The 69,952-nt window shown below is 53.1% G+C and overlaps 2 protein-coding genes across 2 annotated transcripts; both read right to left on the bottom strand.

Annotated features, from left to right (window-relative positions):
* Positions 1–33,443: 33,443 nt before the first annotated feature.
* ARHGEF19 (Rho guanine nucleotide exchange factor 19) lies at positions 33,444–45,093 on the bottom strand. The gene is made up of 15 exons (XM_004603659.2): positions 44,688–45,093; positions 44,050–44,328; positions 43,793–43,901; positions 43,642–43,718; positions 43,077–43,339; positions 41,938–42,098; positions 41,651–41,803; positions 41,295–41,424; positions 41,075–41,149; positions 40,855–40,944; positions 40,521–40,681; positions 37,623–37,781; positions 37,278–37,357; positions 34,424–34,528; positions 33,444–34,079 (listed from the first exon to the last, which is right to left on the bottom strand). Exons 1-15 carry the CDS (start codon positions 45,091–45,093, stop codon positions 33,922–33,924), a joined length of 2,406 nt encoding a protein of 801 aa, XP_004603716.2. The 3' UTR covers positions 33,444–33,921.
* Positions 45,094–54,883: 9,790 nt separating this feature from the next.
* ANO7 (anoctamin 7) lies at positions 54,884–69,017 on the bottom strand. Its single transcript, XM_055140623.1, has 22 exons — positions 68,857–69,017; positions 68,069–68,183; positions 65,467–65,594; positions 64,690–64,803; positions 64,472–64,608; positions 64,073–64,130; positions 63,888–63,998; positions 63,646–63,811; positions 63,472–63,562; positions 63,282–63,378; positions 63,033–63,176; positions 60,718–60,855; positions 60,512–60,610; positions 60,281–60,383; positions 59,896–60,007; positions 58,204–58,258; positions 57,924–58,021; positions 57,107–57,243; positions 56,807–57,012; positions 56,446–56,591; positions 55,999–56,089; positions 54,884–55,525 (listed from the first exon to the last, which is right to left on the bottom strand). The coding sequence occupies exons 1-22, from the start codon at positions 68,917–68,919 to the stop codon at positions 55,373–55,375; spliced, it is 2,562 nt and encodes an 853-aa protein (XP_054996598.1). The 5' UTR covers positions 68,920–69,017; the 3' UTR covers positions 54,884–55,372.
* Between the last annotated feature and the right edge of the window lie 935 nt (positions 69,018–69,952).

Raw genomic sequence — 69,952 nt, 5'->3', positions numbered from 1 at the left:
CAGAGCCAGGAGCAGGCTCCACACGGCTGGGTGTGGCATAGGAAGGGAAATGAAGGAAATCAAAGCTCTGCCAAGGAGTGGCTCTCCTGGACCCCAGCTCTGATCCCCCCACCACTCTCTGAGCTGTGTGACCTCGGACATGTGTCTTTCCCTCTCTGGTTTCACTGTCCCAACATCACCAACATAGCAGACCCCCAGGGGGCGTGGAGAGATCAAGAGGTGCCCTGCAGGTCACAGCAGGGTCTAGGAAAGTGGGGGTCCCAGGTGAGTGCTCCAGCCCTAACCCACCCCCGACCTCTGCCCTGACTCCTTGAATGCCCCCAGATTGACCTGCCTTTGAGAATCCTATGGGAACTGAGAGCTCACGGCTTAGACAGGGGGCCGGGGAGCCTGTGCCCCCAACATTCAGCACTAAACCCGGATCCGGATGTCCTCGTGCCAAGAACAAACCCCATCTGCGTCAGCTCTTCCCAGGCCTGTCTCCCGACTCTAGGACGTGAGGCTGCACTTGTGTCACCCCCATATGGTCCCGGGATGAGAGGGGTGAACTCTGACCCTAGAAGTACCTCCCAAAACCCAGGGTGTAGGGGTTGTGGTGGATAAGCAAGCCCGGGTACAAACCCTGCTGCAACTCCCACTGAGGTTTGGGTGTGTGAACGCCTCTGAGCCTCAGTCTTACTATCTGGAAAGGGGACGCCGATCCAATGGCATCAACCTCACAGACTTTGAGGATTCACCGGGACCCACATGGAAAATCGAGATTAAAATCTGCACGAGGCAGTGCCTGGGGCCCGGTGAGTGCTCCCAACTGGTCTCTGCTATTAGTCCAGCTTCGTTCTTGTTCTGATACCTGGGGCTGTGGCCAGAGCCAATCTTGGATCTGAACGCAATGATTGCAAAATCTGCATGGGGGAGGCTGCAGGATGGGGGGGTCAGCTGAGCCAGATAAGCCGAGGGCAAGGTCCACCCTCCACTCGACTTCCTCCCATAGCACCCCCCAGGGCCCTCAGGGCACCCCCAGCCTCCCCAGGTGCCCAGAGCCATGGACCACATGCCCAGTGAAGAGGAATTGGGGGGGGGGGGGCGTGCCTCAGAGCATGGAGTTGGTGTGTGAAGCTGGCCAGGCCCCAAATTAAAGCCCAGCCTGAGCCTGTCCCCTCCCGGGTCTCTTCCTGGTCCTGGGCCCTGTCATGGGGGTGCTGGGTGCTCTCAGCCCAGAACTGCACCCAGGCCTCAGCAGGGAGAGGTCCCTCAAAGAGACATCCCGAGGCCAGACCTGAGCCAGTGTCACCGCCAGGGCTGTAGTCCTCGAGGTGGCCGAGGGCAGTCCCCTGGCCGTCCTTCCCTGCGTCTCCCAGGCAGGGGGCCAGCAGGCTGCGGTCACACGGCCTGGTGCCCAGGCTCCGGCCGACTGTCAGAGCAGAGATTGCTGGGTTGGTTATTTTAAACAAAATAGAACTTTGAGTGGAAACATGTGTCTCTTCTTCTCCTTCCTCTCTCCCTGTCTGTCTCCATGTTGACTTTGAATGGGTCTCGTGGTTTTGGTATGCCTCCCTTACATGGCCTCTCTCTCTCTCTCTCTCTCTCTCTCTCTCCCTCCCTCTTTCTCCTGAACTTTTCTCTCTCCTGAACCTCTCTCTCCCTCTCCCTTTCTCTTTCCTCCCATCCATCCCACGCTCCGTCCTCCTCCTCCTCCTTCTTCTTCCTCTCTCTCTCCCTCTCTCTCTCCTGAACTTCTCTCTCTCTTTCCCTCCCTTCCTCCCCCTGTCCTCCTTCTCCTCCTTCCTCTCTCTCTTTCTCCTGAACTCCTCTCTCTCTTCCTCTCACTTCTGAACATCTCTCTCCCTCTCTCTCTCGCTTTCCCTCCATCCTTCCCTCCCACACCCTTCTTCTTTCTCTTTTCCTCCTCCTCCTCTTCTCTCTCTCTCTCTCTCTCTCTCTCTCTCTCTCTCTCTCTCTCTGCTTTCAGGGCTCAGGAGTACTGTCAGGCCCGTTCTTAGGGTGCGATCAGACCCCGACTCCCAGTACCTCCCCCCTTGCAGGTTGGGCTATGGTTCTGCACCCAGGAACTTCACCCAGAGAGTCAGGGGCCTTTTAGTCCCAAAGTTCAGGCCCCAACTCCTCTCCCTCCCCAGTTTGCTGCTTCTCCCAGACCCATGCACCTCTTGGGCCTGTTTTCTATACTAGGCATCTGGAAAATAATTCTGCAGCTTAAAACCAGCTTTTTCACCCCACTCGGTGCCAAACCACCCATTTTACAGTCAGAAACTGGTGCCAATGGGGGTACATGACTTGCCGGCGCACACACAGAGAGCTCAGGGCCAGCAGCTGAGCCGGCCTCTGTCCACAGACAGCACCAGCTCGGCCCCCAGAAGAGACTTCTGCAGCCAGAAGGGTGGTCCCTGGAGGCAATGGGTCCCCCTGAAGAGGTCAACCTGCATGAGGTGTCCTCTGGGAAACTGCAGACCTTGGCTGGTCACCCCCTGTCCTGGGGACAACAATGCTGTGGGTCCCTACCTGGCGATGTAGAGAGACCCACCGTCCAGTGCCTGGGTCTGGCCACAGCTTAGCCATCTCGAAGTTTCTACTCGACAGACCCAATTTTTCCATGTTTCTACCCTAATGAGTTTTTTGTTTATTTGTTTTATGAAACAAGATGATTTTGTTTCTGTTTTTTGTTTGTTTGTTTGTTTTTCTTTTGGGGTCATACCCAGCAATGCTCAGGGGTTACTTCCTGGTTCTACACTCAGGAATTACTCCTGGCGGTGCTTGGGGGACCATATGGGATGCTGAGGATTGAACCCGGGTTGCCCTACCCGCTGTGCTATGGCTCTGGTCCCGAAGCAAGATGATTTTTACTGAAATTTATTTAGAAAGATGTGAGAGGAGAGAAAGGGAGAAGAGTGTGTTCATAAGAGAAGAGAGGGGCTGTCTGGCTGTCCTGGCTTCAACGCTCGGTTTCTCGTGTGCCCCGCCTGCCCCCCCCCAGCACCACCAGGAGTAATTCTGGAGTACAGAGCCAGCGGCTACCCTGAGCATCATCAGTTGTGATCTGAAAAACAAAAACAAAAATAGACACATGTCTAGGGAGAATGCAGGCTTGGAGAGTAAACCTCTGCCTGAATGTTTTTGTGTGTCTTCATCTCCTTTTGTGGAATCTTCTGGAACACCTGCCAAGAACTCAGTCTTCCCTTCCCAACACGACCCCGCCTCCTAAGCTTCCAGCTCACTCCTCCCTGGGTGCAAGGAGGCTACAGCCTAGAAGACAGGTTCAGAGCGGGGTGTGTGTGTGTGGGGGGGGGCGTCACCAGGACCTGGGACCCCGCTGTCAGAGATGTGGCCCCTGCGTGCCCAGGGTCCCACCGGGCAGAGACAGCAGGGGCTTCCTGGGTGGTGCAGGGGGAATTCCTCCCCTCTCGCACGGTGCCAGCAGTTAAGCCAGGGTAAATGAGGGGGATTAGCCAGCCTGGGGTAGGTGAGCCTGTCTTTCCAGGTTTGGGCAAACTCTGTCATCACCAGCTGGTTGCTCTGCCCACCCCCAGCCAAGGCTTCTGGAAACGACCCAAAGAGAGAGGTAAGGGGCTACATGGTCCTCCACTGGGCAACTCAGGGTGCCTTGGCTCAGGGGACAGGAGAGAAGGATGGGCTGCTCAGGGACAGGAAAGAGATGAGCCTCCCCATATACCCCATCCAGGGATGGAAGCATGACCACACCGTCACCGCAGTCTTGCTGATCTCCTCACATGCAGGACTTGGTTTATCTCCATAACTGCCTAAAGCTGGGAACCATAAGAAACTTCCCCCTTTTTTTGCATTCTTTATTTATTTATTTATTTATTTATTTATTTATTTATTTATTTTCCTTTTTGGGTCATACCTGGCAATGCGCAGAGGTTATTCCTGGCTCTGCACTCAGGAATTACTTCTGGCGGTGCTCAAGGGACCACATGGGATGCTGGGAATCAAACCCGGGTCAGCCACATGCAAGGCAAGCGCCCTACCCCGCTGTGCTATGGCTCCAGCCCTGCTTTTTTCTTTTTCCTTCTTTTTTGGGGGTAGGTGGTTTTTGAGCCACACCCAGCTGTGCTCAGGGTTTACTCCTGGCTCTGCACTCAGAGATCACTCCTGGCAGGGCTGGAAAGACCATATGGGCTGCGGGGGATGGAACAGAGGTTGCTGTGTGCAAGGCAAGCACCTTACCCACTCTCTCCTGGGCCCAATATCCCCTTTACAGATGAGAAAATTGAGGCCCAGGAAGGGAAGATTTGCCTACGTCTGCACAGATGCTATGGTGAGCTGAAGCTGTTTCCCACTGGCTTGGGGACAGTGGATGGTGTATTTGCCTTGGGAGGCAGGTTCCACTGGCACCTTGACCCCAGCTGAAAGGAGAGTATTCATACTAAAGCAAGTGACATACCAGGACCATTGGATTTTTCCCTTTTGGAGATCCAGTTGTTAAACATTTACCTGGTCACCGTGCTTACGAGGCCAGGGCTCAGGCTGTCTTAGCAGGGCTGCCAGCTTAGCAGGACTGTTCCTTTATCTGTGACAGATCTGAGCCCAGCTGATCCCAATGCCAAGAAAATTCCTTCCTTCCTTCATGACACCCGGAGATAGCTTCTCTTTCTACTCTGCCGTGATAACTTCCTGTCCTCGGCCAGGATCTGTACCTACCGTCCCTCGTGGCGGGGATTAAAGGTACTCGGGTTCAGAGTGACTGTCCAGCACGCCCTGCCCTCTAACAGCCTGCAATCAATGCATCAATATTTACCGAGTACCTCACTTAACCTGGAGCCTGTTTCCTCAGCAGCAAAACTGGGATCATCAACTTGATAGTTTCTACTCGCCCATCTGCCCACTTATCCTCCTCCATTCAGCCACATGCACATGCACCCGCCATTCAGCCACATATACATACATTCACGCACCTGTCCTCCACCCATCCATCCATGCAAACATCCATCCATCTACCTCTCCTCTATCCATCTCTCCACCCACCCATCTACACACCCTTCATCCAGCCAGCCATCCTCCTCCATCCACTGGATCACAGAAATGTTCATTCATCCATCCATCCCTCTTCCACGCATCCATCCACCCACCCACCTACTCAGCCATTCGGCCTGTTGGTAACCAGGTAGGGGGGTTCTCGAAAGAAGGGAATCAGGAGCCCTGCTCTTGAGACCCAGCTCAGCCACTGGCTTCCCTGATCAACATCCCGGGACCCAGCCTTTCCAGCTGCTCCTCAGCACGCGTTGTCTGGGTTCTTGCCAGCTCCTCTCTCTGACTCTGAGGGTGCTGTGGGATCCCAGGGAAGGCCGCTGGTGAAAGCCCTGGTGGGGGGAGTAGACATGCTGGTCAGTAGGGTGCTGACCCAGCTGGGAATACAGGGGATCAGCAGTGGTTCACAGCCCGGAGACAAAACACACCTGCGTGATTCACACCGGCGGTATAGCTCTTTCTGTTTACTTAAATGCAGAGTTCAGAGAGCAGGGAGGGGTGGGACATCGGGGCACAACTTCCTGATGGCGTAATCATAGAGTAATAGCCAATATTTGATGAGCACTGACTGCCTGTGCTAAGTGCTCTCTTTATTTCCTTTCTTTTCTTTTCTTTACTTTTTTTTTTTTTTTTTAATTTGGCGCTGGTGATGGAATCCAGGACCTCCCCTCTGGAAGGCGAGTGGCCTCCCCCTGAGCTGCACCCCCTGCTCCTCCTTCACTTTCCTCTGTAAACTCGCCCGGTGCAAACCCATGAGAAACACACTTTGGGGCGCAGGGACCACACCCAGGGGTGCTCAGGAGCTCCTCCTGGCATGTTGATCAGGGATCACTCCTGGCAGTGCCCAGGGGACCCTGTTTTGGGAATCAAACCTGGGCTCCCATAGGCAAAGCACAGGGACACGACCTATTGAGCCTGTTGAGCTGTCTCGCTGGACCTGATAAGGGCTTTTGCAGATAAGAAAGCTGAAGTCTGAGAGGGAAAGTGACCTGACCAAGGACCCTTCACTCCAAGCAGATTCATTCCTCCCACTTCGGGGCCCCAGATGCTGTGGCTGCACGTAGCCTCCCTGGCAGTGTCCACTGCTGATATGACCTGCCCTAAGGGGCTTTGGAGACTGTCCTTTACAGTGGACACTCATATCTGCCCTCATGTTGCCCCAATCTTAGGCTCCAAACAAATATGCGGGTGCCTTTGAAAAGCCTCTGGGCATGGTGGTCAGGGTCCACACTGACCAAATCATCGTGTCCATCTGCACAAATCACAGAACAAAGAGCATGTGACTGAGGCCCCTGTGGATTCAAGTTCAAGTTCCTGGTCACCAGACAATCCATGTCACCAAGAAGTGGGGTTTGGAAGCTGAAGCAATAGTACAGTAGGGAGGCTGGAGCAATAGCACAGCGGGTAGGGTGTTTGCCTTACATGTGGCCAAACCGGGTTCGATTCCCAGCATCCCATATGGTTCCCCGAGCACCGCCAGGGGTAATTCCTGAGTGCATGAGCCAGGAGTAACCCCTGAGCATTGCCGGGTGTGATCCAAAAGAAAAAAAATATAGTACAGTACATAAGGAGCTTGCCTTGCACATGCATGGACAACTTGGGTTTGACCCCTGGCACCCCACATGGTTCCCTGAGCACTGCCAAGAGTAAATCCTGAGCACCAACAGGAATCACCTAAAAACAAAACAAATTTTAAAAAAGGAAAAAAATTAAACATAAAAATTAAAAAAGAGAAGCAGGGCTTCACCAAGTTCAGCATGAATGAGTCTGAAGACAAGGAGGCTAAAAAGCGGCTGAACCCAGTTGGCCATGGGATCAAATAATCCCCGAATCCTGGGCAATAAATGGCAGCCCTGCATTCTGGAGAGCCTCAGAGAAGGTCCTGCTGAGAGTCACACCCACCCATAAATCTGACTTTCTATATTCCCCAATCATATTGCTCTGTGGGTACGTCTGAATTCTGTCCACTGTATCTCCAAGACGGTTCTGGACATGTGCCTCTATCTTTTGTATTTTCTATTAAAAAATAACTCATTCCCATATATATATATACATATATATGTATATATATATATATATATATATATATGGAGCAATAGCACAGCGGGTAGGGCTTTTGCCTTGCACATGGTTGACCCGGGTTCGATTCCTCGACCTCTCTCAGAAAGCCCGGCAAGCTATGGAGAGTATCCTGCCCACATGGCAGAGCCTGGCAAGCTCCCCATGGCATATTCGATATGCCAAAAACAGTAACAACAAGTACCACAATGGAAACATTACTGGTGCCCACTCAAGCAAATCAATGAACAATGGGACGACAGTGCTACAGTGCGATATATATATATACACATATATATGCGATATATATATACATATATATGGCTGAAGTGAAAGTACAACAGGTGGGGCTCTTGCCTTGCTTGCAGCCGACCCAGGTTTGATCCTGGGCACCCCACATAGTCTCCTCTCACTGCCCGGAGTGATCCCAGTGCAGAGCCAGGAGTAACCTCTGAGCACCACCAGTGTGGCTCAAAAACAAACAAATTAAGCCATTTATGTATATATATATATATATATATATGTTACATAAATATACATAGATGGATGGGGAATTACTGCTGTAGTTGGGACAGTGAAAAGGTTCAGCAGGGGGCTGGAGTGATAGCACAGCGGGTAGGGCGTTTGCCTTGCACTCGGCCAACCCGGGTTCGAATCCCAGCATCCCATATGGTCCCCTGAGCACCGCCAGGGGTAATTCCTGAGTGCAGAGCCAGGAGTAACCCCTGTGCATCGCCAGGTGTGACCCAAAAAGCAAAAAAAAAAAAAAAAAAAAAAAAGAAAAGGTTCAGCAGATGACGGCCATGGTTGCACAGCAGTGTAATGTACTCAGTGCCACTGAGTGGAACTTTAAAAAGTTGTTAAAAAGCTCTGTTTTATGGTAGGTCTATCTTGCCACAATAACAAAATGCACTTACGAAGTGTTTATTGGGTCAGGGAGATAGGTCAGCAGGCAGCGCTGGCCTCGCCTGGGTGAGGCTCTGGGCTCATTCCCCGGCACCATAAAAGAGAAAGAGTGTTTATTGACCTACTATGTCCCAGGCACTGTGCTGGGTGCTGTGGACACCACAGTAAACAGGACAGAAAAGTTCTGCTGTCCGTGCGGAATTGTTACTCTAGGACACAAAGTTCAAGAGAAGTTTCCCGGGAGCTGTGAGGGGGCAATGCTGACGTCCCGTGCATAGGGGTGGATTCTGGTCACAAGGCTATGGGGCCCTCAAAGACATGGCCAATGCCACAAGGATCAGGTCCTCACTTAATTTCACTTATGCAAATTGAACTCTGGTGATCCACCGACAGTTCCGTCGGTGAATCTGAACTGGGAGGCCAAGAGTTTGATTCCTGGTACCACCCCACCTGCCAAGTGTAATCCTGGGGCACTGCCCTTTGGAATAACTGAATTGTGTCGTGACAAACAATAACAAAAGAGGAAACCTGGGCAGGGGGGCGGTACTAAAAAACGAATCATTAAATAGTCACTGGCAGCTGGTCCTCTGAGCCATGAAAGAGTTCTAGAAGCTAAGCCCCCAGGAAGGGGACAGAGAGAGCTGGGGGCAAGAACCAGCCTGGTCTCAGGTCACTTTCTCCTGCTTTTGCCACAGTTCCACAGCCTGGACGCCTGTCTCAGCAGCACCAGAAAGCAGCCCTAAACCTTCCGATCCAGGCCCAGGGACGAGAGCGGGGAGGTGGAGGCGCAAGCACCCATGATGCCCCACATGCACACCTGAGGGTGCGGTCCTGCTGGCCCCAGCAGCCCGGGTCCCTGGCAATGCTGTGTCTAGTTCTGATAATTGAACCTTCTGGCTGATGTGGCCAGCAGAGGCCCTCAGGCCCTCTTAGCACTGCTCTTCTCAATTCAGATCCCCAGGGCTCAGCTCCACGCAGACCCAGAGAATCAGAGACCGGGGGATGCCCCTGGGACTCGCTTCCTCTCAAGCTCCTCTGTGCCATGCTTTGCAGACAGTCTGTGTGAACCCCTTGGGGCTCCCGGAAGCTAACTCAGGTGTGGAGATGACGGCCTTGGAGCCTGGTCTGGACCCGTCACCTCTGCTGCCCGCCGAGCACAGGGAGGGGAGGTGGCCTTGGCCGCCTGTCTGCAGAGAGGCTCTGGGGACGCCTGGCTTTCCCTCGCCTCTGACCGGTCCCTCTCTGGGGCTCCCTGGTCAGCCAGCTCCAGGCTAGGTGTCCCCATCCCCCCCCACCCCCCGCCTCACCCGGCGAGAGGGAGAGACTTGGCTTGCAGCCCCACTCTGCGGACCAGCCCGGTCAAGCAGGGGAGGAAGGAAGCAAAGGCAGGCCAGGGGCCAGCAGGGATGGGGTGTGGGTGACAAAGGCCTCAGGAATTTGAAAACAAACATTTAGCCAGTGAAGGAAGAGGCTGCTGCAGCCGCTGGGCCAGGGCGGGCCGGACCCTCCCTCCCGGGACAGGGTGAACTCCAGCCCTGCTGACCGTGGCCTCTGGCTGGAAGCAGAACCTGGGAAGTTTCCACTGCTCTGCTGGAGGGCTGGGAAAGCCTCTGAGGGGCGCCCCGAGGCTCTGCCTGGACCCCTGACCAGTCTGGCTGGAGCGAGGAAAGAAAGTGGTGGAGGGAAGGAGCATCCAGGAGAGACGCCGGCGCTCTGATGTGCCACCTCAAGCATTTAGTACCACCCCACTTATACCAAGAACTCAGAGACAGCGGCTGGAGAAATGGTACAGAGGGTGGGGTGCTTGCCTCTCTCAGCCAACCCAGGTTCAATCCCTGGCACCCTATATGGTCCCCCAAGCCCTGCCAGGAATGATCCTTGAGCACAGAGTCAGGAGATACGCTGAACACAGCTGGGTGTGGCTTAAAAAACCAAAAATTAAAAAAGAATTTTAGAGACAAAAGTTCTGTCCAGGGCCTGGAGCAAGAGTGCAGTGGTAGGTGAGGCGCTTGCCTTGAGCAGAGTCGACCTGGGTTTGATCCCCAGCATCCCAGATGGTCCCCTGAGCACCACCAGGGATAATTCCTGAGGGCAGAGCCAGGAGGAACCCCTGAGCATAGCTGGGTGAGGCGCAAAAAACAAAACAAAACAAAATCTGAACACAAAAGTTCTGCCTACGTGGTGAATGAAGCAAGCAGAGGGGTGAAGGTGGAGGTGGATAAGACTGAAATAATAAGTTCAGGAGCCTGGGGACCCTCTGCAGAGGAAGTCTGAGAAGACTTCCTGGATGAGGAGGCACTTGAGCTGAGTGGTAAATGTTACCAGAGCAGAACCGGTAGAACAGAATCCTGTTATTCTCATCCCTCCTGATCCCAGAGTCAGCAACAATCAGTGGATGAGTGTGTAGGTGACTCGCTGGCTTGTGGAAGGAAGGGACAAACAACCAACTAATGAATGAGAAATCGCAAATCTCAAGGTCTTCCGGGGCCCGAGAGATGGCGCAGAGGGCTGAGTTCAGGCTTTGTTTTCTGGACGCCTGGGCTTGATCACTGGCACCGCATGGTCCCCCTAACATTGCTAGGAGCGAAACTCCCAAACACAGAAGCAGGATTAGCCCTGGAATACCACTGGATGTGGTTCAAAAATCAAAATAAGGCCCAAGAGAGAGAGCAGGGGTTAAGGTATTTACCTGGCTTGCACCCAACTTTGCTGGGATCAGCTCCTTACCGAATCTCGTGAGTTTGGTTGTTTTTTTTGCAGGGGGATGGGGCAGGGAGGGTGTCCAAAACACTCCACCAAAAACAATAACAAAATCAAATGGAATTTTGGGGGGTTGTATAAAAATCTAAATCATAAAACACATGCACAGCATGTGTGAGGCTCTGGGTTCGATCCCTGGCATCATATTGGCATCCCTGAGCATCCCTGGGGCTTACTCTAGGCTTCTCCAGCATAGCTGGGTACACAATTCTCACTGCCCCCCGCAAGTTAGACAAATTCAGGGGACTGAAGAGATAATACAGCAGTTAAGGTGCTTGCTCTGCATGCAGCCAACCTGGGTTTGATCACTTGCACCCTGTATGGTCCCTTGAACCCTGTCAGCAGTAATCCCTGAGCACAGATTGAGGAGCAAGCTTGAGTATTATATGGACCTAGGGAGAGAGAAAGAAAGAAGAAAGAAAGAAAGAAAGAAAGAAAGAAAGAAAGAAAGAAAGAAAGAAAGAAAGAAAGAAAGAAAGAAAGAAAGAAAGAAAGAAAGAAAGAAAGAAAGAAAGAAAGAAAGAAAGAAAGAAAGAAAGAAAGAAAGAAAGAAAGAAGAAGAAAGAGGGACCAGAGCAATAGTACAGTGGGTAGGGTGTTTGCCTTGCACGCAGCCGACCTGGGTTTGATCCCTGGTATCCCATATGGACCCCAAGCACTGCCAGGAGTGATTCCTGAGTGCAGAGCCAGAAGTAATCCCTAAGCATTGCTGGGTGTGACTCAAAAAGCAAAAGAAAGAAAGAAAGAAAGAAAGAAAGAAAGAAAGAAAGAAAGAAAGAAAGAAAGAAAGAAAGAAAGAAAGAAAGAAAGAAAGAGCGATAAACAGAAAGAGAAGGAAAGAGAGAAAGAGAAAGAATGAAAGAAAAAGAGAAACGAAAAGAGAAGGAAGGAAGGAAGGAAGGAAGGAAGGAAGGAAGGAAGGAAGGAAGGAAGGAAGGAAGGAAGGAAGGAAGGAAGGAAGGAAGGAAGGAAGGAAGGTCCATTTTCCCAGCCCTCAGCTCTGAGCTCTTTCCATAGTTAGGGGGCCAGGCTCCCACGTGGAGCCCAGAGACGCTGGAGCCAGCCTGCTCAGGTCAGGTCCCCCCCGAGCCACTCGTCAGCTGTGTGACTGGGCCAGTTGCTGAATCTCTCTTCGCTTGCGGTCTGTTCTCTGTGAGACGGAGATAACACTGCCTGACATCGTTTTTGGAAGATGGAGTACATTCCACCAAGTCAAATGCTTGGAACAGCGTCAGGATGCAGCGAGAGTTACCGCAGTGCTGAGACAGGCGCTGGCTTCTTCGCTCATTGGCTCAACCCCTTCCTCGGCCAGTCCCCCACTAGATCACGCTCCCCTTCCTCCCCGACGCTCACTGGGTGAGCAGCCCTGATGCCCGAAGCCTCTCTTCCCTGCCTTCACTGTGCCTCCCTCCCCAGCCAGCCCTGCTTGGTGCCGGCCACACTCCTCCTTAGCAGAACAACTTCATTCATTCTTTCCAAACCCCCACAAACAGGAGGAATCTGTCTGGTGCGGGGAAGGCAGGCAATGATCAGACCGCCGGGTAAGCTCCGAGCCCCAGAATGGGTATCTTGGCCACCCTCCATCAGCCCGAGCTCCCCGGCAGACACCCTCCACTGGGGAGCCCTGCCCCCTGCCCTCTTCCACAGGCTGTTTTAGCCCACCTGGCAGTGCCCACTCCCCAGGTGCTCCTCATGCTTCGTGGATGGCAGGGGTCCCAGCCCCGGACCGAGCACCCTCCCCACAGGAGCAGGAACCCAGAGCTGGCTGAGCCAGAGAGCGGCCGAGTCAGACCCACTTCCTTCATGAACAATTAAAGCCGCGTGCGGAGCAGGCTGCGAGCGTGCTCATTAGTGTCTCTGGGCAAGCCGAAGATGCCACAGCTTCCTTCTTCCCCACAGGCCCTGGGAGAACAGGTCCTGCGGGGGGAAGTCTGTAAAAACCATTTCCTGCACGCCGCCTGCGTGCCGCGCCCTGCCGGACACTTTCTAACACCGTGGGTGTGACCCTGTCTGGCCGCCGTGAAGCCCACTCAGACAGGTCAGGGGACTTGCCCAGGGTCACACAGTGTGGTCCTGGGACTCCCACCCGGCCTGCCGTGGGCCGGAGAAGGTTGGCATCTGGAGAATGAGAGAGAGGCTGGACTGGGGGCAGGAGGGGAGGTTCGGGTCGGAGGGCGGGGCCAGGTGCCAGGCGAGAACAATGGAGCAGGGCGGGTAACGGGAGCCTGGCCAGGTCCGGGGCTCCTGGGCAGGGCACACCCCGTCTTACTACTGCCAGGGTGATACCAGCCTCGATACGTCGACTCAGCTATTACAGGGCCCTTTTCGGGGAAAACGGAGCGACGTGGCAGAGGTGTCTGGGGGAGACACCTGTTTGGGGAAGGAAGTGAGGGCACCCGGACCTGCCCTGCAGCCCCGCCCCCACCAGCCCTCTACTGTCCGGACCCCAGAGCCCCAGATGGGAGAGCTGCCTGTGGGCTGAAAACCGGGAGGGGGCGGGGTGCCGGGCCACTGCCACAAGTCCTTGGGGGCTCAGACCCCGTCCTAAAGAGGCCGGAGCAGACAGGTGAGGAGCAAGACCCATGTCAGTCCTGCTTGGGGACACCAGTTCAGCTCTGCCCCGGGCCACCTTAGAGTCACCGCAAGTCTCCCTGTGTGGAATTGGCTCTCAGGTACCCCGGAGCACAGAGGGGTGCCAGGCTCCCCTGGAGTCAGGAAGGACCTGGCAGGGGTGTCACATGGACTGGTCATGGCTGATAGGATCAGGGGCTACACAAAAGACATCGTCCCTGCACCCAGGCAGATGTGAGCCAAAGAAAGAAAAGCAGAGACTCCGGAGGGCCAGCCAGGGTCCTCTGGCTTCGGGGAAGAGCGGGGACGCCCCCCTGCAGAAGGGGGTTGCCTTCTCTCAGCCTGGGCGCTCAGAATCATCCAGTGGCTAGTGATTAACACCCCTCTGGTGAGGGAAGGTGACGGACAGAAGGAGACTGAGTTCCATTAGGTGAGTGCTCCCTCGATGGTGCTCTCAAAGTGGCCTCCAGGACAAGCCTGGATCCTGACTCCCACTTTTCAGAGCTGCCCCAAGCACCCCTGGGGCTTGTGGACACACGTGAGCTGTGTATGTTGGCTGTGAGTCTTGGTGGCTTTTACATCCGAGGACTTCAGCGAGTAAGTCCGGGGCCAGATGAGCCTGGCTTCAGAGGTTCTGTCTCCCTCTTGCTGTGTGGCCTCAGACAAGTCACCACCCCTCTCTGGTTCTTGGTTTCCTCCTCTCTAAGATATGGACAGGGCCAGAAAGATAGTACAGTGGGTAGGGCGTTTACCTTGCACGTAGCTGACCCGGGTTTGATCCCTGGCATCTCATTTGATCTCCTGACCACTGCCAGGAGTAATTCCTGAGTGCAGAGCCAGGATTAACCAGATTTATTTTGGTCTCCAAAATAAAATAAAATGCAGAAAATACAGCTAGACCCAGAGGGCGGCTTCAAGGGTTAGGGGGTTTAAGGATTCAAAGGCCTGTTTCCGGGGCTAGAACAGGTCATTGGTGCCGGCAAAGTGGCAAGCAGTCATACTGACCAGTACCTAGGGTGATTTTGTTGTTTGTTTTGGGGCCATCCCCAGTAGTGCTCAGGCCTTACTCCTAGCTCTGTGCTCAGGGATCACTCCTGCTGGGTTCAGAGGACCATATGGGGTACCAGGGATCCAACTCATGGTGACCACATGCAGGTCAAGTGCTCTACCCACTGGACTATCTCTCTGGCCCCCCAGTGGGATTTTTATCATCTCTTTATGCAGCCAAGTCTTAAGTATGAAGACGGTGCCTTGGACAAAAGGGTAGTCTCCGGGTCTCTGGGAAGAAGCATCCTTCAGTCCTAGGAATCCCCCCAACCTTTCACCCCACCTTCAGGGTCTTGCCGGAGGGGGCTCTAGACCAAGCTCAGACACCCCACTCACATGTATTCAATACATTTTGAGCACCCCTGAATGCCTGACCTGCCTGGGACCCTGAGGAATGTCACAGAGCAATGCCCTCACGGTGACATGGAAATGGTGACATGTGCCACAGTTGCTGGTGCACCCAAACGGCTTGACTGTGGGGCCAAGAAAGCCCAGCCCTACAGTCCCAGGGGACTTCCTGGAGTAGGGGGTCCATGACTGCAACCATTTTGTCGGAGAGACCTTTCCTCACGGGGCCATCACCAGGACTGCACATATGTTCCCCACCACCACCACCACGGCCCCTGTGCCCTCCCTAACTCCTTGCAGACCAGGCTGCCTTGTGCCCTGACCAACCTGCAGCCCTCAGGACCCCTCAGCCTCAGCCCTGGATTCTGCTGCCCCCTTGTGGCCAGATTGGGAGGATGAGCCTCCCACTAGGGGAATACTCATCCGTGAACAGCAATCACCATTTAAACAAACAAAAAAACAATGGTGCTATTCGGCACTTTAGGTACTGAATCCTCAGCTAAAATCTGGTGGTTACATCCCAAGCCAAGTTGAAACTGGTTATGTGCTCCTAGAGTCACACAAGCAAGTGACACCTCCCCTGTAGAATAGGTGTCAGAGATAGGGTTGCGTGACCTAGTTCCTGGCACACGGTTGAGCTGAAGACAGGAACACTGCGTGTTATTATAGCGCTGGCCTTGTCTGTCATACAACACCACTTCCCTCTGTGATCTCCTTTGTTTGTTTGTTTGTTTTGGAGCCACACCTGGCAGTGTTCAGAACCGTGTGGGGCCAGGGATCAAACCTAGTCCTTCCTCATGCAAAACATGTGCTCCACAGGCGCTGGTGGGGGGGAAGGCAGTTGGGATAGAGAAGGGATCACTGTGACAAAGAACAAAGATGGTTGGGAGCGATCGCCCTGGATAAGAACTGCATACTGCCAGTGGGTAAAGGAACAAACGTGATAACCTCTCAGGATCTGTATTGCAAACCATAATGCCCAAAGGAGAAAGAGAGAGAGAGAGAGAGAGGAGAGAGAGAGAGAGGAGAGAGAAGGAGAGAGAGGGAGAGAGAAAGAGAGAGGGAGGGAGAGGGAGAGAGAGAGAGGGAGGGAGAGAGAGAGGGATGGAGAGAGAGAGGGTGGGAGAGAGAGAGAGGGAGGGAGAGAGAGGGAGGGAGAGAGAGGGAGGGAGAGAGAGGGAGGGAGAGGGAGGGAGAGAGAGAGGGAGGGAGAGAGAGAGGGAGGGGGAGAGGGGAGGGAGAGAGAGGGAGAGGGAGAGAGAGAGGGAGGGACAGAGAGGGAGGGAGAGAGAGGGAGAGGGAAGAGAGAGGGAGAGGGAGGGAGAGAGGGAGGGAGAGAGAGGGAGAGGGAGGGAGAGAGGGAGGGAGAGAGAGAGAGAGAGAGGGAGAGATAGAGAGAGAGGTGCCCGCCATAGAGGCAGGCTGGGGGAGGGGTGGCGAGAGGGAAACTGGGGACATTGGGGATTGGAAATGCACACTGGTGGAGGGACAGATGTTGGAATCCTGAAATCCTATCATGAACAGCTTTGTAACTGTGTATCTCACAGTTCAATTAAAAACAAAAACAAAAAAAAAATACTATGTGCCCCAGTCCTTTGGGCCATCTCCTCACAGTGGCACCGGGGCTCAGAAACGGCAGCATCACTGTGGGGTTGGCCTGTGGGCCGGTGCCAGGGATCACGCTTGAGGCCTCGTGCCCGAGAGTCAGCTACTCGACCACCAAGCTTGCCACTGCCCCCTAGGTCACCTCCCCTTCACAGGATGCTTTGTGCATGTTCGTTTTCCCGGTGTCGTCACCCAAATCCGAGTCATTATCCCCATTTTACGGATGGGAGAACGAAGGCTCAGGAAGGGAAACGACTTGCCCAGAGCATCACAGCTTGTAAGAGGCAAAGTAGGCCCTAACGCCAAGCCAACGCCGCCTGATTCCAAGCCTAGCACTCACCTCCCACACCCTGGAAGCTCTAGACACCAAGAAACTCACCCTAGAATTCCCCGCGTTTGTTTAAAATCACCTCATTTAAATAGGCAGCTTCAGCCTCTGCCCACTGCCGCCTCCTACCCCACCGTCTCCCACACCCACGCTGGCGGGTGGCCCCTTCCTGCCTTCCTGCCCACGTCCCCCGCTCATGAGTGTCTTCCAAAGGTCGCCCCTCCATCCACTGGACCCTGCCCTAGCCAGCCCATGAGTGTTGATTCTGCCCAGAGGAGGCGCCCACAAGTGCAAAGGCCCACAAGTGCCTTTGTCAGGTTCCCGGGGGCCAGGAGATTCTACCTTGCTGAGCAGGGCCCTCCTGCCACTCCCCTCTGCTCATTGTCTTGGGTTCTTTGTCCTTCCCCCTCCCCCCCTCCACCAAGTGCCACCACCACAATCTGGGAGGACCCTTGAGGCCTAAAGAGAGAGAGAGAGACGTGGGAATGGGGAGGGGTCAGAGTGGGACAAGAACTGGGAGCTGAGCCCCAGTTCAAGTGCAGGTCAAGACTGCAAGAGTGGCAGAGCCAGTCTGGGAGCGGGGCATGGGGTGCGGGGGCAGCCTCACCCACAGCCTGAGGGCACCCAGGCCCACCCTGCAGCCCTGGCGCCAGGTGGGCGCATGACATGGGAACTGAAGATGATCCGGATTTTTTTTTTTTTTTTTTTTTTTTTTGCTTTTTGGGTCACACCTGGCGATGCACAAGGGTCACTCCTGGCTCTGCACTCAGGAATTACCCCTGGCGGTGCTCAGGGGACCATATGGGATGCTGGGAATCGAACCCGGGTCGGCCGCGTGCAAGGCAAACGCCCTACCCGCTGTGCTATCACTCCAGCCCCATGTTTGTTTTTTATTTGGGGCCCCAGTCAGCTGTTCTCGGGGCTCATTCCTGGCTCTGTGCTCAGGGATCAGTCCTGGCAGGGCTCAGGGGACCAGGTGGGGGCCTGGGCACTGACGCTGGGTTGGCCGTGTGCAAGGAAAAGGCCTCGTCGTCTGCACTATCTCTCCAGTCCCTGGCTCAGAATTCTGGGGGGTTCAAATCCTCTCGGACCCCTCAGCCAACACACGCGAGCTTCCTCGCGCCAGGCACTGCATTGGGCACCGAGGCAAGGTCTCTCCTTCACAGAGCTCACGGTCTCAGGGGGAGGTGACAGGAAGTAGGCCAAGACATGAATCACTGTGGCGCCCCAGAGCGGCGAGAGCGGGGAGGAGAGAGCATGCATGTAGGGGACAGGGTGTTATTCTGGGTGGCTGACTCCGGCCTGAGTGTTTGCCCAGAGGAGCCTGACAGAAAGAGCGACAGAGACCTCAGTAGGGGAGAGGCGGGCAGAGGAGAGTGGCACGAGCTTGGAGTCTGAAGCCAGGGCACACACTCGGAAGGGGTCCCCCATGTGTGCAAACCCTCAGTTTTCTGACTATTAAAGGGCTCAGGGACACCCACTTCACTTTGTATTTTTGGGAAAGAGGAAGTTGGGTCACACCTGGATGTGCTCAGGGCTGACTCCTGGCTCTGTGCTCAGGAATGACTCCATATGGGGTGCCAGGGATTGAACCAGAGTCCTACCCACTGCACAATCTCTCCGACCCCACACTGTCCAGCCCTAATTTTTTTTTTTCTTTTTGGGTCACACCCGGCGATGCACAGGGGTTACTCCTGGCTCTGCACTCAGGAATCACCCCTGGCAGTGCTCAGGGGATCATATGGGATGCTGGGAATTGAACTCAGGTCGGCCGCGTGCAAGGCAAATGCCCTACCCGCTGTGCTATTGCTCCAGCCCCCACAGCCCTAAATTTTATTTTATTTTATTTTGGTTTTTGGTTCACACCTGGTGATGCACAGGGGTTACTCCTGGCTCGTGCACTCAGGAATTACTCCTGGCGGTGCTCAGGGGACCATATGGGATGCTGGGATTCGAACCCGGGTTGGTCGCGTGCAAGGCAAACGCCCTACCCGCTGTGCTATTGCTCCAGCCCCCACAGCCCTAAATTTTAAAGAACTTTCTACAGAACCCCAACGGGAGGTGGGGGGGCAGTGAGTGCCCAGGACCTCTTCCTCAGAGGACCAAGTGGGTGGGGCCTGGGGAACCCTAGACTGTACATTTTCATTTTGAGTTCCAGTTGGTGTAAAATAGTTTTTCATATATATGTACAAATACATTTTTTTTTTGGCTTTTTGGGTCACACCCGGCGATGTACAGGGGTTACTCCTGGCTTTGCACTTAAGAATCACCCCTGGTGGTGCTCAGGGGACCATATGGGATGCTGGGATTCGAACCCGGGTTGGCCGAGTGCAAGGCAAACGCCCTACCCGCTATGCTATCACTCCAGCCCCACAAATACATATTTATATGAACAAAATAAAAGAACTTTTTGCTTTAATTGGATCACTGTGAGATACATATTACAACGTTGTTCTTGGGTTTCAGTCATACAGTGTTCCAATACCCATCCCTTCCCTAGTGTACATTTCCTTTTAATTTTTTTTCTTTTTTGGCTTTTTTAGTCACACCCAGCAATGCTCAGAGGTTACTCCTGGATCTGCACTCAGGAATTACTCCTGGTGGTGCTTGGGGTGGGGGATCATTTGGGTTGTCGGGGATCGAACCTGGTGAACGCCCTGCCCACTATACTATCACTCCAGCCCCACCCGTGTACCTTTCCCACCACCAATGTCCCCCGTTTCCCTCCTGCCACCACCTCCTAGAAAGAACTTCTTTTAGCCTTCTTTCATCTGGGAAAAAGGATCATTTCCCAGTCGTGCTGGGAAGATTCTGGCTCACAGCTCGTTTGCTCTTTGGGGACCTGCAGAGAAATCTTGGTCAGAGGCCTAAGACAGGGACACACGCAATCGACACGGCTGGATCCTTAGCGCCCCACGGGCTCCCCACTGCAGTGGGTGGACCCCAAGCACAGAGCCCGTGAGTACTACAAGGTTTGACCCAAACCCCCCCTCCAGTCCTGAAAATAAAAAGAGAAATCTCGTCAAAACACAGGAAAAGGGGCCCAGGAGATAACTCACACAGGTGCCAGCAATGCTTTGCACACGGGAGCCCCAGCCTTGATCCCCGGTACTATACACGGTCCCTGCGGCACTGGCACTGCTGGGTATGCCACACCCTGTGAAAACAACACAAAGCAATCAGAGCAACCGGGCTGGAGATGTGGCTCAAGCGGCAGAACAAAGTGTCCTTCGAGGGGCAGAGCTGGGCTCCATTCCTGTCACTGCATGGCCCCCAGTGCTGCCTGCAGGGGCTCGGATGGGTCCTGAGCCATCAACAGTGACGTGACTGTCTCCCCCACGCCACACTCACACTCACACTCACAACACGCACTCTCTCTCTCTCTCTCTCTCTCTCTCTCTCTCTCTCTCTCTCTCTCACAAACACACACTCACACACACTCTCTCACACACGCTCACACACACACACACACACACACACACACACACACGGTAGCGGAAAGGAGCAGGCCGAGGTGAAAGGCAGGTCAGTGGGTCCAGCCACTCTCTCTGCTCTTCCCTGCAGACTGCGTGACAAGGACTTTCTCCTCTGACCCTCGGGCGAGGGCTGGTCCCCTGTAGTGTCCTTGTCATGACATCTCTCCTTCCATTCTTCTTGCTTTGTTTGCTTTTGTTTTGGGCCCACACCTGCTGACACTCAAGACTTAGTTCTGGCTCTGCACTCAGGAATTACTCCTGGCGGTGCTTTAAGGACCATTTGGGATGCCGGGGATTGAACCCGGGTCAGGCAAGCGCCCTACCCACTGTCCTCTCCCTCCAGCCTCACAGTCTATTCCTCATTAGCTGTACCTATTTTTGTGCTGTGTGCAAATAGGAAAGTGCAAGAAGGACTTGATATATTCATTTCAAATTTTGCACAGATTGGCCCCTGTCCTTACCTGTAGCGGTAGATGGCTTATTGTCATGAATGTCGTGTTCAACTGTGAGGACAGGCGACAATTGATCCCTCTTACCACTCTGGAACATTTGGGGAGTCTCTGATATTTTGTCCACTCATGACTAGGGCTGCTAAGAATGTTCTCGTTTCTGTCTTTTGGGACACACATGTACATGTTGCTGTTGGGGGTATAAGTGAAAGAAAGAGGAAGCGTTGCTAGGTCAATGGAGGCAAGACACGAGCGAGTGTTTTCCAAAGTAGTTATGCCAACATCAGCTGCCCACACCGAGCTGCTCTCGGGACAGAGGGAGATCCCCTCTGCCTCCCCCCTGCTCACTCACTAGGGTGAAAGGGTGCCGACTGCGTGCCCTGGCACATGGGAGACATGAACCAGAGAAGAGGATTAAGGGACTGGAAAGAAGGGGCGGGGAGGAGGGAGGAACAATATGAAGAAGGAAGGGCAGGAGGGCGGAGGGGAATCAGCAGATCCCCAGGGGGACCGGGGAAGTCGGCTCCAAGGGGCTGAGTGCATGCCTTCCACGCACGAAACCTGGGTTCAATTCCCAGCACCAGCTGGGCCCCAAAACAGTGCCAGGACTGACCCCCAAACATAGAGCTAACCTGAGCACCTCCGGGTGTGGCCCCCACAAGGAAAGAAACAAGTGCAGAGCCAGAAAGATGACTCACAGAGCCAGTGCGTTTGCTTTGCGTGCAGACTGCCTGGCTCCAGTCTCCCGTTCTGCACGGTCCCCTGAGCACTGCCACATAGAGCTGCAAAACCAAATATAATAATTTGGGGGGGCTGGAGCGATAGCACAGCAGGTAGGACATTTGTCTTGCACGCGGTCAACCCGGGTTCGATTCCCAGCATCCCATATGGTACCCCTGAGCACCGCCAGGAGTAATTCCTGAGTGCAGAGCCAGGAGTAACCCCTGCGCATTGCCGGGTGTGACCCAAAAAGCAAAATAATAATAATAATAATAATAATTTGGGGGGATTTTAGGGCCATCTTGAAGGTGCTCAGGGCTTACTCCTGGCTCTGCACTCAGGGATCACTCCTGGTGGGGCTCAGAGTGATGTAGGCAGGTAGATAGGGAAAGGCCCTCAGCAATGAAACTCGGTCAACAAAAGTTCTGGGAGGAAAATTCTAAGGCAGATCCACCCTGTGTATACAGATAAGACCTTGAGCAGCAACAGGCCCTATGGAGACTGGACCCCTCCCCATGAAAGAAATTCCTCGAATACCCTCGGACCTCTCCCTCAATCTGATTAACTTTAGTGATTCAGCCCAAAGAAGACCATCACCACTCCCAACCTCCCTGGCAACCTTCTTAGCAACGGACTTTTACCTAGGAAGAAGCCCCACATGGAGGCAGATTGGAAAGACCCTATACAAGCCACCTTGAACAAAAGAAGGGCGCATATATGCTGCCTGAGGGGTCCATGTGCTGCTCGTGCCCACATGGCCGAGCACATGTGTCGCCCGAGCACAAGTGTCACCCGCATCTCCCCTTTGAGATGTGTACTTTCATGTCCAATGCTAGGATGTGTGTAGGATCTCCGCCTTTGTTGGAGAGTTGGAGAAGCCCACATTCTCTCTTGAGTGTGTTTCTCTCTCTCTCTCTCTCTCTCTCTCTCTCTCTCTCTCTCTCTCTCTTTCTCTCTCTCTCTCTCACTCACTCTCTCCCCCTCCTCACCTTCAAAAACCCTCCAAATAAAGTCCATTTTACTTCACTGCTTGTCTATTCCTGAAATTCCTTTCTGCGAGCGAGTAACCCTGGGTCCCTGGTGGCAGAGGCGGAGGGGGAGAAAGTGACTGTCTTTCTCCTCCCCGCTTCACATAAGTCACCTGTGGGACCCACCGACATCACAAGGATCCTATGGGATGCCAGGGATTGAACTCAGGTTGGCCACTTACAAGGCAAATGCCCTACTTGCTGTACTATGGATCTAGCTCCAATAATACTTTTTTTTTTTGGAAAAAAAAAATGAGTCAAAGTGATGGGACAGCAGGTTGGGCACTGACCTTGCACACCGCCAACCTGGTTTGGTCCCTGTACCTCACATGGCCCCTCAAGCCCACCAGGAGTAATCCTGAGCACAGAGCCAGGAGTAAACCCTGAGCACTGCCAGGTCTGGTCCCCTAAAAACAAAACAATAATAATTTGTTAAATTTATTTATCTGTTTTTTTGGAGGCCACACCTGGCAATGCTCAGGGGTTACTCCTGGCTCTGCACTCAAGAGTCGCTCCTGGTGATGCTCAGGGCACCATATGTGATACCGGGGACTGAACGTGGGTCAGCAGTCTCATGCAAGGCAAGCGCCCTACCCATTGTACTATCTGACCTTTAATTAGTTAAGTTTAAGATGGAAAAAATAAGGAACAAATCCATAGCTTCATGCCGGCTACCCCGGAGCCAACTGCTTATAGAGCCTGAAGCTTTAGCTCCTCGTTCACCGTGAAACCTCTTGTGTGTGCCATCCCCCCACCCCCATAAATGAACAATAAAATAAGCTTCAGCTGCTGCATTGCAGGATAAAATCTCAACAGAGGCAGGGCGGCGGCTTGAGTGGTAGCTCATGTGCTGTGTGTGTGCGAGGCCCCAGGTTCGACCCCTGGCACTTTGTGCCCTCCCCCGTGAGCACTGCCAAGTACAGCCCGATTCCTCAAGGTGGCCCCCCAAACTAAGGAACCATCTAAAGGGCTCAGTGTTAGGGGTGTCTTCGGACTGTGGGTACAGCACCCCCAGTCCCTGCAGAGTGGACAGTGAGTACTGGGCAAAGAGGGTGCCTGGGAAAGTCTTTGGCGATGCCTGGCCCGTAGACTGGCTGAGCAGACAGCACCAGGAGCCAAAACCCCTGCCCCAGACATGCCCGCCCCCATCTCTGTCCTGCCCAGTCCCACCCCCACCTCCTTGTTCTTCCCTCAGCAAGCAGGGGCAAAGCCCCGGCTCTTTAGCCAACGCTAGAACCCCAGGGCAGGACCTACTGCAGAGGCAGATGCTATTGATCTGGGTGGAGGGCGGTGGGAAGGAGGCTTTAAGCCAGGAGTAAACCTGGTGGTGTTTGAGGCTTACTCCTCCCTCTACTCAGGAACCACCCCTGGCGATTCTCAGGGGACCATGCACAGTGCCAGGGATTGAACCAGGGTCAGCCGTGTGCAAGGCGAGCATCTGGACTATCTCTAGGGGCCCGGTTCTCTGAGAGGAGGGTCTCCCCAAGATACCTGCCTGGCTCTTCCTTCCGGGCCGGTGGGAAGGAGGGAAGTGGGCCTGATGGGCCTTGTACAGCAGGCCTCCCTGCCAGGTGGCCTGGCCCCAAAGCCAGTCTCCCCCAGTCCAGCCCCCAGCAGTCTAGCCCAGACTCAGGTACCAGCCAGAATCCGGATGGGCCGAGGCAGGCAGAATACAGGAGGCTGGATTCTTCTGCTATGCCGTGCTGGTGCCAAGCTGAGTTTTCTCCATGCAGTTTCATCCCCAGGAGAGGTGGATGAAGCCTGGGCTCGGTACCCAGTACAGGGGCCTCTTTCCTGAATTTCCTGAGGTCCTTCAGACCTCAAGGGACAGCTGCCACACCTCACAAAGGTCTTCTTGCTCTGGCCGGGCAGCTCTCGCATGGTAAGAACCACCAATTATTTTGTGGCTGTTTGCTTAGTTTTGGACCACACCTAGCAATGCTCAGGATTTACACCTGGCTTTGTGCTCAGGGATTATTCCTACCAGTGTTCAGGGGATGGACCACATGGGATACTGGGGATCAAATCCAGTCGGCCACCTGTGAGGACACTGCCCTACCCAATGCACTATCACTCTGGTCTTTTTGTGACTTTCAGGCGTCAGGCACTAGTCAACCCCGCATGCTTCATTTCACGGTGGCTCTATGAAGTGTGACTATCACCACCGCCATTCTGCTGGTACAGTGCCTGGATAGGAGTCATTGGTGTGGAGCCCAAAATTACCTGTTGTATATGTGCTGACTTGTTTTATTTATTTAGTTAATGCCTCTGTTCTGTGGGAAGGCCAGGGATCAATGATGCCAGTGAGCAGACCCAGATCCCAGGTCTTGACTTCTGTGTGGGGTTTTGTTTTTGTTTTTGTTGGTTTGTTTGGGGGCCACACCTTGTGATGCGCAGGGCTTACTCCTCGCTCTATACTTAGGGATCATTCCTGGCAGGTTCAGGGGACCATAAGGGGTACCAGGGATCAAACCAAAGCTTGGTATGTGCAAAGCAAGCACCTTACCCCCTATACTACTATCTGATCCTGGATCCACACTCTTTAAAGAAATGGTTGATTCTAGCACCGAGGCAGGAAAAATACTAGATAAAATCTGGTGTGTCATATAGTACAAGAAAGTAAGGGGGGAAATATATATATATACATACCCTCACGGGCCAGAGAGATAGTATAGCAGTACAACAGGTAGGGCACTGGTCTTGCAATTGACCAGCCCAGGTTTGATCCCCAGCATCCCACATGATCCCCTGAGCATCACCAGGAGTTATCCCTGAGAGAAGAGCTAGAAGTCCTGAGCACCTCTGAGTGTGGAGCCCCCCCTCAAAAAAATTAAAAACAGGGGCTGGAGCAATAGCACAGTGGGTAGGGCGTTTGCTTTGCACGTGGCCGACCTGGGTTCGATTCCCAGCATCCCATATGGTCCCCCGAGCGCCGCAGGAGTAATTCCTGAGTGCATGAGCCAGGAGTGATCCCTGTGCATCACCAGGTGTGACCCAAAAACCAAAAAAATAAATTAAAAACAAAACCATGCTGGAAGCCACCAGGGCCACATACAACAGTACTTAGGGGTCACTATGCTGGGAATTGAATTCATACATGCTAGTCAAGTGCTCTGTCACTTGAGCTACATTTCATGAGCCTAACATTACTCTGATATCAAAAGCAGACAATCCATCACCTATAATTGAAACTACAGACCAATATGCATGATATCAAGGTCATCCACAAAACCTTAGCAAATATATCTTAACAATATATTCAGAAGTTCATATGCCATGATCAAGCGTGACTTATTCCAGAGACACAAAGATGGTCAACATACTCAAATCAATTGATGTAATATACACATCAACGAAAGGGGACATAAAAGCGCATCATATCAAGAGACACGGATAGGGGCTGGAGTGATAGCACAGCGGGTAGGGCGTTTGCCTTGCACGTGGTCGACACGGGTTCGATTCCCAGCATCCCACATGGTCCACTGAGCACCGCCAGGAATGATTCCTGAATTCATGAGCCAGGAGTAACCCCTGTGCATCGCCGGGTGTGACCCTAAAAGCAAAAAAATAAAAAGAGACAGATAAGCCTTTTTTGACAATGTTCAACACCTTATACAGAAAAAGAACTTTCAAGAAACTATGGATAGAAAAGTACAGTTTTGGAAATGAAGAAGTAAAACTAGTAATATTTCAGATGGTCTGACAATATGCATAGACCATCCTAAAGAAAGCCGAGAGATAGTCCAGAGAGCAAGGAGCTTACCTTGCACACAGTTGACCCCAGTTTGAGTCCCGGCACCACCTGCAGTGACCTCGGAGCACAGAGCCAAGAGTAACCCTGAACACCACCAATTGTGACCCAAAAATAACAGAAGAAAGAGAAAGAAGAATGAAAAAATGCTAAATAAAATGTTAAAGACTACACCAATCACCTTCCCATTCCTCAACAAAAATCTATTAGAAACAACAAACTAAAAGAATAATCCTATTGTATTCTCATTAAAAAAAGAATTAAGTATCTGGGAATCACCTTAGCCAAGATGATAAAAACTTGAACTTAAAAAACTATGTCACAGGGGCTGGAGTGATAGCACAGCGGGTAGGGCATTTGCCTTGCATGCGGCCGACCCGGATTCGAAACCCAGCATCCCATATGATCCCCTGAGCACTGCCTGGAGTAATTCCTAAGTGCAGAACCAGGAGTAACCCCTGTGCATCGCCAGGTGTGACCCAAAAAGCAAAAAAAAAAAAAAAACTATGTCACATCATGCTGAAGAGATAATACAGAGAGAAAGGCACTTGCCTTGCACATGGCCAACGCAGGTTAAATCCCTGGCACCCCACATGGTCCCCCAAGCCTGTCAGGAGTAAACCTGAGTACAAAGCCAGGAATAAGGTCTGAGCAGTACTGGCCATGCCCCCCCAAACGGAAACTAACAACAACAACAAACAATTTATTGTTAAAATAAATAGAGACATGGGCTGCTGAGACAGTACAGGAATTAAGGCATTTATTTACCTTGCATCTGCGTGCCCAGTTCCAATGTCCAGCAGCACACGTGGTCCCCTAACACCACCAGGAGTCACTCCTGAGCACAGAGCCAGGAGTAGCCACTGAGTGTGGCTCAATACCTCCCCATCACCCCCCAAGAAAGCAATAGAAGATACAAGGAATTGGAAAGATCTTTCTTGCTCATGGATTCCAAGAGTTAACAGAGTTAAAATGGCTAGCCTACCCAAAGTATTCCAGAGTTAGTGCAATCCCTATCACATTTCCAATGGCATTCTCCAAGTAAATAGAACAGGCACTACTGAAATTTGTATGAAACCACAAGAGATTCCAGATAGTCCAAACAATCCTGAAAAGAACGAACGAGACTGACTTTCCACCACAGGCACTGGCTCTATGCTACAGAGCTTCGGTATGGAGAAAGTGTGGCACTGGAATAAACGTGGACACAGAGGACAACGGAACAAAATGGAAAGCCTAGAAATAGATCCTCCCACATAGAGACAATTGACCAAGCCAAGGAGCTGAGCATAGAACCGAGAAAAGAAAGTCTTTTCAACAAGTGGTGCTGGGAAAACTGGGTTTCCACACGAAAAAGAGTGAAACTGGATTACTATCTCTCACTGGAGTGACAACACAGTGGCAGGGCATTTGCCTTGCATGTGGCCGACCCGAGTTCGATTCCCCCGACCCCTCTCAGAGAGCCCGGCAAGCTACCAAGAGTGTCTCGCCCACACGGCAGAGCCTGGTAAGCTACCCGTGGCGTATTCGATATGCCAAAAACAGTAGCAACAAGTCTCACAATGGAGACGTTACTGGTGCGTGCTCAAGCAAATTGATGAGCAATGGGATGACAGTGACAGTGACACTGGAAACAAAAATGGACTCAAACTAGACTCAACTTAGACATTAGATCCCAAACTATTAAATACAATGACAAAAATGAGCAAAGTGTCTTTATGATATTTTGAAAGTCTTTATGAATATCTAAAGACTTTCATGATGTCTTTAGATATTCAACTCTAATAGCAAGGGAAACTAATCAAAAAAAAACAAGCAAGTAAATTGATGACATGAAACTAAAAGGGTTCTACATAGCAAATGAAACTATGAAGCAAAGATATGGACTATTTCATGGGGAAAATATTCATATACACATCTAACAAAGGACTAATATCTATTTTGTTTTCTTTTTGGGTCACACCTGGCAATGCACAGGGGTTACTCCTGGCTCTGCACTCAGGAATTACTCCTGGTGGTGCTCAGGGGACCATATGAGATGCTGGGAATAAATTCGGGTCAGCCACGTGCAAGGCAAATACCCTACCCTCTGTGCTATCGCTCCAATCCCACTCGGGGTCTTCTTTCTCAGGGTTTGCCCACATTTCAACCAGAGATGTGTGCTCAAAGCTCTTTCCTCCTCTGAGAAGCTCATGTTCTCTCTTGGACATGTATTTCTCCCCACCCCACCTTCCCGATTTCTTTCAATGAAACTATTTTATTTCAAACACTGTTTTCATCATCATTGACAGTGAGAAGAAACACAATTCAGAACAATGAGCTATTGCCTCATACCTGTGATGTGACCTCGTTCAGAGGCCGGAAACCCTGGGCCTGAGACCAAAGAGATAGGACAGCGGGTAGGGAGCTTGCCTTGCATGAAGGCGGCCCAGGTTCGATCCCCCATATGGCCCCCCACGCACCAGCAGAGGTGATCCCTGAGTGCAAAACTAAAAACAAACAATAAGCCCTGGGTACAGAACACATGTGGGAATCCAGGCTCCATCCTTGGTACCACACGGTTCCTAAACACATCTCTTGGGGGGGGGGTGTCTCCAACCCCATGCTAGGAGCAGCCCCTAGCCACTTCCACACTTCCAGGTGTGTTTCTCCCCCCAACTCTTTCCCCCAATAAGAAGCCCAGAAACAAGTTTTGGCCGGGCCATGGAGAAAAAGTACCGTAGACTATTAATGGGAATCGACGCTAATCCAGCCTGATGGAAAACAGTATGGAGAGTTCTCGGTAAATCAGTAACAGAACTACTATATGATGGAGCAAGTCCACCCCTTGGACTCTACCCCGGGAAGACTAATTTCCAAAGACATGTGCATACTACATGTTCAATGCCATGCTACATACAAGAACCAAGATCTGGAGACAACTCAAATGCCTAAGGATAGATGAGAGAATAAAGAAGATGTGATATAGCTACACAACGGACACTTAACTAGACAAAAATAAAAGATAAAATTGACCCTGAGAGAGAGTACAGTGTATAGGGCACTTGCCTTGCACACAGCTGACCCAGGTTCAATCCCCAACATCCCAGATGGTCCCCCAAGCCCACCAGAAAAGTCCTGTGTGTAGAACCAGGAGTAAGCCCTGAGCACCACCCACTGAGGCCCAAATATAAAATAAAATAATTTTTTAACAGATGAAATCTTGCCTTTGGCTACAATATGAATAAAACTGGAAGGGATTGCCATGAGCAAAATAAGCCAGAAAGAGAAAAAACGATACCAGATGATCTCAGTCATATGTGGGATCTAAAGAAACAAAACAAGGAACAAAGTCAGACAAAAACAAAGCCTTAGACTCCAGCCACAGAACTGAGGTTACCAAACTGGGGGGAAAAGTCAAGGAGTGAAGCAAAGTGGGGGCGGATATTGGCACTTTGGTAGGTCTGGTGTGTAACATTGGACCTCAGGTAACAGTCTCGCAAGCCTGTTACCACAAGTTAAAAAGTGTATACACACAAATCAATAAATGAAAAATAATATGTGATAGCTGAGATGTATATCATTTGGAGAGTGGGACCACTTTGCATGGGCTCTTCTCACTCCTTGGAACAGGGTCACTGTCACTGTCATCCCATTGCTCATTGATTTGCTCGAGCGGGCACCAGTAACGTCTCCATTGTGAGACTTGTTGTTACTGTTTTGGGCATATTGAATATGCCACAAATAGCTTGCCAGGCTCTGCCGTGAGGGTGAGATACTCTCAGTAGCTTGCTGGACTCTCTGAGAGGGGTGGAAAAATCGAACCCGGATCAGCCGCATGCAAGGCAAACGCCCTACCCGCTGCGCTATTGCTCCAGCCCAGAACAGGGTATAAAGAAGGAAACAGTGAGCATGCAGCAAAGAGCAACAGACACCAGCCAGCCATGGCATCAAGATCAGTACTCCCAGGGCTGGAGCAATAGCACAGCGGGTAGGGCATTTGCCTGCATGTGGCTGACCTGAGTTCAATTCCCAGCATCCCATATGAGCACCGCCAGCAGTAATTCCTGAGCGGATGAGCCAAGAGTAACCCCTGTCATCGCCAGGTGTGACCCAAAAAAAGAAGAAAAAATCAGTACCCCCAGCAACAAGCCTGTGCCTGCATTAGGGCCTGAGAGCAGACAATTAGGAGGGCGCTCCACCTGTGGTACCTTCTCCCGAGACTGAAACTGATTTCATCAGGAAGGAAATCATCAGATACACCCAGAAGGGCCAGAGTGATAGCACAGCGGGCAGGGCACTCGCCTTGCCTACGGCCGACCTGGGTTGGATACTCAAACCCCCATATGGTCCCGTGATCAGGCCCCACCAGGAGTGATCCCTGAGCAGAGAGCAAGGAGTCATTCCTGAGCACCGTTGGATGTGGCCAAAATCAAACAAAAAACCAAATCAAGCAAACAGAAGCAGTTTAACCAGCTCTGACTACAATTCCACAACATTGTCAAGGTTGTGAAAAATGAGGAAAAATTGAGAAACAGTCCCAGACCAGAGGAGACAGGAGGCTGATGACTGTGTGCAATGTGGGGTCTGGGGTTCCTGGGACAGAGAAAGGAAGTGGTGGGAAAATCGGTGGAACTGAACGATGCCTGCAGTTAACAGGTATGAACTGAAAATTACTAACATTGGTGTTACTGTGTGTTTCCCTATCTTAAAAAAAAAATTAAGTAAATTGGTTTTTTTGGGGGGTCATACCCGGCAATGCTCAGGGGTTACTCCTGGCTCTGCACTCAGGAATTACTCCTGGCAGTGCTTGAGGGACCATATATGATGCTGGGAATCGAACCCGGGTCGGCCACACGCAAGGCAAATGCCCTACCTGATGTGCTATCACTCCAGCCCCAAGTAAAATAGTTTTATTTATTTATTTATTTATCTTAATTTTTTATTAGAGAATCACTGTGTACAGTTACAAACTTATGAACTTTTGTGTTTTCATTTCACTCATACAGTGATCGTTTACCCATCCCTCCACCAGTGCCCATTCTCCTCCACCAATGATCCCATTATCCCTCCCACCACCCCACCCCATCCCCCACCACCCCACCCTGCCTTTGCGTCTGGGCATTCCCTTTTGTTCTCTCTCCTTTTTAAAATAGTTTTATTTAGAGAAATATGAGTGGAGAGAGAGGGCTGGAGAAGGGAAAGGGAGAGAAGGAGAGGGAGGAAGGGAGAGAGGGAAAGAGAGAGAGAAAGAGAGGGAGAGGAAGGGAAGGAGGGAGAGAGAGAGAAAAGGAGGGGACTGGGGGGGCTTGCTGAGAGTACACATCTCGGGTGGAGATGCAGACGAATCTCTAGTGTGGCGAATGCCCTCACATGCCTTTCCAAGGCTGATTTTACATCCTTCCAAGCTTCCTCTGCCGGAGTGAGAGTCTAATGCCAGGGCACTGTCAAAGGGGAAAGTTTTGGATTCTTGATGGTTTTCTCATACTTTTACTGTGACCTTTAAATTCTCTTGAAGCTTTTTCCTTTCCTGGGGGTTCTCCCCTTCTCTGTCTGTGCCTCATTTTCTGGGTGGTGCCTTGGTTTTCTCCATATCCCAAAATCTCAGTATTTGCATCGCAGAAGGGATGTGGTCATTGTGTTTTGGGGTTACCTCGGGGCTGGTGACTAGGCTGTTTCTTCATGGCTGGTGGCTCAGTAAAGCAGGGAGTGAGGGAGGGAGTCTAGAGAAAATAGTGCTTCCACTTCTCTCTTTGACCCACCTTGACCCCCAGTGCTAAGGGAAATGGATCGGGAATGGTGAAGTGTTCTAGGGGCACCTGTGGGGCATGGATACTGATGTCCCACCCACCACACGAGGCAGCCATCAAGCTGAGTAGAACATCTGTTTGTTCTACACAGTATAGGGGATGATTCAGACTCCCTGATTCCTGGGAGAGCTGTGGACCAGGTGGGAGCGAGGAATTTCTTTTTGCAGGAAAGTCAGTCTGTCCTAACCCCAGCACTCGTGACCCAGGTCTGTGGTCTTTCCCTCACAGAAAAGAATTTTAGGAGGAGGTAAAATGTGGAGGCAAGGTAGTTTTGGCTTTTTTTGTTTTTTGGGTTTTTTTGTTTCGTTTTTGGAGATTACACCCGGCATTGCTCAGGAGTTAGTCCTGGCTCTGCACTTGGGAATCACTCCTGACGGTGTTTCGGGGAACGAATGGGATGCTGGGGATCAAACCCAGGTCAGTCACATCAGGGCAAGCACCCTAACCCGCCATACCATTGCTTGGGCAGCAAGACAGTTTTTACAGAATGAAACTTACTTAGAAGGATGTGAGGGGAAAGAAAGAGAGGAAATACATATTTAAGAGAGAACAAACGGGGCCGGAGCGATAGCACAGCGGGCAGGGCATTTGCCTTGCACGCGGCCGACCCGGGTTCGATCCCCGGCATCCCATATGGTCCCCCAAGCACTGCCAGGAGTAATTCCTGAGTGCAAAGCCAGGAGTAACCCCTGAGCATCGCTGGGTGTGACCCGAAAAAAAAAAAGAGAGAGAAAATATCCTGGGATTCTGACCGGAACAAAAGAGCACAGAGACAATTCTCTGTGTCCATATTGGATGTAAATGAAGAAGTCCCTGGAAGCCTTGGACTGAAGCCAAAACCAAGGACAACAAAACAGAGAAACATACAGAGCTGCGTCGGTAGTGACGCCCATGAGCCACGGGATCAAAGCTTGCCTGAAGTCCACACTGCCTCTATATTTCAGTTATGAGAACTTAGCAGATGAAGAAATGGTCCCCGGCAAAACTACCCATTCCCTCATCACTAGAACCTGTGAATATTCTCTTCCAGGACAAAAGGAAAGTGTTTTGCACTTGGGTTTACATATTATGAGAAGATAAGATCATCTGGGTGTGCCCCCAACATAATTACATGTGTCCTCACAAAAAAGGGAGGAAGAAGAAGATCTGACAGATGCACAGCTAAGACAATCCAGCCAGGGAGCCATGGACGTGCCTGCCACTCCCGTAGCGCTGGTGACCACATCAGAGGTCTAAGAGGCAGAAAGGAAGCTCCCCGTCACCACCTCTCTCCTGATGAGCACCTGGCCAACACCTGGATTAGACCCAGCACCTATCTCGGACTTTGGCCTCTAGACCTGTAAAAGAATGAATACAGTTCTATTGTTTCAACTCACTTGTATCCCTGCTTTCAAAGACATAAGGAACAACGACCGGGTGAATACATCTCTTTAATATTTAAGCTTATTTAGACCTGGTGTTTTGTTCATTAGCACAAAAAGCCGTCTGATTTATATACAGCCCCTCTCTCGCCCTCCTCTGGAATGGAGATGTGAGCCCTACAGAAGGATAAATCCCCATGAGGAAGCAGCCAGAGACCCTCCTGATGTTTAGCTGGGGAGGGGGTCCTGGGGCAGAGTGGCATTAGAGGGCCAGAAGCTCCAAGCAAAGGGTGACGGGAGTTTATCACAGGCAAGTCACAGGAACTTGGGCCCGGGCAGGCTCTGGCCAGAGGGCCGTCTCCCACCACACCACACCCTTTCCAGCCAGGGTCCTGCCAGAGGGGCCCACAGTCGGGCAGGGTCTAGGGCAGGGAAGGGAGACGCTGCCCATGCTTGCCAGATGCCACAGGTCACCTGCTGGGAACCGTGTCGGGGGAAGACACTGTCCTCGGTCCAGAGACGCAGCATGCAGACCTGTGAGGACAGGGGAGCCCCTCCAGGCCACTGGGGGGCACATCCCCTCCTGTTCCAGCCTGTCTTTTCAATGCCAAGAGCAGAGGACAGATGTCCCAGCAGCGGTGGCCTGCAGTGGGAGGACCCAGCAGGCGCTTCCAGGCCTGTCCAGGAGTCAGCCCAGAGCCGGTGCCAGAGCAAGGCTGCCCGTCAGGTCAGGGGCTCCCCCAGTTTGCTGGTGGCGCTGGTGATCCGCTTATTCTCCCGCACGTTCCGGAGACGGGCGCTGAGGCTGCTGATCTCTTCCACGTAGGCCTGGGGCACCCAGCCTTTCTCCCCATCTGCCAGGCGGACGCCCTCCAGCCAGCCTAGGGACACGCAGGCCAGGAACACCGTCAGGGGCACAGCAGAGACCGCACGCGCGGAGGTGAGCCTCACCTGCACCCCTGAGCCCAGGTGACATCACTCCAGGGCACTCCGGCCTCCAGGAAGGACTTGAGCTGCCCTCCTGCCCTGTTCCGCCGGCATCTCAGAGAGGGCTACTTCCCACGGCCACCCGCCTCTTTCCAGGCAGGAAGTTCCTCCTCTTGCCTAACTTGCTTCCTGCATGCGATGGTGGAACGACCTTGCACAACCTTTCCCGGGGATATGTCAGTCATCCAGCCTTGTCCTCCCACCCCCTGACCCTTGTGGTTGGGGAGGCCCCTCTCACCGTCGCTCGTCCGGGTCCTCACTGCCAGGATGTCCGTCTTCTCCAGGGTCAGCTCGTCCGGCTGCAGCGCCTTGTATGTCCTCACACATTGAACTTGGGGGCGGTCTGACAGCCCAGGGTGGGGGTGAGGAAGGCCCCCCGGGGCTGGACGTGGCAGGGGTGGGGTAGGGAAGGCAGGAGGAGGTCGGAGGGGCCCCAGAGGGTGACCACGGTTGTTTCTGTCTCTTCCTCTGAGCCCACTTGTCAACCCTAAACACCAACCCAGGGAATCCCCTCCGCCCTCACGTCAGTTACTGCGGCAGGGCCCAAGACTCTCCTCCCCAGCTCCACGGTCCATCCAGCACCTCATCCTGACCTCCAGGCGGGTGCCCAAGTACCCCCAGAGAGCCTCACCAAGTAGCAACATGCCCCCTGGCTCTACTCCGATCCATCTTTTCAACAGGAACTTCAGCCACACGCCAGCCCACCCCACAAGCACCGGGAATCACATGCTTTGCACACAGGGACCGGGCTCCAGCCCTGACACTGCATGGACCCCTCAGCAAACACTGTGCTGAGGGGTATCCTTGAGCCCCCCTGGCCACTAGGTGTAACCCAAGGAAGCAGGAGGTGACTCAAAGGGCCAGTTCAATCCCTGGCACTTCCTGGCTTCTGAAGGCTGCAGGGTGCAGCCCTGGGGGCCCCCAGCACCTCTCTGTACAAGCAGCACTGTATCAACAACCTGGGGATGGGGCTGCCAGGCTGAGCACGTCTGCGAGCAGCCCCAGGCCCCAGGCTTACACTCCTCTTAGAAAAAAATTCAAGGTCCTCCTCACAGCCTGACCTTCTCTCTGCTTCTCCTGCCCATCTCCCTCCAGAAGCTCAGCTGCACTGGTCACCCCGCTGTTCCCCCAGTGCTAGAAGCTTCTTCTTGCCTCTGGGCCTTTGTACTGGCTTGCCTCCTGCCCAGAAGACTGATCCCAGGTTCTTTCGGCTGCTTCTCTTCACCCTTCAAGAGCCTTCCCAGACCCCCACTGTGGAGTGGGAAGTCCACCTTCCAGCCCCAAAAGGACCCTTTTTTGGGGAGGAGGGAGTGCCCAGGCACACCCAGCTATGCTCAGGGCTTAACTCCTGACTCATGCTTTTAGTCCAAGTCTGAGAATCTGCTCCAGCCCAAGTCCACAGTTCTCCCCGGCATGCATGGGGGGCTGGGAGAACCTGGGGAGCAGAAAGCCCAGCTCTGCCACCTGTTGGCTGTGTGACCTCGAGCAAATGACTTCACATGTTTGGATATCCTAGGGATCTCTGTCAGCAGCTGTTGTGTGGATTAAATAAAGGCTGGGGCCCAAGAGATAGTACAGGGCTAAGGCTCTGGCCTACGTAGAGCTGATCCCGGTCTGATCCTCGGCACTGCACGGGGCCCCTGAATAGTGCCAGGGATGACCCCTAAGTCCAGATTCAGAAGTAAATCCTAAGCACTTTCACTTGGCCCCAAACCCCAAGGTAAGTAAATAGATAAATAAGTAAAATACAGGCATATGCAAAGTCCCCTATCAAGAGGGGTAGGAAGCAGAAAGGAGCTGCCTCCCTCCCCCTGAGCTCAGCTCCAAGTCCCCTGCTCAGAACTCTTCAATAGTTGACTAGTACCTCAGCATCAAGGTCGTCTAAGACGAGGCGGTACCCTGGCTTTCCAGTCCCACATCACTCCCATACTCGCCGTCTCTCTCTCTCTTTCTCTCTTTCTCTCTCTCTCCTTCTCTCTCTCTCCCTCTCTCCCTTTCTATCTCTCTCTCTCCTTCTCTCTCTCCCCCTCTCTCCCTCTCTCTCTCTCTTTCTTTCTATCTCTCTTTCCTTCTTTCTCTCTCCTTCCCCTCTCTCTCCTTCTCTCCCTTTCCCTTTCTCTCTCTCCCTTTCTCTCTCTTCTTTTCCCTCCCTTCCTCCCTCTCTTTCTTTTTATTTTTTTTTGCTTTTTGGGTCACACCGGCAATGCACAGGGGTCATTCCTGGCTCATGCACTCAGGAATTACCCCTGGCGGTGCTCAGGGGACCATATGGGATGCTGGGATTCGAACCCGGGTCGGCCGCGTGCAAGGCAAACGCCCTACCCTCTGTGCTATCACTCCAGTCCCCTCCCTCTCTTTCTTTCTATCTCTCTCTCTCTCACTCTCATATGCAAGGCAAGTATTCTACTGATGAACCACCTGAGAGGGGCCTGAAGAAGACCCTTCTGGGTCCCCCACACTCACTCCCACCCTTTCCCCCCAACTTCTCACCCCGCCAGGCCACTTCTGTGTAAGGTCCCCTGTGCAAGTGATGCAAAGATACACAAGGCTCGGGCTCTGGCTCCTGTTCTGCCTCTTACTAGCTGAGGACATTTAGACCAATTCCTTTGCCTCTCTGTGCCTCTGTTTTTTTTTTTTTTTTTGCTTTTTGGGTCACACCTGGCGATGCACAGGGGTTACTCCTGGCTCTGCACTCAGGAATTACCCCTGGCCGTGCTCAGGGGACCATATGGGATGCTGGGATTTGAACCCGGGTCGGCCGCGTGCAAGGCAAACGCCCTACCCGCTGTGCTATCGCTCCAGCCCCTCTGTGCCTCTGTTTTTTAACTTGAAAAGTGGGCTTCTGAGGAGGGGGGAATCAGGGGGACATAAAAGGCATTGTCATTTCTGGATATTCCTGCCTGTGCCCTGCCCCGCATAAATCCTGTCCCGTCCTCCTGGGCTCTGGAGAGCCAGACCTGACTGCCTGGGCCTGTATGATTTTTTCCCCCCACCCCCCTCACTCAGCTGGCAACATGACCCTGAGGATGGAGGGAAGGGGAAGAGCAGTGAGGTACCCCGACCTCAGGAGTAGGGGGTGGGCAGCTCACTACCTTCCCCCTCGCTGATGATTTCTTGGTCTTCCTGGGGGCTGGAGGGACACAGGGCTGAGATCCATCGCTGCTTCTCACTTCTAGGGAGAGGGAGGCTGAGCTGGTACACCCAGCAGTGTGGGAGCCACGCCCCAGTCCAGGGTCTGGCTTCCAGCTTCCCGGCCCCCCCACCGACCCCCGACTCCCCGGGGCCTGCCCACAGCCCTGCTCCCAAGCTGAAATGGCGAGCTTCCGGGATGCCAGCCCCGCCCAGGTCCTGCATTCTGCCTCCATCCTCAAGTTGGAGAGAATGAAGCGAATGTCCACTGGCGGTGTAGGGGGTCCCCCCGACCCAGGCTCACTCACTCTGTGCGTGCCCTCAGCAGGAACTGGTGCTTGGCATGTTGCCCGTGAAGGAGCTGAAGGAGAAACACGTGGCCGGGGATGCCCTGCAGCTTGAGGCTCAGGTCTTTGACCTGCAGCTCTGCCATCTTGGCATGGACAAAAACGGCGAACTTGCCAAGCCTGCAGGACCAAGCAGGGAGGTTAGCCGGGGCTGGGCCCAGCCCCACTCCCTCCTCCCCGAGGTAATCTCTGATTAGAAGAAAGGTGAGAGGGCCATCTGAACTCTACCAGCTGCTCAAGGACACTTGGCTCTGCACTGCAACTGGCTCCCCAGTAGCCAGCAAAGACCCAAGAGGAAGTGGGAATTAATTCCATTCCTGCCCGCTTACTGCCAGGCGGGAGGTGACAGAATCCCCTACGAGCCTCCCTAAAGAGATCTATGGATTGTTCGGGACCTGACTCTAACTGGCATGAAAGGCTGAACTTTGACTCTTGTTGGTTCTTGAAGGTCAGTGCCTGACCCCACCTGGTGTCCAAGTTCAGGGAAGAATGGGTGGGTGGGGAGCCAGGGGACTAGAGGATCCTTTATCTCAGCCCATCAAAGCAGAACCTACGGGCTGGAGCAATAGCACAGCGGGGAGGGCATTTGCCTTGCACACGGCCAACCCAGGTTCGATTCCCAGCATCCCATGTGGAACTCCGAGCACCACCAGGAATAATTCCTGAGTGCATGAGCCAGGAGTAACCCCTGTGCATCGCTGGGTGTGACCCAAAAAGAAAAAAAAGCAGAACCCAGTATCTCTAACTTCAAAGCAGATCCCTTCACTGTCCACACTCCCGCAAGAGTCACCACCACATTGCCCACGAGGAAACTTGGCGGTAATCCTCACATTTTCCTCCCTCTCCTTCTCACCCCCAAGTAACAGCTATGTCAGCTATGTTAATACGACTGATATATTAACAAATATGTCTGTCCATCCCCTCACCACCCACAGAACTCACGTATCTCTGAGGTCCTTACCACTTCTGCATCACCCAACTGCATCTGGACAACTGTAAGGACCTCTAGTCTTTCCAATTTAGACTATCCTCCAAATTGGCCAAGAGTAAAATGTCACTGATTAATTTTCTGTGCTCGCCAGGTGGACTGGCCCATGGTTGGAAGCTTGCCACTAGTGTGGAGAGAGGGCATTTAGGATAGTGAAGGGACCCTTATGGCAATGATAGCTGGAAATGATCACTCTAGACAAGAGTTGAATGCTGATAGGAGGTACCTGTACTGCGAACCATAATGCCCAAAAGGAAAGAGAAAGAGAGAGAGAGAAGAAAAATGCCATTCACAGAGGCAGGCGGGGGGTGGAGACTGAAGGAGAGAAACTGGGGATATTGGTAGCAGGAAATGTATGGTGAATGGGTGTTGGAACATTAAACGACCAAAACCCAACCATGAGCAACTTTGTAACTGTGCATCTCACAGTGATTTAATAAAAATAAAAATTTTCCATGTTCCCACCTGCCCTGCGAAAAAATTCAACTCTCTACCATGACTTCCCACTTCCCTTCCTTTCCCTGCCCTTCTCCTCTACAAATAGGCCTCATCATCCCCTAAACACTGTTTTATGCCTTCTATGACTTTGCAATCCCCCCTTCAAGTCCATTCTACCTGGAAAACCCCTGCACATCCTTCAAAACTCACCCTTCAAATGTCCTTTCCTTTGTGAAAGCTCACTGATTTTAATCCAACTACAGGGGATGCTACAGGACCTGTACACCTTTCCATCAAAACCTAAAGAGGTGGTTGGTTATCAAGATGTATATTAACTGGGCTGAGAGCTCCTATGAGCTGACATCTAATCCCCTTCATCTCTATGTCCTCAGCACCTGTCAAAAGATCTAGTACAGAAAAGGGGTTCAGTCATACCTGACTCAGGAATGATCCCCATAGTATATTAATCCTTCGTCCCATCAAGCCTAAGGTTTACTGCATTCAGGAAGACTTGAAGTCTCTCCCTCATCCCAAATGAATAACAGTCACAGCTAATACTGTTATGCCTGGCATATGCCAACCCTTTTCCTGCATATTGTTTCTGGTGATGCTTAGGTGTTACTCCTGGCTCTGCACCCCAGAATCACTGGTGCTCAGGGGAATATATAGATACTGGGGATCGAAGTTGGATTGGCCGCATGCAAGGCAAATGCCCTACCTGCTATACTATCTCTCCATCTTTGTTTCTCCTGTATTAATCTCACACTGAATGGCCCTCCATGGGAGTCTCTATAGGTAGATGGCAGAGCGACTAAAAGCCTGGAATCTGACCTCCTCCTGGCTCCTGTCCTTCCTAACTCTATGATCATGAGAACATTGGAGCTTAGTCCCAGAAAGACATTTAGGGGGCTGAAGGGTAGATTCCAGACCCAGGAGATAACTCTTGAGTGAATGCCAGGCATGTGGCAGCCCCGGGTTCAATTCCTGGCCCTAGCAACCCCTTGCACTGAGCTCAAGCAACTCTGGGCCAAGTATCATCAAGAGTAGCCCCTGGCCCTCCTAAGTTTTGTTTGAGAGACCCCAGAAAACTTTTTAAATTGAATAAAAATAAAGTGTATAATTCACAGAATTCCAGGCACGGAATAGGTGCTCATATCATGTCTATAACCGGGATGAGCCAGGATGGAGCTGGGGCTCCTGGATTGTGTTCTAAAGCTCTGTCCTGATTGGCTGAAGCACAGAGAGGCTTCAAGGTCTCTGCACACAGTGTGGCCCTTGGGCCTCAGCTCTTGCAGACGGACTTGCCTAGCCTGACATGTATCCATAGCTTTCCCTTGGGAGCCGTCCAGGTTCATGGTGCCCTGGTGGGACCTCCTTTTTGGGGGAGGGGGGGAGGGAAGGGATCAACCTCCCCCCACTCTGCCCCAACTCACTCCTTCCGCCTTGAGAGCAGCAAGCAGTCGTTAAACAGGTGCAGGTAGACGGCCTTGCTGGACAGCTTCAGCTTGGCAGGGGGCGCTGCGGGCAGCGGTGCCAGCTCCACCAGCTCCCCGTGCCGAACCAGCCAGCGGGCCTGGGAGATCAGCGGGAAGATCTAGAGGATGGGGTAGATGGAAGGGAAAGATCAGTCAGGCTCAAGGGTACCCAGGCAGAGAGAACACTGAACAGGGCGGGGCTGGAGGATGTGGGCAAGGGATGGACTGGTCGGCAGCCCCCGGGAAGGTGAGCAGGAGAGGCCCCTTCGGTTCCACCCGCCTGGGCACGCACCTTGCCCTCAAAGTGGATCTTCTTGCTCAGGTGGATGAGCTCCTCCGTCCTCTTCATGGACTGCACACTGGTGTTGCACTCTTGCACCAGCTGGGGAGGCGGGGTCAGTCGCCCGCAGCCCCCACCCTGCCTCCCACAGACTCCTGCCTTAGGGCCAGAGATCCCAAAGTGTCTTTTAGGGACAGGCTGGGGGGGGCCCTTCAGATGCAGGTGAGCTCACCTCCTTGAGTGCATTGAAGGCCTTGGTGGCCATGTCCTCATCTTCAGAGCCCTGTGCTGTCCGCTTTAGGATGTTCTAGGTGGGAAGAGGGGTGGGCACAAGTCTGGTTGTGGGCTCCACCTCTGACCCTGCACACCTAGGGCTGCCCCCAAAGTGTCTGTGGAGGCACCCTAGGGGCGCTTCTGCCTAGCCCTCTGCAGTGCCTGGGGCCCCAGGGTACCTCCACCAGCATCTTGAGGCGGGTGATCCTCTGAAAGGGCAGGATGAGGAAGGAGGTGAGAGGCAGCCGCTGGCACACTGGGGACTCCTCCAGTCGAGCTAGGATTCCAGGAAACTTGGGGTTCTCCAGGCTGCAATATGGGCAGTGGCCTGGGGTCACACGTGGGTTCAGGGGTCCCAAGAGCTCCTGCTCCCTGGTCTCAGCCACCCCATTAATTTCTCCAGTGACTTCTCAGCACATTCTTCCTTCCCCTTGGGCTCAGATGCTGGGCACAGCCTTTCCCTGGTGCCCCAGTGCTCTGTGCCCACTCCTGCCTGACCCACTACCTGCAACCCCCTTCCAGAGCCCCAGCCTACAGCAGGCGCTGGTAGGTGCGCTCCTGGTAGGCCTGGTTGGTGACATAGGGCAGGTAGACACGGCGGAAGGCGGGGCAGTGGTACAGCACAACATCACACACGCTGAAACGCAGGACGTCTGCTTCCAGACGCTGCTCAAGGTCCTGCAGGAACCTGGGAGGTTGGGAGGGTGGGGAGGGGGTGAAGGCAAGGGGTCAACGAGGGGTCAGAGTCTGTATGTACCCCTCAGACCTGGACGCACACAGGCTCGGTCTTGACCCCAACCCCAGGTTTGACCACCCCCTCACCTCTCACTGGTGCTCTTGACCTCGGGCAGTTTGGAAAACAACCACTGCTTGTCCTGCGTCCCCAGACACTCACTCAGCTCCGCGGAGCCTAAGAAGTGTCCCACGGCCACTGACAGGCTGTGGATGTACGAGGCCTCGGAAGTGATCAGCTCAAACTTGGCCTAGGCAAGGGTAGACGCAGGCTGGCACGGCTGGATCAGTCCACCACGGATGCCTCGACTCGCATACCCTCCCTCCCCAAGCCCTGGACGAGACTCTTTTAAACACTGCAGCATCCCTTCTCTGGACCCACCGTGACCTGGAGCTGTCTCCATCAGCACAGTTCAAACCTAGCTGAGCCCAGGATTTTGCCCCAAGCCCCACCTATAGGGCCCAGTCTTTAACATAGGTGTCACCCCCATGGCTCTACCCTTTCTTGACCTTGCTTTCCTTGATCCGACCTTGTAGGACCCTGGCTGATTCCCACCTCTGGCTGGGCTCCAACCTAGGCCTTTCCTTGTTGGGTCTGCCCATTTCCCATTCCTCACCCAAGTCTCTGAGGGGAGTTCTGGGGGTCCTCCCTGCAGCCTTGCTGCTTGCCGCACCTTGACTTGTCTGAGCACCCACTTGCCAGCTTGCCATCCCAGCTTGGAAGGCAAGCTGGGTGCTCTGCCCACCTCCAGAGTTTTGCAGTCCCACTTAATCTGCATACTGGGCCCCTGGCCCCGCCCCTCCCGTGGCTCCACCCCCTTATCCCCGGACCGTCCCCTATGGTCACTCCCCCTAATCCCTGGAATGCCCCCTCCCCAACTCCGCCCCAAAGCCTCTCCCTCTTTGGCTATTCAGTACTCCCTCTCCCCGCCCCCGACACATTGACCACGCCCTCTCACCACCCCGACACAATGGCCACGCCCTATTCGACTCCCCAGACCGCCTTCTCCCCGCCCCCACACATTGACCACGCCCTCTCACCGCCCCGACACAATGGCCACGCCCTCTTCCCACCCCCGACACAATCGCCACGCCCTATTTGCCTCCCCAGACCAGCTTCTTCCCGCCCCCGACACATTGACCACGCCTTCTCCCGCCCCAACAGAATGGCCACGCCCCACCACGCCCTCCCAGTGGCCACGCCCCCTAGGGTGGGCCCTGCTTCCCACCTCCTGCAGTTTGCAGTCGCGCAAGCTCAGCGTGGCCAGGACACCGCTGCCGCGCACGTCGGGGATGTCCTGCCACAGCGAGAAGGTGGAGCCTCGCGCCGAGCGCTGCGCGCGGAAGGAGCTGCTCGGGGAGAGGTTGGTGCGCGGCGGGCCCGGCCCCTCCTCCGCGCCCTCCGCCTCGTCCGCCGGGCCCTCCTCCTCGCGCTGCTGCCGCCGCAGCTCGCGGGCGCTGGCCACGTCGCTGTATTCCTGGTAGAGGACGGCTGGGCGGGGAGAAGGTCGGGACAGAGCCGTGGGGCGCCTGCCAGCCGCGCCCGCCTTCTCCCCGGCTCGCCCCAGGCCCGCCGCCCTTAGCAAGCCTTTCCGACGGTTCGGATGTCAGGGCACGGTGAATTCATTCATTCACTCACTCGTTCCGTAAACACCGCGGGGGCACCACGGTCGCGCCCAGCCCTTGCGCTCCTCAGCAAGGATGCAGTGCTCTCCCTCGCCCTCCGCCAGTGTCCCCACTGTCCCCAGGGTCTCCCCTGCCCCCAACCCCAAGTCCCCAGCCCCTCCCACCTACAGTTCAGGAGGAACCGTGACTGGCGCCGCTCGCTAGCGCTCCTAGAACTCAGAGCCGGCTCTTCCGGCGTGTCCAGCCTAGAAAAGGGAGCGTCTCAGGGTCCTTCGTCCTTGACACTTCTCCGACCCGAGCCCGGAGTGGGTGACAGTACCTGGGCTCGGGCCAGCCACTGTGGGCCCCGCTCGAGTCAGCAGGGACAGGCGTCCCCGTACTGTCCAACCTCATGTCAGCGTTGCGCGACTCCCTTCCGGATGCTTTCCCTGGGGAGGGTGAGAACTGAGGTTGCATGGTCCCGGGAGTGTCCCTGATGTGGGCGCCACTCTCCAGCTGACCAGCACCCAAAGGATCCAGCGCTGCCCTCATCTAGCGTGTGGGTGCTGTGGACCCAGGAGACTAGAGGGTCTTTACCTTCGCGGGGGGCTGCAGTGCCGCTGGCGGCTAGTGCCCTGGCTGCTGAGCTCCGGCCCAGGCGCAGGGAGGAGTGCAGGCGGGTCATCAGCTCAGAGGCTGAGAAGCGCCTCCGCTCAGGCCCCTCCAGGCTGACTCGGGTGGCCCCGGACAGCTCCAGGGGCCTCGGCTCCTCTGTGCCCAGGGCCTGCTGAGAGGCCTGGCCAGGCTCAAGGAACACCGGCTGAGCCTCAGAGCTGCCAGGGCCCTCCTCGCGCTGGTACACCCGCATCTTGCGCCCTGCAGAGGGGTGGGGGGAGAGCACCGGCTGCAGCCAACGGTCCCTCCCCTGCACCTGCCTCCTCCTGCCTGTGTTTCTGAGCATCGGGGGCACATGCCAGGGAAGGAGCTGGGTTTCCACAGGGCTCTGGTGCCTGGGCAGTGGTGACAGTACAAGGGCTTGAGAGGCCAGACCTCACCACGGGAGGGAAGGGGCCCGGTACAGCCACTGGCTGTGTGATCTCAGACTGGTCATGCGCCTCGCCTGAAGGCCTGTTCTTGGTCACGAACATTTATTCTAAGTCCTGAAAGGGTCCTGCAAGAGCCAGCAGTCTCTCCCCTCTCCATCCCGCTGCCCCCTTCTGCACCCAGTGACTCACAGGCCGACTTCTTCTCTGAGCCATGGCTGGCCCTGCGCTGCGGCTGCGGGTGCCGGGGACTCCAGGGTCCCTCTAGAGCTGCAGGCTGGGCACTAGGGCAGTGCGGCCAGCTGCCAGCTCTGCTGGGCCGCATGCCCCCACTGGTGTCAATCTCAGGGTCTGGGCTTCCTGGAGGTGATGTCCATAGGAGAGGGGCCGGGGTCCCCAGAGACCAGCGGCTGCCGGGAGCCCTCAGCTCCTCTGAGGTGACAGGGAAGAGGTCCAGACACACAGGGCTGGGCGGCTGCAGCGCGGGCAACTCCACAAAGGACAGACTCTCCTGCTGGCATACGGCAACCGGGGGGCAGGTGGTGCCAGGTGGGCCTGCCAGGTGGGCCTGGAGTGTGGCAGGTGGTCCACAGTCCATTCCTCTTCCACTCTGCCACCCACTGTGCCTGCGGGGAGAAGGAACCAAAGATAGCATAGGATACCAGTGCTGGTCAGTGAGCCACCATGTCCTGGAGGCCTAGACAAGCCTTTGTGGGCATGTGCATCAGCTGCCAACTTTTACAGCACATGCCAATGCACCAGCGACCAGCCTGGAACTCCACACATATATGCCACTCCTCCCAGCAGCCCTGAGTTGATGCTGGTAGTCTCCCCATTGTACAGGTGGCAAAAAGCAAGGCTCGGGAGGTTGTCATGTGGTTAGCAGTGGAGCCAGAATGCCAGCCCAGGCAGTCTGACTTCAGAGCCTGCATCAGGAACCACCTTGGACATCCAGAAGACGCCCCCCCCCCCAATACATGCCTTTTCACACAAAGTGAAAAGTTTGTTCCACAGACCTCCACACACGTTTTCTTCCAAGTATACCCAGAGGCAAGATAGTTACACAGACACACCCAGACCAATTACAAAATCAACCCCACAAGCTCTTTTATGCAGATAACATCCACGAGCACACTTTCTCACACACACGCTGACCCATCAGACACTGGCACCTTCTCAGCCTTCATCCATCCCCACTCACACACCCGCATGTACACACAAACCCCGGGCACAGAAGCACTTGCCTCGGTATTACCCAACCTCCTCTCCGTGGCCAGACTTACAGCCTTCAGTGCTGAGTGGTGCCCACACCCATGCCAAGCTGGCTAGGAGAATCACAGACTGGCAGGCAGGCCACCCTCCACATGAGACCGGGCCCTCCCAGGAGAAGGGCAGGGAGGCGCCCCAGCCACCCCCCACCCTCCGCCCCTCCAGCTTAGTTCTTGCCAACTCCTGCTCCCAGCCCTGGGATATGACCAAGCCAATCAGTTCCCCTCTGGGGAAGAAGTCATTCCCAGGGACGGAGACAGTCAGCGTCTCGACCCGGCCAGTGATGCAGGGGTCTGAATCCCTACAGCCCTGGTCCCCGTCGACCTCCACCAGCTGCCTTTCCCTCCAGCCCTCACCTCTCCAGCTGAGGCCAGGCTGCTGCTGCCGAGGCTGTTGTGCTGCCGGGCAGGGAAGCCCTCTCTGCCCAGCTGGCGGGGGAGATCCCACCCAGACAAAGAGTTTGATTCACCAAACCCTGTGGTGAGGCAAGCGGGTAGAGGGAGGGAGCAGGCAGCGGACTGGGCGGGGGCCTACCCTAGCCTGGCCTCACTGTGGGCAGGCGTGTGTGTGTGTGTGTGTGTGTGTGTGTGTGTGTGTGTGTGTGTGTGTGGACACCCTTAGCCCCCTCCAGCCAAAGGGGCAGTGCCCAGCAGCCTGGCCGGGCCAGGAGAGATAAAGACTTTCAGAAACAAAGTTGCTCTAGACAGCTACTCCAAAATGAGATCCCCGGACAATCAAAACCAGAAGACCACAGACACGGAGGCATACGGGGACCCAAAAATGGAGATGGGGAGACAGAGACACAAAACATTTCAGAGAGAGCTGATACTCGGAGACAGATGTGAAGCCCAGAAGATCCCAGGGGATAGATAGATAGACTAACATTTGATGCGCCACAGGGTTGCCAGTCTATCAGGGGAGCCAAAAAACAAAAACAGTTACAATCGGGCAAGAGCCAAGCCAGAGGAGCCATCCAAGAAGGGTGTTTGGCTCATCTCCACCTGGCATTCCAGGAAGGCTTCCCGGAGGAAATAACAGTTAACTGTTCTCAGCTGAAATACTCGGGGACTTAGGGAATTCAGGAAGAAAGTCTTGGCTTGAGTGTCAGGGACTCTGAGGGTGGGAGGAGAGAACCCAGGGGGGGAGCACTGAGTCTCTAATGGGCCCACCCCTCATTGCAGAGCCCCTCCCTTGCTTTCCCTGCTTTCTTACCCTGGGCGGGGGCTGCTCCTCGGGGACAACTCTAGTTTGTCCCTTCAACCCTCAAGCCCCACTTCATCCACACCGTCTTTCCTCATCTATTCCTAGGGTAGTGTGTGCATAAATAGAATTGGCCATTTTTCTCCAAGTTATCAGAAAAAAGTTATCCACTCTGGGGCAATTGGGGCCACCACACAGATGTGGAAAGTGGAAACCGAAGCTGCAAGGGTGGCCCTGTCCACTTCTCGGGAGCATGTGACAGGAGACACAGGGGACCCCTGCCGGCCAGACAGATGTTCTTTTTCTTGGCGGGGTGGGGGGGGGGGTTGGGCGACAGGGGGTGGTACAGCAGCTGTGCTCAGGGCTTACACCTGGTTACACCTGGCTCCGTGCTCTGGGTAACCGGGAGCTCAGAGGGCTGTGTGGGATGCCAGAGCTGGAAGCCAGGTCAGCCTGGGTGCAATGCAAGTGCCCTACCCACTGGACTATTACTCCAGCCCCTGGAGATACATTCTTTGTTTTGGTTTGGTTATTTTCGGCCACACCCAGAAGTGCTCAGGGATTACTCCAGGCTCTGTACTCAAGTTACTCCTGGGGGTGCTTGGGGGACCATTTGGGATGCCAGGGATTGAACCCGGGTTCAGCCACACGCAAGGCCAATGCCCTACTCACTGTACTGTCACTCCACCCCCACTAGAGAGACATTCTTGCGCTCCAGGAATCCCAAGTCTAGAGCACCCAAGTCCCACTTGCTTCTGCAGGCATGTGTGTGCAAGCACACACATCCTGTTCCCTTGCCTTCTGGGAGAGTCTCTTCCCTGGGGTTCTAGAAGCTCCTGGAGGGCAGCAAGGAGAGTCTCCTCCACAGCCAGCTGCAGGGACAAATGTGCAAAACGCGGGACAAGGCACTTCCTGCTAAAGCCAGGAGGGGAAAGGCTGTACATAAGGGAAGCAGGAGAAGGATGGCAGGCTTCCTGGGGACATGAGGCTGGCTAGTGAGTCACCTCCAGATCTGTCGAGGTCAGGGGCGACTGAGCATGACCAGTCTGAGAAGCCAGGGCTGCAGCTCAGGGGCAAAGCACACACTTGTGTGCGGGAGACTTGGCTTTGATCCCAGGTGCTGCAAAGTGAATGAGTAAATAAAACACACGATGAAGAAGAGCTGGGATGCCAGTCATGTGGCCTCAGACCCTTCAGGACCCAAATACTGGGGAGCCGGGGGAAACTGTGCTTGTGTCCTCTGTGGCTCATTTGTTAGAAAAAAAAAAAAAGAGAAACTCAGGACAAGAATTGGCCCAGGGACATCATCTGCCCAAGCACAGTCGCGGGCTACTCCACAGTGTTCACTGGGTCATTCTGAAAAGCCAGAAGGATAAGCCCAGTCCAGGTTCAAGGCCCATTGTTGACACTGACCAGCTGTGTGGCCTTAGGCAAGTCACAGGCTGTCTCTGGACTTCAGCATCCCCCTGGGTTTAGTAGCCTCCAAGGCCTCCCTGTTGGCCTTCCCTTCTCAGGGACCTGGTCCTACTGTCTCTGCAGACTGAGGAGGATGGGCTAGGACAAAGCGGGTGGTGGGGGCTCCGGGTAGACACTGCTAATCACCCGAGCACCGGGTCCACCTGGCCAGGCTAGGGGGAAGGTTGGACTCTGGCTCCTGTGCCCTACTCCTCCCTGCCCCCTCTCAGGGGGTGCCTGTCCTGGTGCCGGGAGAAGCAGGGTTAGAGCAGGTCCCCTGAGTCCCTTAAGTGACAAAGTCAAGAGAGAGAGAGAGAGAGAGAGAGAGGTCGTGACCGGAAAGGAGCTCCAAGTCATGCAGGCTGCAGGACCTACTGAGGCCAAAGCCCTGAGTGGGTCTGGCGCGACTCAGCGGGCAGCCAGGCACAAAGGATTCCCGGGGAGACTGGCAGGGGGGGCGGAGGGGGCCACTGGCAGGAGGGTGGGGCCCTACCTCAGCCGGGGAGCTCAGTCCAGCCTCCAGCACGGTCCAGGGCTCCAAGGCACCCGGGGGGCCCTGGGGGTGCAGCCAGGTCCTCAGGGGGCCATGTCGGCATGGCCCCTGCGCCAGGCCAGGGAAGCTCCCGGGTATTGTGTGGGGCGGGGAGAGGGGAGGTGAAGGCGGAGGGAACCTCGCAGGCGGGCAGGTGGCTGTCTCAACGTGCCTGCTCCCCGCCCCCCTTCCCCAGAACCGGTTTGGCCAGTCTGGGGTACAAGAGGGGGGCTGGAACAATGGAAGTCCTATGCCCTGGAGAAGCTCTGAAGGACCCCAGACTGAAGTCCTCAAGATGGGAGAGGCCTGCTTCTCCTCCCAAGGGAGAGGTCACTATGCTCCCGGCCCTTCCCAAAAGGGAGCTGTGCCCGAGACTCCTGGGGACAGTATGGCATGCTGGGAGCTCCTCAGAGACCCGCCTGAGCCCTGACAATGAAGGGCCCCGAGAGCTTGGGGGTGGCCAGTCAGGACCCCTTCAGAGCCAACAACAGTATCTGCAAAGTGAAAGCATGTCTCCAGGGGACGGAAATCTGCACCACGGGGACCAGTCACACTAATGTCACCCTGGCTAGCCCTTCCAGCATCACACAGGAATGGCCCATTCTTCCCTACTGCCTGGAGCAGACCCTCTCCCCATCTCCAACAGCCTCTTCCACCACGAAGCCTTCCTAGATTCATGGGCACCAAAGACGCCCTCAATAAGCCAACTCAAGAGCACCAGTAGGGCAGCCTACCCCAGTAGGATTGCTCTGTGCCTGGCAGGCAATCACGCCACGTCCCTGAAAGCTGCTTCCTTCTCAATGCTTGCTACCTGTCATTTAAGCGAGCACTCTGTAATCGCCAGGCGCTGAGTCTGAATATGGATACACATACTAATAGTTCTGCTGCTAATAATTCTTATTGCACACTGACTACACGCCAGGTGTGGTTCCAAGTGCATCACACCTATTTCTTCATTGTCACCTCCACCACGACCAGAGGCGGTGGTGAGGAGAGAGACTATTGCCTCTCTCACTGAGCAGATGAGGACATGAAGCTTGTCCAGGTTAAGTCACGGGCATTATCCCATTTCAATCTCTCATCAGCTCTATGAATTCCCTATTTTATAGATGACGAAATTGAAGTTCAAGGGATTAAATAACTTGCCTAAGGTGACACAGCTAATTAGAGTCAGGACTAATATCCAAACCCAGCTCTGACTCCACCACGAACATGCATACTTAATCACCCGTTCTGTCTCAGCTGGCTTTTATTTTTTAGTGTAGATTTTATCTTTTGGTTTGGGGGACAAACTTGGTGCTCAGGGGCTACTCCTGGCCTGGTCCCTGGGGGCTTGGTCACTCCCTGTGGTGCTTGGAGGACTGTGCGGTGGCATGGATCAAATCTAGGCTCCAGCAGGCAAAGCATGAGCCTTCCAGCCCATAGAATTCTCTCTCTGGCACATTTTATTTTTAAGATTTTGGTTTGGGGCCCAACCCAGTGGGGCTGGAGAGGGAGAAGAATGTTGGTAGGATTCCACATGTAAAGCATGTACTCGAGCTCTTCGAGTCATAGCCCCTTATCATGGAAGTTCATTGAGAGCTATCTCAACTGACCTAAAGAAACTAAATCAGGGGCTTAGTACAGTGGGTAGGGGGCTCTTGCCTTGCATGCTGCCAACCTGGGTTCGATCCCGGCAGCCATGTGTTTCCCTAAGCACTTCCAGGAGTGATTTCTGAGAGCAGAGCTAGGAGTAACCCCTGAGTACTGCTGAGTGTGGTGCAAAAGCCAAAAAACCCCACAAAACCCTAAATCATTTTTATTATCTTTAATACCCTACCCCCAAAATAAAATTAGTCTTTTTCTCCATTTATTGAGATATAGTTGACATATACAACACTACGTAAATTTAAGATGTATGGACCAGAAAGAAAGTACAGCAGGTAAGGTGCTTGCCTCGCACATGGCCAACCTAGGTTCAATGGCTGGCACTGCCTATGGTCCCCTGAATACTTCCAGGAGTGATCCCTGAGTGTAAAGTCAGGAGTAATGCTAAGCACCTCCAGTGTGGCAGAAAAAATCAATAGGAACTAGAGAGAGAATATAGTGGTAAGGTGTTTGCCTTGCATATGGTCAACACAAGTTTGATCCTCGGCACCTCATGTGGTCCCCGAAGACCACCAGGACTGATTCCTGAGTGCAGAGTCAGGAGTAACCCCTGAATATTGTCAGGTGTGACCGCCCAAGAAAAGTTAAGATAAAAAGTATAACGTAATTATTGTCAATATAAAAAGTATAACATAATTATTGTCAATATAAAAAGTATAATGTAATTATTGACTTATCTATAAAGTGAAATTATTACCACAGTAAGTTTAACTAATCATCATTTCACGTTGGTAAAAATAGAGAAAAAAATAGTGCAAACATGTGTGACACCCTAGGTTTAATTTCTGGCCCCAAAAAGAAAAGAAAAAGGGTTTTACCATTGTATGAGAAATTTTAGATTTACCAATATATCTAATAACTTTCAGAATTGCTATAGTGTTAACTATAATAATTATGGTGTAAATTGCACCACTGTCACTATCACTGTCACTGTCATCCCGTTGCTCATCGATTTGTTCGAGCGGGCACCAGTAACGTCTCTCAATGAGAGACTTATTGTTACTGTTTTTGGCATATCTAATACGCACGGGTAGTTTGCCAGGCTCTGTTGCGCGGGCTCGATACTCTCAGTAGCTTGCCGGGCTCTCCGAGAGGGGCGGAGGAATCGAACTCGGGTTGGCCGGGTGAAAGGCGAATGCCCAACCGCTGTGCTATCGCTCCAGCCCAAGTGCACCACTAGTACATGTTTATCTTATAATTGGAAATTTGTGCCTTTGCACTACTTTCATCTAGCAACTCTGATCTTTTTTTCTGAGTTTGCTTTTTTTAGTTATTTTCTGTAAGAAAAAGTGGGAACCAGAGTGATAAATACATCAGGTAGAGCACTGCCTTGTACATGGCTGACCTGGGTTCAATCTCCAGCATCGCTTATGACCCCTGACTCAGACCAGGAATTATTCCTGAGCACAGAGTCAGGAGTAATCCCTGAGCACTATTCAGGGTGTAGCCCCCAAACCCCAATATTTAAATAACTAAAACAATGCCCCCAAATCCACCAATTTCATTATGAGTGGTAGGATTTTGTTTCCTTTTTTATTACTAAATAACATTCTGGTGTGTATATGCACATTTACTGTATCTTCTTCGTTTGTTCATCAGATAATGCATACCTGTGTTGATTCCAAGTCTTGGCTACTGTAATGAATGAATTGATGAAGATGGGAGTCCAGATATCTCCTTGATGCAGTGCTTTTTTGCTTCTTTTGACTATATTTCCAGAGGCAACCCCACCAAAAAAGATCCTAAACCCATTTTTTTTCCTTTTTGGGTCACACCAGGCATTGCACAGTGGTTACTCCTGGCTTTGCACTCAGGAATTACTCTTGGCAGTGCTCGGGGGACCATATGGGATGCTGGGAATCAAACTCGGGTCGGCCCATGCAAGGCAAACACCTACCTGCTGTGCTATTGCTGCAGCCCCCCAAGCCCATTTCTTTCCCTCTAATAACCACCATAGTGTTCACTAAGCCCCAGAGCCAGTTTTGTTGTTTTTTGAGCCAGTTCATTTGCTTTAATTACTTATATTCCACATGAGTGAGACCATTTAGAAATTGTCTTTTACTACTATACTTATGTCACTTAGCATAATTATAAATTTCGTCAATTGAAATTGTCCTAGATAACACAATGTCATCTTTTTTAATGATACCATAATATTCTTTTTTTTTTCTTTTTGGGTCACACCTGGCGATGCACAGGGGTTACTCCTGGCTCTGCACTCAGGAATTACCCCTGGCCGTGCTCAGGGGACCATATGGGATGCTGGGATTTGAACCCGGGTCGGCCGCGTGCAAGGCAAACGCCCTACCCACTGTGCTATCTCTCCAGCCCCCGTGATACCATAATATTCTGTTGAATATACCAATATGGATTGCTTTGCATCCAGTCATCTCTCCACAAGCATTTAGATTTCATATTTGATTTCATATTTTAGGTATTGTGACAATGCTATGAACATAAATGTGTAAATGTCCTTTTGAATTAGTTTTTTCATTAATGATTTATTAGTGTTCTTTTGAATTTAATATATGCCTAACATTGCTGGATCAATAGACTTTCCACTTTATATCTTTTTTTTTCCACTTTATATCTTTTTATCTGGTGAGACTCAGGGGACCATAGGAGGTTCTGGGGATCAAACTCGGGTCAGTGTATTCAAAGGCAAGCACTCTACCTTTGATTGTATGATTGTTCCAGCTCCTTCCCCTTTTTTTTTTTTTGCTTCTTGGGTCACATCCAGCGATGCTCAGGGGTCATTCCTGGCTCTACACTCAGGAATTACCCCTGGTAGTGCTCAGGGGACCATATGGGATGCTGGGAATTGAACCTGGGTCAGCCGCGTGCAAGGCAAACGCCCTACCCACTGTGCTATCACTCTAGCCCCCCCATTTTTTAAAAATTGAATCACCATGAGAAAAGTTACAAAGCTTTCAGGTTTACATCTCAGTCATACAATAATCAAACACCCATCCTTTCACCAGTGCACATGTTCCACCACCAAGAACCCCAGTATACCTCCCATCCCACTCTACCCCCTGCCTGTGTGGCTGATGATTTTCACTTTTTTTTTTTTTTTGCTTTTTGGGTCACACTCGGCAATGCACAGAGGTTACTCCTGGCTCTGCACTCAGGAATCACCCCTGGCAGTGCTCAGGGGACCATATGGGATGCTGGGAATCGAACCCGGGTCGGCTGCGTGCAAGGCAAACGCCCTACCCGCTGTGCTATTGCTCCAGCCCCCTGATGATTTTCACTTTAATCTCTTTACTTTGATTACATTCAATATTTCAACAGAAAACTCACTATTATTATTTGGAATTTTCCCCCAACAGTCAGACCTGACGAAAAGGCATCATTTGATAATATGTTTTCCATTGCTGAGAATGAAGAGCACATGAGGTTTTGGATTTCTGGTATTTAGTAATAAGGTCCATAGAAATTTCTGCCAGATGTTGCATCACTGCAAGCTCGTACCTCTGTCTAGTGGGTTCTAAAAGATAGCATTCACCATGCCACCACCGAAAGGAAAGACAGAGAGAAAAACCTTTCCCCTCCTGGGGCGGCATGGGGCCATAGCTTAGTTCACAGTCTAGAGGCATTTCTCTCCTTCCCGTTTTAAAACTGGGTTTCTTGCTTTTTTGTTGTTGTTGAGATGTACAAATTTCGGGGGGGCGTACATGTTAGATATTAACTCTTTGTAGATGCAAGATGTATAAATATCTCTCAGTTGTTAATTTGTCTTCTTGTTTCTGTGGTTGTTTCTTTCACTGTGTAGAAGACTACTAATTTTATATAGTCCCATTTCTTTTCTCTTGCTTGCCTTTCCATTGGTGTTCAGGCTTCAGAAACATCCCTAATGCTGTGGTCCTAGTGTACCTCATCTCTTCTATGTATTTATGATTTTAGATATAATATCCAAGTCATTTGTTCATTGTGAGTTGATCTTTCAAAGTGGTGTTAAATAGGAATCTATTTAACACATCGGTCTCCAGTTTTCCCAGCTCCATTTGTTTTCAGGAAAAGCTCTTCTTTCCTATTGTGTAATCTTGACTCCTTTATCACAGATTAAGTGTCAATATAATGTGTTAAAGGCTCATGTTATTATTCTTACACTAGAGGCCTTAATGAGCATATGGGGCAGTGGGTCCAGGGCACAATAGCCTTTCCCTTACCACTGAGTTCCATTTACTTCCTTATATCCAATTTGGTCCCTGAAGCATCATCACATAATGAGCCACTCACTGAGCAGAGTGGGTGGAGACTGGGAGACCAAGGACTTGCCACGCTGGGGCACAGAGATAGTTTATTGTCTTCATGGTACATGGGGTAGAATTTGGACCATAGGAGCATAGGGAAGTGGTGCAGAGAATTTGCCCTCTCATTCCATTCCTGGCACCAAGTGGCTGCTGGCCATGGTACTGCCCAGACCCCTGGCCAGAAACAGAGAACCCCAAAGGAAGGAGCGTCCTGGGAAATGTCGAGTCCCATAAGGGCAGTCCCACCTCACTCACCCCTGCATCCTGGGTTCCAGGGACAGCATCACTGCTGCAGTGAACAGTTAGCGTGGCTTGATCAGGCTGGGCGAGCTAGGCGCAGCCCCCAAAGCAGAGGGCATTTAGGAGAAAAAGCCAAAAATCAAAGAGATTCTTTGGGGAGTTGCTGGGGCCAGGCAGAAAGGAGAAGGAACCCAGCCAAGCCTCCCCGTGGGCGGGGCGGGGAGGGCAGAGTGAGGCGTGGACGCGAGGGGGCATGGTCAGAGGGCATGCAGGCAGGGTCAGTGGGCCGACCGGACCGAGAGCAGTGCTTCCCGGTTATCCGCTAGCGCCTGCTTGGCCAAGTAGCGCTCGCGCTTTATCTTGGTAGCCAGGCCAGCTGGCACGTCGGGCACAAGCCAAGCGATGAGGCGCAGGAAGAAGAACACCACGTGCTGGAGAGAGAAGGGGTCAAAGAGAGAAGGATCGCCTTCACAATCTTAACTCATGGAGCACTTAATAAGTGCAAGAGACACTATTCCAGAAGCATTTCGGGTGTTAATTCACCGAATCCTCAGCACGAATTTCAGTAGGTGGGTACAATTATACTCTTTATGTAAACATAAAGAGAGTATAGTTTGCCCAAAGACACAGAGACGTTTAACCCCTTAACTCTGGGAACCCTGTGTCCAGTTTTGTTTTGGGCCCACACTTGGTAGTGCTTACTCCTGGGTGTGCACTCAGGGATCGCCAATAGATAAGCATCACTGAGCACCAATGATGCTTTATGTGCAAGTGCTTGGCACTGAATTCTCATAACCACTATGTGCAGTAGTTCCTGTTTTATAATACATCACGCTGTATCGGCAACCGGCGGCAGCGCCGGCACTGTTACCCAGGTCAGTCCAACACAGACACCTGTGCCTACCTCGAAGGCGATGATAAAGCCCAAGCGCACAGCCAGAAGTTTCCAATAGAAGAGGGTGAGATTCCCCTGCGCGTCGCGAAAGGCCTTGTACCTGGGTTGAGAGGAACGCGGAGTTCTGTGAGGCTCTAGGATCTCCACTCCTCGAGGTTGGCAAGTTCAGGATTTATATGCTTCCAATTCTAACCATCAATCCACTCCCAGACTCTGGTTCCCGTCCACCCAGCTAGACCCCGCCCACCCTCTCGGTAAGCCACGCCCCCGTGGTGGGTGGTACTCCAGGTTCTACCCCGCCCCCGTTGCACCTCGCCATTCGCCTGCCGGGCTCTGAGCTCCGCCTCCAGTAAGCCCCGCCCCCTTAGGGTTACTCGCTCTGCAGACAGACTCCATCCTCCCCGCACGCACGTCTCTAACCCCAGCCACTGGAGGGGAGCCCATTGTGTCTCCCACCTGCAGGGTGTGTGGTTGCCCTGGGCAAGGTAGGCGGGAGGTGCTGGCGCCAGCGTGAAGTTGATGTAGCCGCGCAGCTGGCTGTGCTGTTCGTACTGGTACAGGAGACGTGGCAGAAAGTCGGAGGTGAAGGCGATGAGGAAAGCCTGCAGGTTCCAGGACGCGCAGGCCTTCAGGGGCTAATCTCCTAACTCACCCCCATCTGGATCCAACCTTCATGCCCAGAATCCTAGCCCTATCTATGCCCCCGCTTCCCCAGCCCTGAGTCTGATTTCCAGCGTTAGCCTCTATTCCTGAGCACCCTTTCCAGCCCTTGTTCTCCCTCTCGCCCTCTGCCCCCTATCTTTGCCCCCGCACTCACATTCACAATGACTGAGAGGTGGGCCATGGCCTCAAGCAGGAGCAGCCAGATCCCAATGCCCTGCGCCCGCTCAGCCACTGGCCTCCGGTACTCGCATACGAATTTGTGGGCGTCCAGGCGGATCTCCACCCAGTTGTTGAGCAGAGCAAACAGGGGCGCCAGTGGGAAGGCTGCCACGAAGATGGTGATGAACCCAAACTGCAGCACTGGAAGGAGGGAAGTACCAGGCCTAGGGTCCCCTCAGGACCTGCTGAACCAGCCAGGGAGCTGCAGGGTCTGGGACCATGGGGCACTGCTCACCCATCTCCAGGTATTCCTCGAACAGGCCCTCACACTCGATGAGCTCATAGTCCTCCTCCCAGCGCCGCAGCTCCTGCCCGATTTGGGTGTCCCGCAGCCCAGCCAGTTGCCTTTTCTGCCACCAGGCCTTCAGCTTCCTGGGGACGGGGTGCAGGGAGACCGGATGGTGCCATTTCTACTGTGACGCTGGTACTCATTCCCAATTCACAGATAAGAAAACAGGGGCTCAGAGACCTTGCCCAGGGCTTCCCAAGTGGTGTAGCCAAGCTTCAAATCCAATGTATTAAATTTGGGGTGTGGGGCTCTTACCTCTGCTACCTACCTACATGCTCACTCTTTATGTCTCTGCAGTCATATCCCTCCCAAAATGGTAATAGCCCTTTTTCCCGTTCCCCATATCATTTGATCCTCTCAACTTTTTATTTATTTATTTATTTATTTTGTGGGGTGGGACAAGTCCAGAGATGGTCAGGGCTTACTCCTGGCTCTGTGCTCAGGGATTACTCCTAAGGGTGCTGAGAGGACCACATGTGATTCTGGGGGTCTGTTACATGTAAAGCAAGTGCTTTATCTGTGGTACCAACAGTCCAGCTCTCCCAACTTGCTTTGAAAAGTGTTGTTGACTCCCTCATACATAGACACAAGAAAACTGATGCTTAGAGAGAAGCAAAGTCATAGAACTTACAAGAAGCAGAACTGGGGCTTATGTCTCTGTCTCCTGAGCCCTTAACACTGTCTTTTGGCTTGGTTCTCATAGGAGCCCTCCCCAAGGCCTGGCTTGGCTCCCCCCAGTGCCCCCGGCTGCTCCCATACTCACGGCAGGACAAACTCCTCCATGTTGCTGACCAGCTGTTTGCCCACCATGATGATGAAGAGCTGCTGGGCGAGCTCGAGAAGGCAGCCTCCGGGGCCGCACTGTGGCCGGCAGACACAGGACACCTCACTCAGAGCTTAGGGGTCATGAGGGAGGGGCCCCACCCCCATCAGATGGAGCAGAGCCCCTGCTCTTTAGAGGCCCCAGAAGGAGAGCCAGGCCCTGCCAGACCTAAGGGTCTGACACCACCACCCACCCCCAGCGCCAGTGGAGGGTTACTCACATCCTCGTTCCGCAGGCCGAGCAGCGTGCCGTATTGACCAGGGTACCCCACAAACCTGTAGGCCCACGGTACCTGTTGGCAATGCACCCTCTTTTCTGAGCGGGCTGGTTTGTTTTGTGGTGCTGGGGAGCTATTCCCGAGTCTGTGCTCAGGAGTGAGCCCTGGCAGTGCTAGGGGACCATATGTACAGCCTGGGGTCGAATGGGCAAGGCAAATGCTCTTAATGCCTGGACTATTTCTCCAAACCCAACACCCTCCTTTCTAGAACCAGGCCAGGGCTGCATCCACACTGAGGCTACCCTGTACCACCCCCACAATGCTCCTGACCATCTATCTGGTCTCCCTCACACTGAGCTAAAATTCGGGTGGCAGGGCTGCAAGATAGCCTTGACTACCCCAACATCCCTCATAACCCCGGCAGAATTCCCACACATTTCTTAGAACCATGGCCTGCACAGCTGCTCAGCCCATGAGAAGCCAGGGGCTTACCTTGGGTATATCTGGTCTAGGAAGAGTGTTACATTGCTGGAGAACAGCTACCTTCAGTGATTCTCTCTCCTATTCTCATCAAATGACCAGGGTATTTACCTAGTAATAACATCTCTGCGATTTGGGCCCTCTTGGACTCTTTTTTTTTTCTTTTTGGGTCACACCCAGCGATGCACAGGGGTTACTGCTGGCTCATGCACTCAGGAATTGACTCCTAGCGGTGCTCAGAGGACCACATGGGATGCTGGGAATCAAACCCGGGTCGGCCGCGTGCAAGGCTACCCGCTATGCTATCGCTCCAGCCCCTCTCTTGGACTCTTAAACCTCATTGAAAATTAGCAGCCTCATGATGTAGTAGATAGTACAGAGGGTAGGACATCTGTCTTTCATGCAGCTGACCTGGGTTCTATCCCTGGCATCCCATATGGTCCTTCAAGCCCCACTAAGAAGTAATTCCTCAATGCAGAGCCAGGAGTAACCCCTGAGTGTTGCCGGGTGTGGTCAACAAGCAACAACAACAAAAATTAGCAATTCCTGGGGCTGGATATTATTACAGCAGGAAGGACATTTGTCCTGTATGTCAGCAGACCTTGGTCTGATCTCCAGCACTCCATATGATCCCTTGAGCCTTGTCAGGAGTGATCCTGAACACAGAGCCAGAGCCAGGAGTAAACCCTGAGCAATGCCAGATGTCCCCCCATTTCTCATCCTCAAAAAAAAAAATGGAAAAGAAAATTAGAAGCTCCTGAGGTTGGAGATGTAGCTTAGCTTGTATGCCTTGCATGTGTGAGGCCCTGGGTTTGATACCCGGCACCACACACACATACACACACAGGATCTCTTGAAGGAAATAACCTGGCCTGGTTCATCTGTGCTACCAGCCGAGGGTGCTCAGTGGAAAGTCCTCCACAAAGAGAGCAGTGAACCCAAACTGCAGCACTGGGAGATGAGCGCCTTAGGCCTGGGCCACCTTGGGTAGCTTGAATGCAAATAAATTCAGGTATTAGAGTTGCACATCTCCCCAGTCAGGAGCTGAGGAGTTACAGCTGAGAACACCGAAGGCCAAGGCCAGGAGGGGCCATTTACAGATCAGCAGCAAGACCTTGGTGGAGAAAAATCTGGAGACTCAAAAATGCTGTCCCGTGCCAGGCCACTTCCCTGAGAGGCAACCCCTTTGGGGGGTAGGGCAGGAGGGGTCCTCACCTGCCTTTGAAGAAGGCCACATAGAAAGGTGAGGAGTAGAAATTGACAAACTGAAAGATGAAGACTTTGAGAGTGAAGGCGTCTTCATGGAGGGTCTGAGTTCTGTGCATCTCTGGGCAGAGAGAAGAGTAGGTCAGAGGTCTACTGAGTGCAAAGGGCGCAGGTAGCGCCCACTGGGCAAACCTTGTTGCTTTTGCCTCTAGCCCCCCTTTCCTTCCCTCTAATGTCAGTCATGCATCCATGGCTATCCTCATTGGAAGATGACAGAGCAGGCTGGGGATGCCAAGTGGGAGTTGCAGATTTTGAGGTGCAGTGAGCCCTACTGCAGGGCTCCCAGTTCCCAACTGATTCCAAGACACTGGTGCATTCGCTTTCCTTCACTCACCCCATCTGGTGAGCTGTTCAGCCAGCGAGGTATAGACCTGGCCCAGGAGCAGGATCAATACCAGGTTGAGCACGGTGCTGCTGATGTTGGCAATGTTGCCGGCCTAGATAGGGCAATAGGCACCAGCTGAGCCTGGCCCTGCAGAGGGCTGAAAGGACGCTGAGAATTCCACCGTGGGCCTGGAGCCTACAGCTGTGCTTCCACCCTCCACTGGCCTCAAGAGGCACTCACCTGCGTCATGAGGACAGGGTTGCCTGTGTGGAATATGGCAATGCTGACAATGCCTCGGTAAATGATGACAGACACCAGGAAGATCATCACCACGCAGAGCTGGGGGCCAGCAAGGGGAGACATCAGAGCTGGAGGGCAGGCATCAGATCCCAGGCCAGCCTGCAGGGGACAGTGCCCGCCCGAGCAGGAGCCCAAAACCACCTCACCATGATGAGGATGGCAGCAGATCCAGTGAGCAGGCGGGGAAGGCGGGTGCGGGGCGGGAAGTAGGGCTCCTTCAGGCCCGTCACTGGGTTCCAGGCCATCTGTGGGGCCAGCGCAGCAAACTCTGGGCGTGGGCACTCCTGTCAGAGGGGCAACAGAAATGTGCATCATAAAATTGAAGTTTGGGGGGCTGGAGTGATAGCACAGCGGGTAGGGCATTTGCCTTGCAAGCGGCCAACCCGGGTTCGAATCCCAGCATCCCATATGGTCCCTTGAGCACCGCCAGGTGTAATTCCTGAGTGCATGAGCCAGGAATGACTCCTGCGCATTGCCAGGTGTGACCCAAAAAGCAAAAAAAAAAAAAAAAATTGAAGTTTGGATATCAGGCCAGAAGAATGAGGAAACTCCCTGTCATTTCTACCTGCAGAGAGAGTTCTAGAAGTACAGAAATGAGGGCAGATTTCCTGCCCCTCCTCCCCCATGTCTCTCTCTCTCTCTCTCTCTCTCTCTCTCTCTCACACACACACACACACACACACACACACACACACACACACACACACACAACCATGGTTCCAGGCATTAAACCCTGGGCCCCACACATGTGAGGCATGTCCTCTACCACTGGCTTATTCTTAACTCCTGATTCATTTTTTTTTTAATTCTACAGGACCTTTATCCCCCAAGGCCTGGCTAAGAGCCTTGGGTGGATGGATGAGTGAATGGTTTGAGGGATGGATGGGTGGATGGAAGGATGGACAATGAATAAGTAAACAAGTTGATGTACTTGTGGGAGAGGATTGGGTCAAGCAATGGATGCATGGGCAGGAGGTGGACAGGTGAGTAGGTAAGCTGGACAATGCACAAACCTCTGTGACTGGGAAAATAACAGATGGGTAGCTGGAGAGTTGGGTGGTGGCTGGCCGGGTGGTGAAGTGGAATGCTGCCCCCCTTCCTCCCCTTTCCAAACAGCTTTTCTTTCTCTTTTTTTTCTTTTTGGGTCACACCCAGCGATGCACAGGAGTGACTCCTGACTCTGCACTCAGGAATTACCCCTGTCGGTGCTCAGGGCACCATATGGGATGCTGGGATTCGAACCTGGGTTGGCCAAGTACAAGGCAAATGCCCTACCCACTGTGCTATCACTCCAGCCCCCACAGCTTTTCTTTTTTTTTTTTTTAATTTATTTATTTTTAATTAGAGAATCACCGTGAGGGTACAGTTACAGATTTATACACTTTTGTGCTTATACTTCCCTCATACAAAGTTTGGGAACCCATCCCTTCACCAGTGCCCATTCTCCACCACCCGTAAACCCAGTGTCCCTCCCACCCTCCCCAATCCCATCTCCCCCCCACCCCACCCTGCCACTGTGGCAAGGCATTCCCTTCTGTTTTCTCTCTCTAATTAGCTGTTGTGGTTTGCAATAAAGGTGTTGAGTGGCCGCTGTGCTCAGTCTCTAGCCCTCATTCAGCCCGCAACTCCCTTCCCCCACATGGCCTTTGACTACAATGTAGTTGGTGATCGCTTCTCTGAGTTGACCTTTCCCCGGAACGTGAGGCCAGCCTCGAAGCCATGGAGTCAACCTCCTGGTACTTATTTCTACAGTTCTTGGGTGTTAGTCTCCCACTCTGTTATTCTATATACCATAGATGAGTGCAATCTTTCTATGTCTGTCTCTCTCTTTCTGACTCATTTCACTCAGCATGAAACTTTTCATGCCCATCCACTTGACTACAAAATTCTTGACCTCCTTTTTTCTAACAGCTGCATAGTATTCCATTGTATAGATGTACCAAAGTTTCCTCAACCAGTCATCCGTTCTGGGGCACAGCTTTTCTTTTTGAGGCTTATATACACCTAGTGCTGAACCTCATCAAACCTACTATCAGCTTGAAGCCAGAGCATGGTGGCAAAGGAACGTGAGGAGAGGACAGATTTGAATCCTGAGACATTGGCCTCCAAAATCTGCACTCTGGATGCCTATCTGCCTGCCCACACTGCCCGTGCATGTGGTGCCTACACACCTGCAGCCTGCATCTCTCTCCCCTCCTGAGATGTGGATTTTCATACTTGAATGTTGGGCTGTGTGTTGGCTCTCTCTCCTCTGGAGCAGCCTTTGTTCTCTCTTGAGTACTTATCAACCTACCTCTCACCTTCTCTCTCTTTACTTCACCAATAAACTTATTATACCTCACATGCACACCAAAGGAAAAAAAATTACCAAAAAGTCTGTGTGCTCTTCCCCGCCTGCCTTATGGCCTCTCTGAAGCCCCGGGAATGGACTATGGATCTGGAGGGCTGAGCCTAACCTCACCTCCTCTTCCCGGAAGTCACTGCAGTCCCAGTGGTGGGCCAGGGTGGTGCTCTTCCGCTTCCAGTGCTCCAGGAAGGCCATGGCCCAGAAGGACATGAAGATGCTGAAGAACACGGTCCCTGGATGATCAAACAGGTAGCCCATCTGCAGAGGGCACAGGGCAGGGCATGGAATTGCCTTCCCAGCAGCCATGTCCAGGGGCTGGGTCCCAAACGCCTCCTCTGTCCCTTGCTCTCCACCCTGGCTCACCCTGGCCATGGGGCAGATCTCAGAAATGTTCCATGTGGCACAGGTATCACAGAGTGGGCACATGAGGTAGGTACCCCCACTGGTACAGATTTCTTCCCTATGAACAAAAAGTGCCATCCTGAGAAGGTTTAGCCCCAGCCAGTCAGCTGACCCAGTCCATCACCCAGCCTTCGCCCACCCAGCCACTCACGCTGGTGTGTTGCTGTCCATAGACATAAGGCCAGAGAGGAAGACCACAGTGCCCACAAGGGCAGCAGGCAGCAGCCAGGCTGTATAGAAGCCTAGGTGGGTGACAGAGAGCTCAGGAACCCCCATCTCTGTCCTTGATCTAGCTCCCCATCCCTAACCCCAGAGACAGACTCACCTAGCCAGGCAAAATAGATGGCCACCTTCTCCCCAAAGTACTCTCGCACGTGGTCCAGGGGCTGGTATTTGTACCAGCATCCCCAGCGGGCCCAGTATGAGTACAGCAATTGGCGAGGGTTCAGGTCTGCACCAGGCACCTGGTACCCCGGCAGTTCAAAGGGGCCCTGAGGAAGCAAAGAGGACGGGCTGGAGGAAAGATCTCCCCCACCCTTGTCTCAGCTGAGCTTGGGCAGTCTCTACCTCGTGAAGTGGGAAAGCTGCCGTGTAGACTCCTTCTACCAGAAGCCGGGCAATGCCCATCTCTGCCCGTTTCTGCTTCCCATACAGTGTGCGGGCCAAGATCTCTGCCACCTGCCGGAAAGAATCCTGGAGTGACTTGCACCCTTTACAGTCCCACGTGGGCCCTCCAGGGACAGCTGTCTCACCACTCGGTGCCTTTGTGTACTGGAGAAGTAAGAGTCGTGGCAATCGCTGCCCAGGAACCTGTGGCCAGAGCAGGGGTTAGAAGCGGAATCTTCTGCCCAAGGGGAGAATTAACACAATGGGAGTTTAGTTTCTTGGCTGAGTCATGATCTCTGAGAGCCCATCGACCCTCTACAGAGCTCAGCCTGGGCTGGGTGTGTTCTAGGGAGGTGTGAAACCTAAAGGGAATCCTAAAGGGAATCAAGCAGAAATTGCCTCGGAGAAATCGCAGAGGAGACAGAGCCTGGTGGGTGCTAAGAGGCATGCAGGTTCCCGCCCCTCTCGGAGGCCCCGCCCCACAACCCCGCCCTCCAAACCCCGCCCATTTGGGGGCCCGCCTCCTCGAGACCACGCCCCCTCACTTGTCTAGCTTGGAGCGCCGGAAGGTGCAAGTGTAGAAGTCCAGCGGCTTGTTGGGCACGTGCTGCTGGAGGGGGTTGCGCAGGCGCAGGCGCAGCAGCAACTCGGCCGAGCCGTCCGAATCTGGGTTGGGTCGAGCCTGGGGAAGCCGCGCAGAGTCACCGGCCTCCGGGAGGACTCGGCCCGGAGGCTTCGTCCCGCCCAGGCCCGCGGCGCCCACCTGCAGCGGCGCACGCAGGCTCAGTTCCTCGGCGTAGTACACGAGCAGCTCCCAGGGCGCGCTCAGCTTGGCGAAGTGCACGGCGCGGGCGCCGCGCTCCACGGGACTGCGCTCCTGGGGGATGGGGAGGGGGAGTCCGGGTGGGCCAGAACTCCGAGGCCCTCCCCTCGCGACGCTAAAGGGACCGAACATTGACCGGGAAGCGCCCGGCTGGCGATGAGGATCAGTAACGCGCGCGCTTGGAGTGGCCGAGGGATGGCACCGTGAGTAGGGCGCTGACCTCGCAGGAGGTTCGACCCCCAGCATCGCCAGGAGTGAACTCTGACTGCAAAGCCAAGCATCACCGGGTGTGACAACACAACAAACTTAAGGGCTTTGAGGTGCCAGAGAGAGAACTCAATAGTAGGCTTGAGTGCAGGCTTTGCATCCAGGAGCCCCGGATTTGACTCCCGCACCACATGGCTCACTGAACACCGCCGGGGGTACCGCCTTCCCCCAAAATAATAAAAAGGGAAAAGGCTCCTTTGACACGCATTTCCTAGCTTGAAATTCAACCGAGAAAAGAACTGCACCCTCGTTTTTTTTAAAACGTGGGGATAAACACTGAGTAAGCAGCTTTTCACTAGTGGCTGATATGTCCAGTTACTGGGCATCTCCGCGCGTTATGCACTTTACCCGTTTAATTGTCACGGTATGGGGCCAGCACTACGACAAAGCTCACCCGCCTCGCCCCCGCCCTTGAGGTGCTGATGCTCGCGCAGGCCGGCGCTGGCTCACCTCCTCCAGGAGCAGCCCCGCCGCGAGCAGGTTCCGCTGGAATTTATCCCGCCAGCGTCGCTGCAGGAGGCGCTGTCGCTCTGTCCGCCGCGGGGGTCTCAGTTTCTCCTCCCACACGAGCACGAAGTCTGTGCCAGGAGAGGGAGGGAGGGCGGGACGGCAGTTAGGAAGGGTCCTTCCCGCATGGCTCCACGTCCATCCTAGGCGTGGGGCGTGTGCTGGGTTTACCAATCTCACCAAAACCGAAACGAAGAGAAATCAACTATTGGACCAGAGAGAGAGTATAGCGGGCATAGTGCTTGTTCCGCTTGTAGGTGGCAGACCTGGGTTCAATGCTCTGCACCGCGTGTGGTCGCCAACCAGGCGTGAGCCCTGAGCACGGATGGATGCTACCCAGACCCCACACAGCAATAACAACAATAAGAAGACTGGTGATAGGTGTGGTATAGCAACTTTGCATGCCTGAAATATTTATTATTATTATTATTATTATTGTTATTATAATTATTTTTGCTTTTTGGGTCACACCCAGCGATGCACAGGGGTTACTCCTGGCTCTGCACTCAGGAATTACTCCTGGTGGTGCTCAGGGGACCATATGGGACGCTGGGATTCGAACCCGGATCGGCCTCGTGCAAGGCAAACGCCCTACCCGCTGTGCTATTGCTGCAGTCCCCGAAATATTATTATTAACGTATTTGTAAATCAAGGAAGGAAGAAAGGAAGGAAGGAAGGAAGGAAGAGAGGGAAGGAGGGAGGGAGGGATTCAGCAATTCCAGTTCTGAGTTTTTGAAATTATTAACTCAAAATTTTATCTACCCCAATGTTTTGGTGTATTTTTTTTTTTTGGGTTACACCCGGCGATGAACAGGGGTTACTCCTGGCTCTGCGCTCAGGAATTACTCCTGGCGGTGCTCAGGGGACTATATGGGATGCTGGGAATCAAACTCGGGTCAGCCGCATGCAAGGCAAACGCCCAACCCGCTGTGCTATTGCTCCAGCATCCCCCCATGTTTATTTTTTAAAAAGGGTATCACCTCCCTGTCCTTCCGGAAGCCCTGGCAACCATGCCACCTCCAGCCCCATGTAAGCATCTCAGGACCAAGCTTCATCCAGAAATTAACCTGCTGAAAATTCGATTATGCAAATCTCTATGACTGAAATCTCCTCTAGGAGTATGGGTGGGCTACCTCTCCCCACTTCCCTGTATTTCTGGAAGCTTTGGCAGTCTTGTCCACACCCTAAAGCCGCTACCCAGTTAAAATTTTAACTCCAACTATACCACCCACTTAAAAGTTCTGGACTTCCTGGAGCGTGTGACTGTGGACATCAAGCTCTACAACACTGATAGCCCTGTAGTGACACTCCAGATTGGAATGATGTAACATAGAAGGCAACAAATCTTGACTAATCAAACAGTAACGCAGAAGGCTTAATCTGTAACAACATCTCAGTAATCCCTCATACAAGGACTTAATGTGTCCAGGGTGAGATACAACAATTTACACTAATTTTCCTCTAAGAATATATTTTTGATCATTAGCAATATTCTGATAACAAGCAATATAAAATAAATTATTGTGGGCTTTCTATGGGGCAGGCTTGAGGCTTGGAGATAATGATGGAGGGAAGGTTAGAATATTGAATACTTATAATAAATCATGACCAACTTTGCAAACCACATTGTTTATATAAAGTGTAGGGGGGAAATTGATACAAGGAGACCTTACCTATCCTATGTAAACTTTAATATATATTAGCACAGAATTTCTTTCAAAGTTTTATTAAAGACAGGTAAGGCATAATCATAATGATAATGAGAAGATCCAAATAAAAAATAAGATTTAATGAAATATACCTGATTCTAGAGTTGATATCTTTACTTATGTAAATGAAAATAAATATTTTCTTATATTAAAGGGTTTTACTTTCCTTCTACACGTGGGTTAAAATCATATAGCAATCACAAATTAGCTCTTATTGATTTATTTTCTGATCATTCTATTTGTCATTTCTAAAAGTTTTGTTGGAACAAAGTAATGTAACATAAATTTGTTTCATGCCTTTAGGGTGTGGACAAGACTGCCAAAGCTTCCAGAAATAAGGGGGCAGGCTGGGGATAGGAGGGAAAATGGGGACATAGGTAGATGGAAGGTCACACTGGTGACACCAAATCGACTGTACAATGAACAACTTTGTAAATCATGGTCTTTTTAATAAAAGCAATTTTTTAAAAAAAGGGGAAAGGGGCTGGAGTGATAGCACTGTGGGTAGGTTTGCCTTTCATGCGGTCAACCTGGGTTTGGTTCCCAGCATCCCATATGGTCCCCTGAGCACCGCCAGGGTTAATTCCTGAGTGCAGAGCCAGGAGTGACCCCTGTGCACCACCGGGTGTGGCCCAAAAAGAAAAAAAAGTGGTGGGGAAAATCACTGCAGCAAGAGGGACTGGGATTAGTTGGAAGGAGAAACTGTCCTTTGCAAGTAATATACAGTGGCCTGTGGGGTTTTTCGGAGGGAAAGGAGGATTTAATTAGCAACATGGGTTGGCTACTGTGGTCACTAATGAGGGAAGAGTGAGAGCCCTGTCCAACCCAAGTCTTACCGATTTTTGTTTTTCCATCACGGAAAAAGTTGCCCCTGGAGTCTGGGTCATAAATGCTGCGTGGGGCTTGGAGACGCTGGGGGTCTGGGTCCCTGTCCTCGGCACCATCGTTATCCTAGGAGCAGCGGGACAGAGCGGGGCGGGGAGGCAGGACTTAGTACAGGTGCCAGGAGCTGCTCCACCAGCCCAGCTGGGCCTCGCCTCCCTCCGCCCACCAGCCCACCCACCTCCGGCTAAATATAAAGTGCAACAAGGCAGGCACTTCAGCTCGACCCTTCTCCCGCCTCTGCACCATTCGCAGCCCAAGAACCATCAGAGCAACACCACCGAGGAGAGAGCAGTTAGAGGATCCTTAACCTGCTGCCCGTGCTAGACATTTCCGACACCCTTGCTTGCTTACAACTCCGAGACAAGCTACTGTTAGATAACAGATGCACAAGCAGCAAATAAAGCCAACAGCTTACAAAGACCACAGCTAACCTCCCCATTTGCTCCCAGGAGCGGCTCCATTTTGGAATACAGTGGGACACCTACTGTGCCCCAGGCCACTGTCCCAGTCTCTGGGGCTGAGGTCACAGGGAAGGGTGCTCCTCCCAGCCTGGCCCTCTTGAGACTCTTCAGGGCTCCAACTTGTCCTGGGTCCTGAACCCCCGTCTCTATCTGGGTACCCCTGCCACCCACACCCACCCACCCACCCACTCATCCACACACACACACACACACACACACACACAGGTCTGTGCCTGGCACCAGGCTGCCCAGGGCTCTCGTCCCCACCTTGGACTCACCCAAGGCCCTGGAGGTCCACCCAGCAGCCTTTGCAGATCCAGCTCCTGCGTCCCCTTCCTCATCACAAGTCACACTTACCTGGGATGCTCCCTGTCGCCCACCAGGCCAGGATCCCTGGGCAGGCAGCAGGCAGCAGCTTCACTTACCAGTTCATTCTGGGCTGAAAAGGGTGGGGGAGGAGGAAAGGAGGGGGAGAGGGAGGGGGGAGGAGGGCATCAGTCTGATTTCCCCTCCTACAGGCAGCCCCAGGCTTCTGGTTGGAAAAGCTGGGAGGACAGGTGGGCACCGGGGAGTTGGACCCAGATGACAGCACGGGGAGGAGGGAGAAGGGTGTAGAGCACTGGGGCTCAGGGCTGCTTCAGGGTCTGCCATCTTGGACAAACCCAGCCCTCTTTCCGCTCTGGGACCCTGATTCCTAGCCCACTGGCAGCAATAATAATTTTTAAAAACCACCCCCGTGGGGATGCAGTGAGGCGGTGGTGGGACACACCAAATGAGATTTCTTTCTCACCGTTCTGGAGGTTGGGAGGTTAAGACCAAGGTGTGGCATGACCAGACCTAGGGAGTTCTGTGGTGCTCTCACTCTGTCTCTCTCTCCCTGTCTCTCTCTCTCTCTCCCTGTCTGTCTCTCCCTCTCTTTCTCTCTCTCTCTCTCTCTCTCTCTCTCTCTCTCTCTCTCTCTCCCCCCCACCCTCTCTCTCTACCTGCCCCCACCCCAGCTTGGGGATCACACCAAGGGGGGACCACTTGATGATGCTGAGAATGGAACTAGGGGCTCCCTCTAGAAACATGCACCCCAGCCCCATCTCTGGGGGCTCTCAGTCATGACACCTCTGCCCTATTTGCCTCCCAAAGACCCAATTACCTCACTCTGGGACTAGGAGGTTTACATAGACATTGGGGGAGGGGAACACATTCGGTCTAAGTATTCTGTGTCTGTAGGGAAGGGGCCTGAGGTTCCTGAGAGTTTAGGCTCAGGAGGAGGTACGGAAACCAGCCCCTAGGTAGCAGCACATTACCCAGACCCCCAGCCCTCGCCCCAGAAGATGAATCCCTCTTCCCAGAGCCCAGTCATCCAAATGAAAAGGCAACTTC

This window comes from Sorex araneus, chromosome 5, assembly GCF_027595985.1.
Source record: "Sorex araneus isolate mSorAra2 chromosome 5, mSorAra2.pri, whole genome shotgun sequence".
NCBI lineage: Eukaryota > Metazoa > Chordata > Mammalia > Eulipotyphla > Soricidae > Sorex > Sorex araneus.
The sequence above is the reverse complement of the archived record's forward strand: the minus strand, read 5'-3'. Positions and strand labels throughout refer to the sequence as shown.

What these genes read in the sequence shown, in the direction of transcription:
- ARHGEF19 (XM_004603659.2), bottom strand. Translation starts at nt 45,093, where the DNA reads ATGGACTGTGGACCACCTGCCACACTCCAGGCCCACCTGGCAGGCCCA. An exon ending in CTCAGAGAAGAAGTCGGCCT is followed by an intron (nt 44,329 to 44,687) that starts GTGAGTCACTGG and finishes ACCCCTCTGCAG; the next exon opens with GGCGCAAGATGCGGGTGTAC. An exon ending in GTCACGGTTCCTCCTGAACT is followed by an intron (nt 43,340 to 43,641) that starts GTAGGTGGGAGG and finishes CTCCCCGCCCAG; the next exon opens with CCGTCCTCTACCAGGAATAC.
- ANO7 (XM_055140623.1), bottom strand. Translation starts at nt 68,919, where the DNA reads ATGAGGAAGGGGACGCAGGAGCTGGATCTGCAAAGGCTGCTGGGTGGA. An exon ending in ATGGACAGCAACACACCAGC is followed by an intron (nt 63,379 to 63,471) that starts GTGAGTGGCTGG and finishes TTTTGTTCATAG; the next exon opens with GGAAGAAATCTGTACCAGTG. An exon ending in TCGGCCTGCGGAACGAGGAT is followed by an intron (nt 58,022 to 58,203) that starts GTGAGTAACCCT and finishes TGCCGGCCACAG; the next exon opens with TGCGGCCCCGGAGGCTGCCT.